The sequence below is a fragment of the Adiantum capillus-veneris genome, chromosome 28 (assembly GCF_014529385.1).
Source record: "Adiantum capillus-veneris isolate H3 chromosome 28, ASM1452938v2, whole genome shotgun sequence".
NCBI lineage: Eukaryota > Viridiplantae > Streptophyta > Polypodiopsida > Polypodiales > Pteridaceae > Adiantum > Adiantum capillus-veneris.
This window is the reverse complement of record NC_140958.1, coordinates 82,195,915-82,268,003: the sequence shown is the minus strand read 5'-3', so window position 1 is coordinate 82,268,003 and position 72,089 is coordinate 82,195,915. Positions and strand designations below refer to the sequence as shown.

Here is a 72,089-nt window from a genome sequence, read left to right as displayed (position 1 = left end):
GCAATTCCGGATGGTCCCACAACGAAATTTTGCAACAAGGACGGGTACGACGTGGTTCCGTACTTCATGTTGAGAACTGTACTCGAAAAAGAAACTGAAAAGAACGATACACTGGAAAAGGAAGATGAAGAGGAGGTGTTTCACGACATTCCCGATCATCCTGAGTGGGGAAATGAAGCAGACAACGAGTCAACGGACAATTCAAGCGGAAAAGAAGAAACTATAACGGATGTTCGATTTTATGATTTTCCGAACCAAACTAAACAACGCCAGAAACGCTATAGAGAAAAGAGAAAAACAAAGGGGGTTAGAACCAATCCGATGCCTAGAATAAGAGGAAAAAATCAATTCCTAATGCTAGTAAAGGCGGAAGATTGTGTTAAGGACAAGATTTCTGGAAGAATGAGAGGCAATGATCAAAAGAGCTTACGAAAAGACAAAAGAGGCTCAAGAAATCAAGTTCAAAGGAATGGAACGAAAACAGAAACAAAAAAATCAGAAAAGAACAAGCGCAACAGAGAACACACGGAGTCCAAGTTAGAACGTAGAAACAAGTACAGAGAACTCAAGAAAACTCTGAAAGAAGTTTGGACGACAGAATTTGAGAGTGGAGAGGACGAAAACGCCAAAATCAAGGAAAACATGGATGTTCCCTCTCACTATAGGAAATTCACAATAGAGGATAGGAAGGTGGTATTAACCCAACCTATTCGAGAGAGAAGGGAGAACGAATCTTATGACGGACCGGAGGATGCAAAAAAAGTTGATTTAGCAGCTCCAGGTGAGACACCTAGACCGGTGTACATAGCCACAGATTTGTCTCCAGGCGAGGAAGAGAGACTTTTGAGTCTTCTCAGAGAGTATAGGGGATGTGTTTGCATGGTCTTATAAGGACTTAAAGGGAGTTGACCCATCGATATGCCAACACACAATCCCACTGAAACAAGACGCAAAGCCTAGCAGACAGAGACCATACACATATAATGATACATTTGCTAAGCGAATCAAAGAAGAGATAGATAAGCTAATGGAAGCTGAATTCATATACGAGATTGAACACACCGATTGGGTATCTCCGATTGTGGTAGTACCCAAGAAGAACGGAAAACTCCGAGTGTGTGTCAACTTAAAGAAAGTGAATGTTGCAACAATCAGGGACAATTATCCCTTGCCGATAACTGATCATGTTCTAGAGCGTGTATCAGGGAAAACAGCATACTCCTTTCTTGATGGTTTTTCAGGATATAACCAGCTAGCCATAGCACTGGAAGATCAACATAAAACAGCTTTTGCAACGGAGTGGGGAATTTATGCTTATCGGGTTATGCCTTTTGGTCTAACCAATGCTCCCACAACCTTCCAGAGGCTGATGACACATGCTTTCAAAGAATACTTAAGATTGTTTCTAGAAATATACATGGATGACTTATGTGTACATTCTCTTCTGAGAGATGAGCATCTAGAACACCTAAGAAAAGTATTTGCGAAATGTAGGACATATCGCATTTGTTTCAATCCTGAGAAATGTGTGTTTATGGTCCGACAGGGCAGAATTCTGGGACATATTGTCTCACAAAACGGAATATCCACGGATTTAGAGAAGATAAAAGTTATAGTGGATATGCCTAGACCAACCAATGCGAAACAAGTACAGAGCTTTATGGGACATTGCGGATATTATAGACGATTCATTTACATGTACGCTATAATAGGCCAACCACTTTACAGTCTAATAGTGAACTTTGAATGGACAGAGGAGTGTGAGGAATCGTTCAAGAAATTGAAAGAGGCACTCATTACTGCTCCAGTCTTCAATCACCATATTGGGAGAAGATATTCCATGTGCATATAGATGCTTCGGCATATGCAATAGGATGCATTCTGGCTCAGCCAGAAGAAGGAAACATGGATTTTCCTATCTGTTACGCCAGTCGACAGCTCAACAATGCAGAGAAGAATTACACCACAACAGAGCGAGAAGGATTAGGAATGATATATGCTGTGAAGAAATTTTGGCATTATCTTCTAGCCAACAAGTTTGTGTTTTTTACGGATCACCAAGCCTTGCTCTACCTAGTGAATAAACCATGCAATACCGGGAGAATAGTGAGATGGTTCATTATCTTACTAGAATTCTACTTCACGGTAGTAGTAAAGAAAGGAAAAACACATCTTAGAGCTGATCATCTTTCGCGATTGACGAATGGAGAAGACCCTATAGGAGTAGATGACTACATGCCAGACGCGTACTTGTTCAACATAGAAATGATACCGAAGTGGTCTCAAAATGTCGTTAACCTATTAACCTATGGAGGAGAGTTCGATAGAAGAGAATACAACCAGAAACATATTGCTATTCAGCAATCCAAGAATCTTCAATTGGTTGCAGGAAGGTTGTATCAATTTGGAAATGATCATGTTTTACGACTATGCATCAATCCTGAGGAATATAATATATATCTGCGCGAAGCACATGTTCAGGAATGTGCATTTCATTGTTCAAGAAGGAACACATATAGGAATTTGTTACAATTGGGAGTCTATTGGCCAGGAATGAAAGAAAGCGTACATGAATATGTCACTATATGTATTGTATGTTCATCAAAACCGCCAGCAGAGTATTCAACATTATATCAGATAATGATCGCTCCAGAATGGAGTCAGTATATTGTTGAATATCTCACAAATAGAACTTTCCCAGAAGGAACGTCAAAAGCTCGTCAGAAATCTGTAGAGATAGAAGCTAGAGATTACGCTTTAATAGGAGATCAACTCTATAAGAGAGGTAAAGACAACCAGCTTAGGATTTGCGCATCAGAGCCTGAGTATGTGATAATACTAGAGCAAGCTCATGGAGGAGTAGGTGGAGGCCATTTCTCAGGTGATAAGACAGCAAAACTTGTCTTAGCCGCAGGAATATGGTGGCCAACATTACATATGGACGTTGAGGAATACGTTAAACGGTGCGATGACTGTCAGCGGACCAAAGTACCACTTAAAAGAGATGATATGCCGCTTAGACCAATGATGGGGGCAAGAGCTTTTGCAAAATGGGGGATTGATTATGTCGGACCCATTTCACCTCCTGCATATAAGACTCATGTACAATACATCGTTGTGGCTACAGACTATCTAACAAAGTGGGTCGAAGCAAAGGCAACTCAAAAAGCAGATGCCAGGACCACGGCACAATTTCTATATGAATACGTCTTTGTACGATATGGATTGCCAATAGAAATTGTGAGTGATCGAGGCACACATTTTATAAATGAAGTGATAGAGATCCTTCTAGATGAATTCATGGTAATCCATAGGAAATCAGTCCCGTATCATCCACAAGCAAACGGACAAGCTGAAGCAACAAACAAAACCATATGCACGGTCCTCACGAAGATTGTATCTGAGTCGAGAACTGACTGGGACCAGAAGTTGCATTCAACATTATGGGCATATAGGGTAGCATATAAAACATCAATAGGAACGACCCCATATAACATGGTTTTTGGGCTAAATGCTATCTTACCAATAGAATTCTTGATTTCAACCTTAAGGGTGGCTAAGGATCTAGAGTGGACAGGGCACGAGCTTTCTGATAGAATAGATGACCTGGAAAAGCTAGACGAGCTTCGCCTAAAAGCAGTAGCTTCTATCTACGCTCAAAAAAGGCGACAAAAGGAATTTTTTGATAAGCATGTGCGGACTAAAGAGTTTAAGGTTGGGGACTATGTCCTAGTTTACACTCTGAAACAGCATGCTAAGAAGCTTAAAAAGCGAGGGATGGACCTCTGGTGATTAAAGATCTATCACCAAGTGGAGCCGTCAAGCTTGCTACATTAGACGGAGAAGAAATGCCCAATTGGATTAGTGGATGCAGAGTGAAAAAGTATCTTTTGCCGCTAACCCAAGACATGCTTCTCAAAATACATCAAGAAAAGTTGCGTGTCCAGAAAAAGAAAAAGATTGTGGAGGAAGCGCAAGCCGAGGCGAAGGAAAGAATGGAGAAAAGAAGATTACTACGTCAGGAGCAACGCAATGAAGGAGCAATACGAATAAACGCAGTCAGTATAACAGAAATGGATAATGACAAAGAAGAACCCATCATTGAATGCAAAGTAGGAACCAACCAAATCAAAGCCAGAGCACTATTGGATTCAGGAGCTCAAACTAACCTACTTTCACTCAGTTTGTATAGACAATTGACAAATGACACTAAATTGCAAACTGCCAAGCAAGAGTTAAAGAGTTACTCTGAGAATTCAATCAAAACTGTCGGATGCACAGTTTTACATATACATATTAACCAGTATGTGTATCCTCATATGTTTTACGGGGTTGAAGACCAAGCTACACAACATCCATTATTGCTAGGACAACCATGGCAGAAGCAATACAATGCAATGATTGACTGGAGTTCTAAATCAGTGCTTATCAAATACGAAGGTGAAAGTCAATCAGTTAAGTTCACCAAAGGAGAAGAGCCAACTCCAAAGGACAAATCCAAAGACAAAGGTAAACAACAACCAGAGAAAAAGAAGAAGCAATGGCAACCAAAAGTTTCTATACAACCGGATTACTCTTCGACGAGGAATTTTCAACAGTGGATAAAGAAGACAAGCAATAATATAACAGCTCAACCTTGGGAAAAAACGGAGTCAAAGTTGGTATGGAGACTAAAAAAGGTTGTGCCAGAGAACACAAAGGTGGAAAACAGAGTCTTCAATACCAGACAACAGAGTGATTCCAGACAATCAAGGACAGTGAAACAGATCTGGATTCCAAAGAAGTTCATGACGGCACAAAGCTATAGCAAGCAAATTTGGATCCCAAAGATTTGTAAACAGGAACTCCCTTCAGTACAATCAACGGAAACTCCTAGGTATTTCAAGTCGAGGAAATCAACACAAAGAACAAAGCAGGTTTGGGTCGCAAAGAGTTTGTGGCAAGCACAAGTGAAGCGGAAGCAGATTTGGATTGTTAAAAAGAACAACAAAGTAAAGAAGAATCCATCTACTGATTCTACTACCGAAGTGCCAAAACCAACCCAAAACCCGACCACCAATCCTTCAATCAAACAAAGAGCAGCTTTATTGGGAAGACTGTTGTTTCATCGCTCTACAATTGCCTACAATGCTTCGCCCACAGACACTTCATAGTCGTCCAGGAGGACTCAGACTAGGAGGGGGGGAGGTATACAGGTATACAGGATTTACAAAGCAGCTATAAGCGCCAAAAACAAAGAAAAACAAAAATTATATTACAAGGGCAGTGTCTTACATGATTTTGCAATTTTTTATGTTTGATTGCGGATATTGATAATATTTATGCCCTTATATACCTTGTTTTGCAACAAGAAGAGATCAAATGATGAATTTGGGTCTCTAGACGTGTAAATATCAGTAAATAAGAGTGTGTTTGGAGCTAAAAAGTGGAAAAAAGTGGTAATCCAAGTCCAGAAATCACAAATAAGTGTATATTCATATACACAGGGTTACCAGCTATTTATTGTGTATGTTCGGAAATTTTTTGGCTTCAATTTGCTATTTTTCTTTATTTTTTATGATTTTCTTAATAAAAGTAAAAGAAAAATAAAAAAGCAGGTGAAACGAGATCAGAAAAAAGAAAAGAATAGATGGTGATGATCCTAATGACAAGGGCAACCCATGGTAAAAATTGAGTACAATTCGGGAAAAGTTGCGGAAAGCCCGAAATGACAGAATTTTGGCAAAGTGGACAGATTTCTCAGAAACAGGTCAAACGGAGTCCAAATTGAGAAATTTCAAATCCTAAAGTGCATCTCACGACGAGATAGGAGCACATGTCAAATTTGGTAACAAGTGATCCGGGAAGTCCGAAGTTAAGTATTTTTCACATCACTTTCAAGCTCATTTCCACTATTACCTTCTTGGAGAGAGCAAAGAGCACACAGGAGCATCCAACCTTCTACAGCCTTCTACGACTGCTACGAGAGCTCAGAGGACACCAGACACGAGAGGTAGACTCGTTGCCATAAGCTTTTGATGCTTATCATTAACTTTTGTCGCGAAAACTGACCAAAACCAAGAAACAAGAGCAGACGGGGAATGCGGTAGAATGCTAGGTAGTGGCACAACCGCCTAACCAAACCTTGCAAGAACTTATAGGTGGGTTACCCTAGTATAGAAGATGGGTTTCTAACACTCAAAGCTCGAGAAAGAACGACTGGAAAAACCCTAGGTCAACAGAGCCTGCAAGAGGCAAACAGGAAAAAGTTGTCGAAACGACACAAAACTTCTCAGGAAGCTTAACAACATCGAGGGCAATGCAACCATGGAGTATCTCCAGGTTTGGACCACCAAAAGTAGGTCGGAACAACCGATTCGGCTGCGGACACACAAAGCGTCATTTTGGCATAACGGCTGAAATTGACGACCGAATGAAATGAAACTTCACAAGCAGCTTCAAATATACATGGATGACTTATGTTTGCAAGCAAAACCCAAAAGAAAGCTGATTCACTTACCGATGGTGAAAAAGACGCTTTCGGGCAACCAAATGGAGAAAGATGGAGAACGGGGAGCCAAAGTCAAGTTCAACCAAAGATGGCTTCACAACATATCCAATGAGCTGGAAATGCAACTCTCGAGAAGAAAAGTTGAAGAAATTCAACTCCAAGGCAAAAAGACGACTTCGGAGACTGAAATGCCTATAAGGGGGCTTTTTAGCTAAACTGATGACTTTTTAAGTTGAAAACTAGTTAGCAGGGCTTAGGGCACTAGCACAAAGCATTCTTTGCACAAAAAGACCAACATTTCAAGAAAAGACATCATACGCGTATGATGTCTCACAGCATGAATTTCACATCCATTTCAACATTTGAGTGCATAGCCTCATTCCACATGTTAATCACATCCTATGAACCAAGTATCATGAGAATTGGAGTTAGAAAACCCAAGGAAAACCAAAAAGACGCAAAGTAGGCCATAAAATTGATTTTTGGTCCTAATTTTGTCAAAATAACTCCAAACTCATTGAAACTTTGTAGGATTGTTGATTAACACATCTACAAGCTATCTGGAACCAAAAAGCACCATTTTGACACAAAAGACATCATACGCGTATGATGTCTATTTGCACTTACAGAGCCAAAACTGCTCATTTGTCATCATACATCCATTATATATATCTAATACATGCTACATATGAAATTTGGAACCATTTGGTCAAGTGGATCACCCCATTAGCCCAATTGAAGGAAAATCCTTCACCTAAAGCCTATTTTTGGCCCAAATCCAACATACTCAAGTCCAAACCAAGATTTGAGTAGATAACAGTCCTTCACTAGTACATGGGGAGTCCACAGAACCAATCCCATGAAAAATTGATGAAAAAGACATCATACGCGTATGATGTCTCCAGAGCCATTTTTAGCCCAAAATCTATCCAAACTTCATAAATCCACTGAATAAGCCTATCTAAAGCCAAATCCAAGCTTATAGAGAAATTTGGTCCAAAAATACACTAAAAGACATCATACGCGTATGATGTCTCACTATGTGATTTTGGCACCTCAGGGCTTCAACCACCAAACAGAAGTGATCTACATGCCATTTGAAAGTGAACCACCAAGTTTTATCCAATTTGGATCATAAAATCCAAATCCCTTTCAAAATTTTGCCAAGAGTCAGAACTGGACTAAACTTGCCAAAACTTGACCAAATGGGATCCAAACTCAAATCCAAGCATATGATACTCATGTATACACTATCAGCTACAAGCACAACCAATATGAAGTCATTTTGACACAAAAGACATCATACGCGTATGATGTCTCCAGCATGATTTTGAGCCCAGCATGATAGTGTATACTCATGTATACACTATCAGCTACAAGCACAACCAATATGAAGTCATTTTGACACAAAAGACATCATACGCGTATGATGTCTCCAGCATGATTTTGAGCCCATTTTGCATATTTTTTCACCTACCTTGCATCCTTAGGCCCTGAATAGCTCATGTTTCAATTTTCAAGTCATTTGGATAGTTAAAAGCTTCATTTCGGCTTTCAGTACTAAAAAGACGCTAACTTCTGAAATTGGAGTTACAGGATCCATGGATTCCGCCAAGTTATCGGCAACGAAGAGAAAAAGACCGACAATCAAAGATGCTCTTGCAGAAGCGGAACCCTTTGACATTCCAGCAGAAACCCTCAAGCCAACCAAAACTTGGGTGGAGGAAGCAGTATTGGAAAAGAGGGAATAAAGATCTACCAGGGGACTTTCAGAGATCCTCAAGGGCAAGCGGTGGATGTACCGATGATCCCACAGGAATTGGTGGATTATAGCAGGTCAGAAGACATCAGCAGGTACCTGGAAAGGGCAGACTTGCACAGTTTCTTCACCTCGAGACCATCAGGTGTGATACAAGAAGAGTGTACGAGTTGGCAACATCCATTCAGAAGGATGGGAAAGCCACATTGACAGCCATGGATGGAGAGAAAGTAGAAGTACAGATCACTCCACAGCTCATTGCAGATGCATTGAAGCTGCACAACAAAGGGAGCTCTGTCAGGGAAAGAAGGGAGGCCATAGAGGTCTATGGATCCAAGAAACAGAATGCAACCTATGGAGATATGGCGGACCAAAGAGCGGCAACCCTTTGCCGACTGTACAACCAGTTTCTCCATGTTTGCAGTAAAAGACCGCAAAAGTATATGACACCACCCCCATGCCATTGCAACCACCATCACATGGGCATTAAAGAGCAATATGCCAAAAGAGGTGAATTACGCTCAACACATCCACGAGCAAGTAATTGCCATGCACAACGAGAAGCCAAAGTACATAGGAGGAGCGGAAATTCTGACAAGAATAGCTTATGAAGCTATTGGAGCTAGAGATCAGTGGCCAAAGGTTCCCTCCTAGAATGAGTGGCTTAGAGAAGCCGACGAGGAGGAAGAACAGCCTGAAGTATCCAAGAGGGTCGTCCACAAGAGCACGCCGGAAACTAGAATAGTTTCAAACCTGAGAGAGGAGGAGGCTTGAAGAAAGTAAAGAAGAAGGTTGCTCCCAAGCAAACCAAAAGTCAGAAAGGGCAAGAATGGAAAGACTAGTGGAGCAGTTTAGAGCGGAAAGAGCTCTAAAGGGTGACTTTGAAGAAAAGTGGGTGCCAGACCCCACTAAAGTCGGAACTAGCTCAGCAGGCCACATGTTGATCAATATGATCAATATATTAAGCTTATGAGGAGTCAGAGGCTATACTGGAGCAGCAACCTGTCGAGCCATACACTGAAGAGGAGGTACAGCTTTTAAAAGCTGAGCTGAAAAAGGACGACAAGGGGAAAAGGAAAGTAGATGAGTCTACTAAACCTCAAGAGAAAGACGGGCAAGCAAACAAAGGGAAAGCCAAGGAAGCTGAGGACAATACCCCTCTATGACTGATGTACCAAGCCCGAAGAAGACGAAAATATTGTGGAAGAGACCACAATAGAGATGGACACAGATGATTTGGAAAAGCCGGAGGCCGAGACCAAAGAAAAGGAGATAGATCCAGTTCAGCAAAAGAGAAATGATTATGAGGATCTGGTAGCGATAGGATACACTGAAGAAGAGGCCCTTGAGGCAGTTTATGGGATCACCCTACAAAAACAAGATGATCGGAGAGGGACGGAGGAAAAAACAAAGAGTACAAAAGAAAGTGAAGAGAAACTGGACGAACAGAACGTACTAGAAGAGCCGAAGCCAGTGGAGGTGGTGGCAGAAAGAGCTTTAGAGTTGACAGATGAAGATGAAAAAGACATGCACATGGTGCATGAACTGCTAGCAAGATCAAAGAAAGATCCAGGCAAAGGAAGTAGAGATTGAGACAGCCAAACAAAGGGAAGCAGAGTTGCAGAGGAAATTAGAGAATGCTATGACTGAATCTGAAAGTCATAAAGCATCACTCTATGACGCGGAAAACGAGAGAGACGGCTTGATACTCCAGCTAGCCGAGGCTTCAAGAGAGTAACAAGTGCACAGGAAGCAAAGGAGCGGATAGAAGATGAGTTGGAGGCAGCCAAGGATGAGCTCATTGAGCTAAGGGAAAGAGTCGAGCTCAAGAAAGAACAATCACTAGACTCAGGACACCCCTAGAGCTAGCAGAGCAGGAACCGAACAAGAGGGAGCTATCGTACCAGCTTTGGAAGACCAGGTCCGAAGCTTACAAAGAGAGCTGAGATTAGAGCAAAGTTGCACATTGCGGAGGGATCATTGGCGCAGAGGAGAGGCTCACATTAGAAAATCAAACACTAAGGACAGAGAATGAGGCCCTCCGCAAACAGCTCCAAGATCTACAAGAGCAACAAAGAAGAGAGACAGAGACACCACAAGAAGAATCAGGTGGAGCAGCCATAGAGCTACCAGAAACTGGAGAGGCAACCACAATTGAAGATCCAGCCCCAGCTCAAGAGGTGGCCTCGACTTCAGGAATCTCTGAAGAAGAAGAACAAAGGCTCCATGACCAAATAGAAAAGTCAGCAGAGGAGAGTGCCAAGGCGGAAATGGAATGGGAGAGGAGACTCCTCATCTCCATTAGACTTCAGGGATTAGACACAAAAGTGCTCCATGAAGAGTGGATGCAACCCAGCCTGCCTTTCCCTTTGATGAAATTTGAAGTGCTAAAGACGAAAAAGAGAATAGAGGAGGAGCAGTATGTCGCTCTTTACGAAGGCGACATCACAAAGGAGGAACAATCAAAGAAGATAGTAGATTCACAACCTAGATGGAGGAAAGGTTGGCTGAACAAATACCCAGCCTACCTCATCTACTTGGTGGAGGCACCAAAGGAGATTCGGGAGGATGCAACCTTCTGCCCGGTGCCAAGAGTCAGAAACTGGAAAGAGCATGGCAGGATTGCAGAAAAGAAGCCAAATTGGCTTAATTATCCCAGGATGCCAGGACCAAAGGCAGGAGAGAGAATAGGTAAAGCCTACATGGTGAAAACCCTAACGGGCACCATCAAGCTCTTTACTGGCTCTCCTGACCTTTCGTGTCAGATGCTCAAGAAAATCTGCAGGACTCTCTTAGCTTGCATTGAAGTGTTCGCGCCAGATAAAGCCACGACCTCGAGCCTACTATCGACGGCCAACACAGTGATTGATATGATATATGATCTTTCATTGCAGCCTTCTCCAAAAGTGTTGCACCTCCTATACCAAAGGATTATGTTTTTGCCTAGCTTCCACATGCAAACATTTGAAGCAGCTTTCTACACCGGATTTTTCACCCACGAAAGCAAAATATTCGGCCCAACCTTGACCATCGGCAACCTACGATACGAATCACATTTGTAGATGCTCAAGACGACAGGACTTTATTGACCAAGCATAAAAGTCATGTCAGGGATGACATGAACGCGGAGGGGGGGAGTGTTGAGCCAGCAGAGGATCACACCCACAATTTTGCTCACACTCATCATTTTGTAACCATTGATTGTAATAAATGTCTCTTCGACATTAATTTTGATTTGAGCCATTCATTAAGTAACGGGACTCAATTGAGTTTCCAGCTTGTAATCCCGAAGTAATTTCACTTGCTGATGTAATTAGTTAGAGATGTTCTCACCTCCAAGGCTGAGGTATATAAGCCAAAGTTTTTGTAACCTAAGGAGAGTTTTATTTAATCAAAGTGAGTTTTTGGAGCGCCATGACTGTGTCTGAGAGAGAGAGAGAGAGAGAGTCTTATCTACTTGCTACGCGAGCTACGGAGCTGCCATTGGAGAAGCGACACCGCCATTGTGTTAGCAACGGCGAGAGCTACGCACAGATACCAAGAGTGCGCGCTATCGGCTTCTATGTGTGGTAAGTTCCTACGAGCTTCGGTGTGAGTTTTCTTCCAACTCGTGTGTCGGAATGGAGCGTGCAGCATATCTATAGAACACAACGAGTAGAGCTACACATTAGTACCATCGGGGTCAAGTTTCGATCACCTGTATTTTTTGGCCTGTCTTCATACGCGTTTGCCGCACAGAGTGGTTATAGGTTGATTTTGCAGTTCAAGTCTTTAAGGGTGTTGTTCTTACCTAGTGTATAGACTTCCCCTTGAGTTTGATTGAATCGATTCAATGATTCTAGATTCCTGTTTCGTATAGCATTCGTTCGTAGTACGGATTTCAGTCACTTGGTAATTTAGAACTTAGATTTGATTTCCTTAGTAGTGATTGTCATTAGAAGGTCGAGTAGGTGATTTGACACCCACCTAGTTGTTTCCATGCGCCTGCGGGTCAAGCTCCGTCCTCGTCTGACAAATTCTGTTGTTGGTTGAGTTCTCGCTATTTAGCTTCCGCTAGCGGCATAACCGCCATAACAGCTGCATCAGCACTGCTACCATATCTCCCATCTCAAAATCTTGAATGCCCAACTTGGTGGCCAACTCCATTGATATGAAGTTGTGAGTAGAGCCAGGGTCAAAACAAGATGAATGCATCATGCTCTCCTACCTTTCCCCAATCATAGGAGAGTGATGAGCCTTTGCAATGAGCATCCTCTTTTGGAGCTTTGATGGTGGAAGCCCTAGGAGTCTCATTGCAAGTATTCTTCTTGGGGCAAGAACGATAGCCGTGTCCTTGCTCACCATATTTGAAACACTTATGGTCCTTGCGAAAAGCTTCAAGCTCTTCAGGAGAGAGTTTTTTTTTACCTTTGTAAACTCCCTTCTCCTTGGACCGATTGTTGTTGTTGTTGTTGGAAGTGCCTTGGGAAGAATTTTGAGAATTGGTTTTCCCCTTTGCATCATTTTTGCCTTTGTTGTCCATGGGTTTGACATTACGTCTAGCCCCTTGATGGAAATTGATACGTGAAGCAACCATGGTGTGATGGATTACTTCGCTAATAGTACTAGGCCATTGAGAGTTGATGTATTCGGCCATCTCTTTAGGTAATCCCGCACAGAATTGTTGTCTTTGCTCGGCAAAGTCTATCTTTTGAAAGACAGTAGCCTTGCGATATAAATCCCAAAACTTGTCTACATACTTGTGGATAGACTCATGAGAAAGAAGCTTCAAACTGCACCATTCGGTAAGCACTTTTTCCTTTGCATCGCTTGCAAGGAATTGCTTCATGATGGAAACTCGTAGAGTTTTCCATGTCTTTGGAGCTTTGTCGTTGCCACGAAGGCTAGCCCACCATTGACGAGCTGACTTTTGAAAGTGTATAGCTACATGGCGTAGCTTGGAGGACTCTTTAAAGCCCCTCGTCTCCAAAGGCTGCATCAAATTGTTGGATGAAGGCCAACACTTTGTTGGTAGCACCAAAGGTGCCATCATAAGTGAGAAAAGAGATACTCTTTCCTTCCTCCTTGAACTTCTTTAACTTTTGGGACCTTCTCCATGCAGGGAATGATTTGTGATGTCCTCCCCTCTTGTATTCTCTAGGAGAATATCCATAGCTTTCATTGAAAGAGGAGGAAGGTGAAGATGAAGGAGAAGAAGGTGACCTCTTCCTACCCCTTTTCTTCCTTTGTTTCCTCTCTTCTCTTTTGGAATGACAAGGAGAAGGACTATGTGTTGATCTTTTCCTCTTGGGAGGAGTAGACGATTGTCTAGACCGCTGTCTTTGTGGAGCCACATCTTCAAAGGAACTTAAATTTTGATTGATTTTTGGATTCCTCCTCTCGTTATGGGAGAGAGTCTTCTTTTGGGGGTCTCTTCAAGAGGCCTCCTAAGATCTCTCTCCTCTTGGAGAGGAAGGGAAATTCCATAAGCACGAAGTTGTTGAGTAACTTCGGCTTGCAAAGCATGGTTGCCAATAGCTTGCTGCAACCTAGTGACGAGATAATTCACAAACATGGGAGCATCATCATTAGCACCTTCATGTGCAAAATCAAAGCTATCAATGTTCATTCTACTCTCTTGATTATTGTCATCCATGTTAACAAAATTTATGTATATACTTAGTGTATGCTTTGGCAATACAAAACCTTAGTGGCCACTCCTCTTAGCCTTTGAAAATCGGCTCTTAAGTATCTACACCCACGGCTCAAAGTGGTTAATTATAGAGATTATAGGAATGGGTCTAACATAGCAGAGTTGTCGAGGGCTAGCTTCTTTCACACTTCTTATGGCTCAATAATGGTAAAGCCGTAGGCGTAGGCAAGTCTAAAAAGACTCCATTATTAAGTCCAAAGCTCTTGAGGTGTGCACCATACCCCACATAGTGGGCTCAACAAAACCGATAATAGATCCCAGTTCCACTTACACTAATATAATTAATAACATCAACCATTTATAGGCTTCTTAAGGACCTCTATTGTTACAAGAAAAGAGAAACCAAATGCTCTGATACCAATGTAATGGAATTACCTTTTAACTTGAGTTGGAGCGGAGAGTGAATAACATATTGAGCATTTCCTTGAGCATTCTTTTGTGTGTAGATGTATAGTGAGAAAGAAAGTGCTTGGATGGAGAGAGCAACACTAACACATTACTTCATTAACATGGCATGAGCAATATTTGTAAAAGAGAGTGAAAGTTTAGAGAAATTGACACCAATAGAGGACGAGATTCTTGGGAGCCGGTCCCCTCTCCAATAGGCATTTGTATTATAGATTCTTCCATGACGAAAGACTTGTTTACAATACAATTGTTTGTGTTCCTTGAGACCTTCTTGATGAGATGAAGATGGTAAGCTTCACTCACCAAGCATTAGCATGGTAACAACAATAAACATGATTAGCATGAACTTGAAGAATGACCAGCCTCAATCCCAAGACCTCAAACACCATGAAAGGTGAGGAGAGCTGGCAAGGAGTGAGGAAGAAAAGAGAAGTAGAAGTAGTTCTATGAGAAAGCAATAACCCCTTGCACATAGTCACTCATAGCTCTTATAGCATAGCTTAGCATAGTGTTAATGGAGATTAGAGAGATCGATAAGCAAGGATAAGCATTCTCTTGTGTGGATTTGCATCCATAGCCAAGAACTTCTGGTAGTAGACACTCAACTTCTCAAGCTTGGAGAAGGAGATGGAGTCCTTGATTTACAAGAGTGTGTGAAGGGAAGAATGAGAGTGAGAGAGCTCGTGTGATGCTCAAATGAGAGAGAGAGAGAGAGAGAGAGAGAGAGAGAGAGAGAGAGCTAGGTCGACCCCCTTTCCAAGGCTTCCCCTGAAGCTCATTGGGCCATGTAGCCCTCTAGCCAATGAGAGCTTGGGACAAGATGTGTAGTCTCTTGACAAGTGTCCTTCTTTCCCTCTTTTGAGGTTAAGCTAGCACCCCCCTTTCTTAAGCACAGCCCTTTCTTGCTTGGGAAATGTGCCTCTACACATGGCATGTGGCCCCTTTCCTTTCATAAGAGTATGGATCCTTGGTGAGGTGCATAATTACTACACACATTCCTCCTTTGTAGGGCTCGCCCCCCTCTTTGTAGCAAGATATTTGATCTTGGTAAGCAGGCAGGCCCCCTGCTTAAGCACAATCCTAGCTTAATCAAGTTGTCCCCTTTCCTGCTTGGACCTTATTTGATTAAAGAGTAAAAATTAAAGTGTATGTCTTAAGTCTTTTAACACTTACCTTTGGAAGCTTTAATGAATACAACCCTAAGGTCTTTTGCTCCATTGGTTAACCTTGCTCTTTGATAGACCACTTCTCATTTGGGCCCCTTTACCATTGGCCCCGTGTTGAAATAGAGCTATAAGCACATCTATATCTCAACCCTTGTTCCCGTTTATTCTCCCACATTAAGTGATTAGTTTAATATGAGAAAATCATTTTGGTTGGTTAGATATTAGATTTTATGACATATTTAGAGGGGGTGCAAAATGCAGTGCAATCTCTTGTTGGTGCATATGATTGTTTGCATTGTGTGGATGATATGGACAGGGTAGTAGATTATATTTTCAATATGAATACAAGACTTTGTGCTACAAAAGTCCAAAGATATATGAATGAAAGAGAGAATTTGAAGAGCGGTCTACAGTAGATGTGACTAGTATGCATGTCATATGTGGAAATCTTAGTTTACTACAGATTGAGATGTACAAGGTAGAGGAATCTTCTGAAGCGGTTGACAAAGAGCTTATGTTCTTATTGGACAAAGCTTTGGAAGGATTCTCAAATACAGATGCTAAGGGTACCAAGCAAACTAAATTCATAGATGAGCAAGTTTATCTAGATGTGGTTGATGATAAACTTATGTAGTTGTTGAATGATGCTCTATTTGAATTTGAGCATGTGCAAGATAGGGAAATGTTTTCTCATGTATCTTGGGATCCCAACGAAGAGAGTTTTGTTAGGGCACTCATGTACTTAGATATGCAATACTAGACTTCCAGTGCTAGAGGGGGTGAAGGTGCATTACCAATGCTGCTCCTACCCGTGATTGATGATCAACAATTGGTTGAGTCAGTTGCACAAGGGATATGGCAATATTTAATGATACCTGATGCTATATGGGATTTGATGTTACCCTATGATGTAGGGGACTTTGAGCTATCTGTTGAGATGATTATATGTATGATTTGGGAAAATTGAATGATATGTCATTTAATCCAGGTGGAGATGGACATATGTGTGGTCTAGGGTGGCTGGCTTATTTGCCATATGATCTATGCGGTTTTCATAATGGTTTATGGGTTAATTCATGCTTATGCTCTACTGATCAAAAATTCTTGTGTTTCTCTATGATCCTCGAGGAAGGTATATGCTAATAAGGCCACAAGTTGGAAAATTTTTCAAATCGTGCTCAGGGTGGGGCAATGCTTATACGTTTACAAGTTTTTGCTTGTAGTTTGCACAAGGGTTGGCACAGACCAGAGGTTGTGTAGGTTCAAAGGGTGTGGATGTCATGCAGCTTTGCTTCCATGATAAGAAAAATACTAAAGGGATGCAAATTAAGCTTCTTTGAATCCTATGTGTTTATTGATCTGTAATGGAAATGGCCTATACACTTTGAGAATAGCGGAATTAAGAGAATTAGAGTGAGCATTTTGCGATACTACTTTGAGAACATAGAGGGTGAACTTAATTAGCAGTAGCAACATAGCCATAGTACTTAATTAACTTGGCATGAATTATACTTTTTCAAGAGAGATAGTTTAGAGAACATGACAACAGTTGAGGACCTGATTTATGTGGAGCAAGTCCCCCTTCAATAGGCTTTTTTATTATAGATTATCCAATCAAGAGAGACTTGGTACAATACAATATTTCTGCTCCTTGTGACCTAGGTGATGCAACGAAGATGGAAAGATTCATGCATCACGAGCATAACATAGACTTTGTAGAAAGCATTAACCATGCCCAGCCTCAGTCCTCAGCCTCAGTCCTAAGGCCTCAAACACCTTCAAAGGTGGAGAGAGAGCTAGAGGGGAATGAGGGTAGGGAAGAGGAAGAAGAAACATTCATAGGAGAAAGAAATAGTTCCTCACTTATCATCACTCTTCTTGCTTAGCATACATAATAGCATAGTAATGAAGATGGAGAAGATGGAAAGCTTAAGCATTGGAGCATGGCTCTTGGTTGGATTTGCATTCCATAGCCAAGAGTGTTGGTGTAGGCTTTCAACTTCTCTACAAGCTTGGAGAAGGAGATGGAGCTCTTGCACTTTGCAACTCACACAATGCGTGTTTGTGTGTGTGTGTGGGGGGGGGGGGGGGGGGGGGAGAGGAGTATACCCCCCAAGCTAACCCCCTCCTTGCTTTGGTCGACCCCTCTTCTAGCACTAGCTGGCACTTGATATGACCTCCTCAAGCCTGGCCAATCACATGCTTAGTGTATATCAAGCAACAAGGGTAGCCTTGGGACAAGTGTCCCCCTTTTCCCTTTGAGAGAGAGGACTTGATAAATGTAAAAACAATTAATTAAATTAACTAAATTATCATTGGACCACTTGGAAGGCCAACCAATAGGCTTTAGGCACACTATGAGGGCAACATGAAGAGGACTTTGGCACAAGTGTCCTATTTTCTTTCTTTGTACCAAGATTTCCTTGTGTGAGGGTGTGTGTGCTCTCTCTAGCTCCTACAAAGAGGGCTTGTCCCCTCAGAAAGAGGGATATGCATTGACTTTTTGAACACCTTAACCCCTTAAACACCTTAGTCATGGAGCACCTTAGCACCTTAGTCATTAATCACCTCAAGAACCTTAAGCACCTTAGTCAACAAGCATGGCAAGCACCTCAAGCACCTTAGCTAGCAAGCCGACAAGCACCTCAAGCCTGGGCCGGGCTCCCACCTCAAGCACAGCTCTAGCTTACCTAAGGTCCAAGGCTTTTCACACTAACTATTGGAGGTCTTTAATGAAGCTAACCCTAAGGTCTTTTACGATCCATTAGCATTGCTCTTTTATAGACCATCTCCCATTTGGACCCCTTTAACCTTGGCCCCATGTTGAGGTAGATCCATAAGCACATGTCTATATTTTAACCCTTGTTTTCATTTATTCTCCCACATTAAATGATCAATTTAATATGAGAAAATAATTTGGGTTGGTTAGATATTGAATTTTATGACATTACCTCTCTCTTGAAATCATAATCGTCCTTGACTATGAGGTAGAAGAGATAAAGCCTAAGTCAATAGAGTCAATGTTTCTTAGCGGGTAGAGGATCCCTTTTTACACTACAACATCATTCCAAGATGGATGACTAATCCATTTGGTGCTTGGGAGACATAGCTGCTGCAAGCATGTCTGCTCTTTAGTCCATTTCATTCTCCCAAAGTAGAGTGACAAATTCTAGTTGGTGTTTGAGAGCCGTCGTCATTACAAACATGATTCTAAGTATGCATACTATTTAATTTTTTGCACAGTAAAAAGAGAATTAGTCTTATAAGACAAACAGATTGGTCATTTGAAAGAAACATGTACATTTGCTTACTCTAATGTAGCATTGTAAGCATTGACAAGGTTCATACTATCCTTGAGCTGTATTCCTTGCATGCATCTAGCATATTCAAAAGAATAATTTTTTCACTTAATAAGATACTGTTGGATAATCTTACCATGTCATAGTACCTTGTCTACATGCCAAAGGATGGCTTCGGGTTGTAGCACCTCTTCTTGGTCTTCAATTTCAGGAGGGTCTTCAATAATTGGTTCACTTGGTGGCTCTTCTTTGTAGGGCTTAAGTAGGCTCATATGAAAATCATTGTGTATGAGCCAATGGTTGGGGCAACTTGAGTTGATAAGTCATCTCATTGATTGGCTTCAAGATTTGTAAAGGACCATAATATCTTTTTGCTAGTTTAGCATAATACTTTTGATGGCTCGTAGGATTTTTGCACGCCGTTTGCCTCGATCAAGCCTTGGGAAACTTAAGTAAGACCCAATCATTTTCTTTGAAGATTAAGGCCCTTCTGTGCTTGTCAACAACGGCTTTTTGTCTTTGTTGAGAGATGGATATAGCCTCCTTAATCTTTTGGAAAGGTTCTTGTAGGTCACGACTATACTCATCGGCAACGAAGATCTTCCCATGTACTTTAATTAGCAAGGAACTTTTCGGTCTTCCCTCAATGATTTAAAAAGGTTCTTTTCTCGTAGAAGTATGGACAGCATTATTGTACGCATACGCTACAAGGGGTAGGTACTTTTCAGATTGTGAGTGTTGATCTACTTCTGTTACATAAGTCTTTAGTAGATCCAAAATCGTAAGATTGGTTATCTCACTTTGGCCATCCGTTTGTGGGTGATACGCCAAAGAAAAATTCAATCTTGTACCTAGATTTTCAAAGAGACCTTCCAGAAATTAATGGTCATTCTAGGATCTCTATCTGACACGTGGATGTTGGTAATCAATGGTGTTTCAAAATCTGAGATATAAAGAAAGTTGCCATTTAGTGTGCCTTAAATAGTCTTTTTGACAGGAATAAAGTGTGCTTGCTTGCTAAACATGTCGACTATTGTCCATATTCCCGTAATCCCATGATAGACTTGGATAATACAAAGATAAAATCCATGGATATACTCTCCCATGGTGAATTATTCATACTTAGTCTTTTGGCATACCACACATTTTGAAACATACTCTTGTATGTCCACTTTCATGGTAGGCCAATAGAAGTATGTCTCTACTCCTCAAAGAGTAGGTTGAATGCCTCTATACCCCGCATAGGGAGGTGCATGGGATTCATACATGACTTTCTCACCAAGGGAGTGGGAAACACATAGCCTATTGCCATGGAGAAGATAACCATCCTGCAAGGTGAATGGTTCCTCTTTCTTCTCCAAAGCAAGGGTTGACATTATGTCTAAAATCAGGGACAGGCATACTCATCTATCATAGAAGATAGATCATTGTGAGTTGCTATAGACACCGCGTTAACTTTTGGTCATCGTGAAAGTACATTGGCCACTTGATTGTGCTTACTAGCAATGTGAGCAATATGAAAATAAAATTGTGAAAGAAAATTTGCCCACCTCATTTGTTTGTTGGAAATCTTGGTTTGCGTCATGAAGTACTTGATGCTTTGGTGGTTTGTCCGCAGAATAAATGGAGTCCCCAATAGATAGTGCTTCCATGTATCTAGGGCATGTAAAACAAATAAAATCTCTTTCTCATAAATGCCCAAGACATGTTCATCCATGTTGAGCCTTCGCCTCTCATATGCTCTGGCATGCCCTTCTTGAAGCAAGACTACTCTAAGGCAATCACCACAAGCATCACATTGGACCTCAAATGGCTTTGAGAGATCTGGAAGCATAAGGACTGGTTGGGAGGTAAGCTTCTCTTTGAGCTTGTCAAAAGCATTTTTCTCCTTAGCAGTTCATGAGTACTTAACGATCTTCTTTGTTAAGTCATGTAATGGTCCTGCTATTTGAGAGAATTTTGCTATGAAGCATCTGTAGTATGCACACATACCAATAAAGCTTCTTAGCTCATGTAGATTCCTTGGATTAGGCCATGCTTTTATTACCTCCAACTTTAATGGATCCATACAGATCCTATCTTGAGAGATAATATAATTAATAAAAAGCTTGTTCTCCCTCATAGCTTGAAAAATCACCTAGAGATGTTGCTTGTGTTCCTCCAAGGAGTTGGAGTAGATGATGATATCATCAAAGAACACTCCAGTGAATCTGCGATAGGGTCTAAAGATTTTCTCCATTAAATGATTGAACATGGCTGGTGCATTAGTGAAGCCAAAAGGCATGACTAGATATTCATAAAGACCAAATGTTGTACGAAATGCAGTCTTCAGGATATCTTCATTCACTATCCTTATTTGATGATAGTCACTTTTAAGGTCAATCCTATTGAAGTAGGTAGAGCCTTGTAGCTTATCAAACAGATCTTCTAGCCTTGTAGAACATAGAGCGTGAACTTAATTAGTGGTAGCAACATAACCATAGTACTTAATTAACTTGGCATGAACAATACTTTTGCAAGAGAGATATTTTAGAGAACTTGACAACAGTTGAGGACCGGATTTATATGGAGCAAGTCCCCCCTCCAATAGGCTTTTGTATTATAGATTCTCCCATCAAGAGAGACTTGGTACAATACAATCTTTGCGCTCCTTGTGACCTAGGTGATGCAATGAAGATGGAAAGCTTCATGCATCACGAGCATAACACTACAAGAGGTACTTCACATTAGCGACGCTCGCAGTGCGACGCTCAAAAGTGAAAATCCACGACGTCGCTATGAGCGTCACTATTTTATTTGTTACATAGCGACACTCATAGTGACGCTTATAGCGACACCGACAAGGGAAAAAAATAAACCGAGAGCGCCCAAAAACTCAGATCTCATATCTGAGTTTTTGGTGCTCAAGCAAAGAGGTAACCCGCTCTCTCTCTCTCTCTCTCTCTCTCTCTCTCTCTCTCTCTCTCTTCTCCACACACACACACACATACATGAGGAGAGGAAGGAGAGCCAGGTATGCTCCTTCCCTCTCCTCTCTCTCATGTTCCCTTCCTCTCTCTCTCTCTCTCTCTCTCTCTCTCTCTCTCTCTCTCTCTCACACACACACACACACACACATATTGTGTCTTTGAGAGAAAGAAAGAGAGAGAGAGAGAGAGAGAGAGAGAGAGAGAGAGCACATGCATAAACAAAAAACACACACACACATGCATAGATAAAGAATGCATACATACACACATTGAGAGAGGAAGAGAGAGAGAGAGAGAGAGAGAGAGAGAGTAAAGAGAGAGAGAGAAAGATATAAAACAAAGAGAGAGAGAGAGAGGAAAAAGAGAGAGATCTGAAAAACCAAAGAGAAAGAGAGAGAGAGAATAAAAAACCAAAGAGAGAGAGAGGGGGAGAAGACGAAAGAGAGAGGTAAGGGGAGAAAACAAAGAGAGAGAGAGAGAGAGAGAGAGATTAGGTTAAGATTTAAATTAAATTAGGTTAGATTACATTTAGATTTATGTTTATGTTGAGTTTAAGATTACGTTAGATTTAGATTTACGTTGGATTAAGATTAGGTTAGATTTAAAATTAGAAAAGTATTAAAGATTAGTTAGCTATGTTAGATTTAAGTTTACTACATTTAGGTTTAGGATTTAAGATTGGATTAGATTTCAAGTCATTAGAAAATCTCTGGAGATTGTACAAATATTTTGAGTAGCTTCTGGGTTCCACTGTAATATAGAGAAGTCAAGGATGATTTCCCTATCGAAAAATGACTCATTTGACCCTTCTGTCTGGTCGGGGGAGATTGTCACAAAAGGGAATATCTTTAGACATCTGGGAGCCCCCTTGGGGGTGGACGTAGCTCACAAGCAAAGATTCAAGTACGCGCTTGAAAAAATCAAAACAAAAATGAGTAGGTGGGAGTATGCTCTTCTCCCATTCCCAAGTCGGATAAAAGTGATGAATGCCTTTATGATTCCTTATATTGCCTTCACTAGCCCACTTCTCAAGATGGCTAAGTGTCACTGGAAAGAGTTCTTAAAATTAGCAAAAAGATTTTTATGGAACAATAACACGAAATCTTCCAGGCCATGGCAATGGGCCCATTGGGAATCAGTTGCTCGGCTAGGGAATCAAGGAGGCCTCCAAATTCTCAACCCTGTGGCCCATGCAGAAGCTTGTTGCGCCAAATTTGTGGTTTCCTTGGCTAAACAGGATCAAGTTTGGGATGTCATGATCAGAGATATGATAGAAGCAGCTAAACTTGGCTCGAAGGGTGGAAAGTGGAGAGGGGTGGAGGTTGATGACAAACTGTTAGCCCCGGCGTGGTCTACTTTAAGACTAGGGGGCAGCTCAGGAGAATTGGTAAGAAAATGCAATAGAGCAGCATGAGTCTTAAGGTGGGGGGAAGAAGCCAGATACTTCAAGAACTCCATCCTACATTGGTCCCCCTGTCTCTCCAAAGTTGTAGATCTGCCACAAACTCCCTATTGGATTGAAATAGCCAGGAAGCTGAATAATAAGGGTCTAAACCGACTTGAGCACTTCTGGGACAGTGGCAACAAGAGTTGGAAAACCATTGACCTTATGGTTACCTAGTACCAACTTAATAGCTTGGAGGTCTTGCTTGTCCACAAAGTGATGAAAGAGCTGGACAATCTTGTGATGCCAATCTGTGATTCGGAGCTGGACTAGAATGCCTGGAAATGGCCTGGAAGTAGTCTCTTGTGGAAACCCCATACTAAAAGCATCTATCATACAATGATGAAAAAGAAGAATTGGTCTAGCCCCCTTAACAAGATATGGACAAAGCAATGGCCGGAGGAAAGGTGGGAACATGTAATGGAGAACATATGGAAGCCAAAGGTTCCATAGTACATGAAGGTTTTCTTATGGAAGGTTATTTGGGGTGCTCTACCGATAGGGGTGAAGATTCAGGAGAGAGGGATTCGGTCAAATCGATGCTTGGAGTGCAAGGTAGCTAGTGAAGATCTGGCCCACCTATTCATGGACTGCCCAGCTATCAAAGGCCTCGCAGGAAAAGTATGCAAGTGGGTCTAGAGAACATGGAAAATTAGTTTTTTCAAGACTGACCTATTCCTTGGAGGTAAAAATTCAGGTAGTCCTGCACTCCTTATCAGCACTCAGATCGTCAGATACTTCTTCTTTCATAATGTATGGCAGACAAGGAACCGTCGTGTGTTTGAAGGAGGTTATGAGGTGGCAAGATTCGCAAAAATTATACAAGAAATCAAAGTGCTAATATGGGCACTCGTGCGCAAGCATCACTCGGAGGATTGGTCTAGGACTACTTGTGCCTTGTTGTCAGCAGATGGAATGCCTAGGATGGGGGCAAATCTTGGCCATCGATAAATAAAAGATCTCAAAATGACAAGAGTATGGACCTTGTCTATCAAGGATGTGGAGGCGGGTTCGTAGGGGTGGCTGCCCTGATAGCCGATGTAATTATGATCCTTGGAGGTTGTCATGGCTTAACATGAGCATGACAAAATCTTGTAATTTTTTGGGCTTCTCAATATAATTCACTCACAATTGTGAGTTTTGCTATTAAAAAAAAAAGATTGGATTAGATTTAGGTTTATGTTGAGTTTAATATTAAATTAGATTTAGATTTTAGATTAAAACAAGATTTAAAATTAACTAAATTAAATTTAGATTTAAGTTAGATTAGATTTAGGTTTAGGTTAGACTTAAGATTAGATTAGATTTAGGTTTATTTAGAGTTTAAGATTAGATTAGATCTAGATTTATGTTCGATGGACTAGCTTTTTTTAGATATACGTTAGATTTTAGTGCATGTCAATGAAGGCGCGCTTTGCCCAAAGAGCAAACACTAGTTACACAACAATATGTATATTCCCATTAGAATCTGACACCTATTAACTCACACACTAACCATATTCAATTAGCCCTGAATCACCACGTTCAATTAGGTTAGATTTAAGATTATATTTTGGATTGAGTTTTTATATTAGAGTCTACCTTCGGGATTACGGTAAAAAAATTAGAGTTAGACGAACGGATCCCTCTCTTCCTCTCTACGGATGCGACCTTAAGTTGGAAAGCTTTCAATGGCATGATACTAAGATTGGAGGCGAACAGTAATGTGCTAAGTAATCCCTCGAACAAAGATCTAATGTGAAAAGATGTTAAGATGCTGTGAAAGGCTATAGCTAGAGAAGAGGCAAAAGGGTTTTGTCCACTACATGCACTATCATGTAGACATGGGTGTGTAGATTTCTTGTACCCACAAATATAGACATTGACCAATAAAGACGAGATTATAACGCGGTGTTCTGATCTCCGTACACCTTTAGACCGAGGTGTACGAGGATTGGACATGACTAGAGAATGTGAGGTAGTTTATAGTGTGAACAAAGAAAGAGAGAGAGAGAGAGATAAAAGACGGAGGATGCCAATAGAAGATTAAATTTATATCAAGTTTATAAGTTTTTTACCCTCATTATGAGTAGTGACGAGAATGTGGGGTCGTCCAACCGAAGCACCTATCTCTCAACGAGGATCTTATGTCCTTGTAATCAATGCAAGCATGTTGTGCGACGGACAAGACGCGTTTGTTTGCAACACGTTTGCAAATTTGGCGAGTTTGATCCATCTATTATAGATTGAGTTGTTGCCAATTATAACTCATCGAACTCTGACGCTGGCCAACAGGCAGCAATCTTGCAACCCAATAGACATGTTTGTAGGCGCTTTGGTCAAGCAGCATATGTGAGGGCACAAGATGTAGCCTCTGACAGCTCGGGGGATGATCATGTAGACCACATTCCCAACGAGGCAATGTTTGAGCCTAAGATTGATGAAATGATCGAGACGATCATGGATTCAGAAAGTCTTATCTATGATGATATGAAAAGTGAAGCCGATACGCCATTGTATGATGGAGCACGTGTGTTTAGATTGAAGGCGCTCCTAGTTCTTCTCAACATGTAGACAAAGTTTGGATGGAGCGACACTAGCGTCACAGTGCTTTTCAGGTGATCTATTACAATGTGTTTACTTTAATAAAAAAACTCTAGATGCATAATGATCTGATAGATTACTTACACAATTGTACCGCATTTTTTTCACTGTGTAGATTGCTCAAAGAGCACATACTGTCAGCTGATAATGTGATGCCAGTTTCCAGAGAGGAAGCAAGAAAAATCTTGCGAAACTTGGGGATGGATTACAATTCGATCCACGCTTGTCCTAACGACTGCATTCTTTTCAGAGGGGAATACATAGACATGGAGAAGTGTTCGAAATGTGATACCAAGGGATATCGAGTAGATCTCCACAGAAGAAAAATTCCACAAAAGGTTTTGCAACATTTTCCTCTGCTTCCTCGCATCAGTCATTTCTTCAAATGTAAGTCCATGGCCGCCCTAGCATCATGGCATGAGGAGAATAAATCTTCGGATGGTGTGCTACAAATTCTTGCAGATTGTGTAGCCTGGAAACATATAGACGAAACATGGTTGGATTTTGTCAGGGAAGCTCAAAATTTGCATTTAGGCCTGGCTATGGATGGTGTAAATCCATTTGTTCAAAGGTCAACATCTTACAGTGTATGGACCATTGTCATTGTCAACTACAACATTTCCCCATGGTTGACTACGAAGAAGGGGCACCTATGGCTAAGCTTGATTGTGCTAGGGCGGTATAAAGTGAAGAATATGGATGTGTATCTTCGTCGACTATTGGAAGAGCTACAACAATTGTGGATTGGTATAGAAGTGGTGGATATGAGCCAACACACAAGTCGACGGAATGCTTTGATTAGAGGCATTCTAATGTGGACCATGCATGACTATCCCGGACTAGCAGAATGCTCAGGTGATTTACACTCAAACTCAAACACTGTAAATCTTGGTTTTTCTCAAGCTTTATCTATTATCATGTGTATACATGCAGGGCTTCAAACAAGCGGATACAGAGCATGTGTCACATGTGGACCTAGATTGAATGCACGTCGGGCGCCCTCATTGAAGAAGCAAATCTACAAAGGTCATCAAGAGTATCTTCCAGAGAATCATCTGTTATGCGACAGATTTTTGGAAAGAGAGCCACCGAGGATGTCTGCACAAGCATGGTTAGAGCAGAAGGAGATGTGTAATGACGGTTTGTCCCAGGGATGAAGAGACTCTCTCTATGGTATGAGTTACCATATTGGCCCCGACTCATGATCAATCACTTGCTCGATCCAATGCACATATTCAAGAATGTGGGTAATCTACTATGGGACCATCTCACCATCAAGAAAGATACTTTGGGAGCCACGGTTGACCTTAGCAATGTGGATCGTTTGGAGCAATATTGGCCGTAGACAGCATCCGATGGATCGATAAAACTCCCTAAAGCACCATGGATTTTCACAAGAGCCCAAGAACGCAAAGTAAAAGAGACCATTCGATCTGTGCGGACCCCCACTGGCATAATGCACTCGCTCCAAACGTGTTTTACTAAAGAAGAAAAGCTTACCGGTTTGAAGTCACACGACTGGCATAAAATGTGCCAGGTATGTTTGAAGTGGAATATATCATAGTGGAAATTGTATAACAAATTTGTGTGTGGACTTTAATATCATTGTTACACGTGTTTTGCAGTTTATTTTACCGGTGGCCATTGAGGGATGTTTGTCTCTTGACGTCCGTAACACAATCTACAAACTTGCGAAGTTGGTGCAATGGATCTCACAAAAGGAGATCGACATAGACTCCATACCATTCGCCAAACTAAACGCTGCGGAGGTTGTGTGCATGTTTGAGAAACACTTTCCTACTACCATGCTAACCATTCAGGTGCATCTTCTTGTTCACATAGTTGATGAGGTGGAAATAGCTGGCACAGTACATTCTAGATGGATGTTCTTTTTAGAACGTTTCATGAAAACGCTCGAGGAATATATGCGTCAGAAGGCACGTCCGGAGGGTAGCATGGCAAAAGGTTGGTTGGTATTAGAGTCCCTAGTTTACATTGGAGAGTGGCTAGACGGATTTGATAAAGCTCGGGACACGCTATGGCGAACCACAGATGATGAGCGCATATCTTGGATTCTCATGTGCAATCTCGGTGTTGAGAAGAAGATGATGGAAGATCTAGAGGCTAAAATCAACCGATTTTGCATGCTTCACAATCCATTGATGCAAAAGTGGATTTCACAATATGAGGATGCAAAGCAAGAGCAACAAAGGGCACAAATCAAGTGGAGACGGGGAAGACGACCACTGGTGCATTATCTTGCGGGTCTGGAGAGCCTACCAATGTTCATGAGCTTAAGATGGTTGCACAACCAATTGAAAGCGCACAACAATGCAGTGAACAAGTGACTGAGAAGGAGTGGGAGTACTTTCGGGGTTGCGCGACCAAGGTAAGTTTGCAATGTACGACTAGTGACGTTCTAGATGTTTGAACGGACATTCATAATCTTTTTTGGTTGTAGTATAAATCATACACAGTAGCATGGTGTAAAGGTCGACATTTTAGGATGGAACGGATCGACAAAAAGCGTTTTACTCAAGATTGTGGAATCATGGCAAAATTTGAACAGTCTAGTCAACGACGGTCCTCTGATGCAAATTCTGTGGTGGTGGAACTCACTTAATTCGGCAAGCTACAAGAGATTTTGAGGATCGATTATAGAGGATTTTTTATCGACTTGTTCGACATGCAATGGTTCAAGATAATCATGAAGGGTCTCAACGCTACTGTGCGTAGAGGAGAGTCTGGTTTCCTTGAGGTGGATTCAACTAAGAAATGGACTGACCTAAGAGACACTTTCGTACTACCCGAGCATTGTGAACAAGTAAGTATGTAAATAGTTAGCTTTCAATTTTAGAAGTTATGTACTTGGAAGCTCTCATGTAAGTTATGTGGCTCTGACAGGTGATATTTCATCCTACAAAGTCTGCATCAAATTAATGGTACGTCATAGAGGTAGCCCCTCATAGTGCATGGATGTATGAAGGCTACCATGTGCCAATCACAGTGGCATCAATGGAGGATATTGGAGAAGATGCTCAATCAGAAGCCGTTGAGGTGGTGCCAGACGAGCATCAAGCTGCTACTCTCTATGGGGTGCATGCAGAGGATCTACAAAATGAAACGTAGGACATCTGTCTAAACGAAGAGCTCTATATAGATATAGAAAGTTATGCTGAGCTATGCGAGGATGAGAGAGAGACCTCTTAAAGCCATAAATGTTGTATTTGAACAATTTTGCTCCGTTTTATAATATATATTATATTCACGTGGCTTTTTGTCTATTCATGTTTATATGCGTCATTGCATCATTGTATTTAATGGTCTTTGCGTCCACTCCAGGTACGTATTATCTAGGTATTTTTTCACAAGCAGGGACGACAAGCACTGCGCTTCGAGTGCAATGGAGACTGAAGCTTCAATCGTGAAGGAAGTGATCTGCCTCTGCTCATAGATGCTGCTCGTCCCACCGCTAGATGTAGTTGATCGGGTGAAAGAGACGCTAAGAAGCACTACTACTGCTTCTTAGCCTCTCTTTCACCCGATCAACTAGATTTAGTGGTGGGGCAAGCAACATCTATGAGCAAAGACGGATCACCTTCACGATTGGAGCTTTAGTCTCCATCGCACCCGGAGTGCAGTGCTTTTACAAATTCACAAAACTTCAATGAAATCTCTCTACACAGGAATCCCTCCCCCTTTATGAGTCCTCTCTCTCTCTCTCTCTCTCTCTCTCTCTCTCTCTCTCTCTCTCTCTACTTGTCCATGTTTTCTTCTCCATTCATTCAATATTAAGATTAAATGTTTGTGTGTTTAATGCAGGTATGGATGATGATGAGTTTCTTTCTTCTTTGTCATCCCAGCAGAGGCATTGATACGTGGATCATCATCGCTCTAGATCACCATCACGCATTCCTACTCCTTTAGCATCTCCCTCTGTTTTGGAGCATTCAGCACGCTCCGAAGCTTCGGTGTCAATGAGATGATCTTCACACTCGTCTAGGCACCGACGCTCTAGTGGTGGCGGTGGTGGTTGTTGTGGGGATGCGGCCACCAATGCCTTGACATCACCTCGTGTTCCACGAGGCTCTTTACCCTCCCCTTCTTTGCCCTCCCCCACACCAGCCATGGCATCACCATCTATGTCAGGTTTTGCACAGCTGATGGTCGTTCCTAGCAGCTACACACCACTACCTACTCCTCCGGGAGTCACCCCAGTTGACACTCCTTGCTTCGGGGCCCAGATCCCAGTGGAGACACCTCACGTCCATACCCCATCGACACGCGGCTAGAGACCCCTGTTAGGACACCCATGTTCACGCGTCACCGACGAGAGGGCTTGCCTTACTCCATCGACTTCAGCGGCGGCATCATCTTGGATGATGAAGGCAAGAAGTTGATCTTGCGCATGCGCGGTCTTTGTTCTCAGGTGTTTAGACACTTCATACTAAACACCTAGAGTGAAGTACCAAGTGATTTAAAAGACGGAGCCATCAGCATGCTGCATGATGAGTTTCTTGTATCAACACGGGATGACCGCTTCAATGAAGACCTGATGAAGGTTCGAATGGGCGAATACTGCAAGCACAAGCGTTCTGAAGTGCAAAAAGCAATAAAGCATGGGTGAAACAAACCAAATTGGCTGGCCAAAGAAGATTGGAAGAATGCGAAGAAAGAAGCGTGCGAGAATCCTGACAAGTGGAAGCAACAAAAGGAGACATCCAAAGCGCGAGTAGAGGCAGGGAGCTCGCACCACTTGGGGAGTGGCGGGTGGGCATCATTTGAGTCCAATTTTGTAAGTGTTTTTGCATTGCTCTTTAGGTTTGATAGTTTAGGGTTTAGGGGTTTTTAAATTCTAAAATAATGGATTCTTTGTATGTTTTGACAGTGGTCGATGACAGCACGTAACCCCACACCGTATGAGCGCGATATGCAGGCAAGAAGGGTTTAAACACCCTGATGGACATTCTGAGTTCTCGCGGCGACATGGTTAGTATTAGGGTTTACTCTTTTCTATTTGTTGTAATGTTTTGTAAACTATATGTTTATACTTACAGAAAGCTGTCTTAGTGTTTTTTTTTGCAGAATCCGACAAATATGCTGCTTGGACGTGATGAGACGTCTGATTAGACGACGTCAATCTAGTCGTAGCTAGATAGCAATAGTTTCTTTTTGTCATAACATATGTATCATGAGATGACGTGTATACGTCTTTTTGTAACTATTGGAAAACCATGTATATTTTCTCAATAATGGCAATGGTGTTGTAACTATTACATTTGCAAAGTTTAACAATCAAGTGATTTTACCTATGATGTGTACAATTGTCATTGATTTACTTTCATCAATTTACTTTTGTCAGTTTTGTATCTTTATTCTGCGAACAATACTATGGATCATGGAGTTAATGGTTATATTGTCTTGTGGGTGACTACTTTGGGTCTATATCTAAGCTTGCACTTTCTTTCAAAGGTGAATCTGGGTTTATCTTGGATTCATTTAGGTTTACTCTATTATTGAAACATTCAATATGGTTGATGGGTGGCAGGGCATTCAATGCCCTGCCACCAAAAACTTTTACTCTCGTGCGTCGCTATATAAGGCTCTACAGCGTCGTTATGAACGTCGCTATAGGTGGCCTGTAAGTGTCACTATATCCGTCGCTATATAACGACGGCTATAGCAATGCATACAACGATGGTTATAGCGACACTCCCATATCAATGCTGTTAGCGACGGTCTTAGCAACGCCGGGAAGTATAAAAACCCAATGTATTTCCATCGCTAACAGCGTCACAAGTGCACACAACCTATTGTAGTGTAACATAGACTTTGTAGAAAGCATTAACCATGCCCGGCCTCAGTCCCAAGGAATCAAATACCTTCAAAGGTGGAGAGAGCTAGCGGGGAATGAGGGTAGGGAAGAGGAAGAAGAAACATTCATAGGAGAAAGAAATAGTTCCTCACTTATCATCACTCTTCTTGCTTAGCATACATAATAGCATAGTAATGAAGATGGAGAAGATGACAAGCTTAAGCATTGGAGCATGGCTCTTGGTTGGATTTGCATTCCATAGCCAAGAGTGTCGGTGTAGGCTCTCAACTTCTCTACAAGCTTGGAGAAGGAGATGCAGCTCTTGCATTTTGCAACTCACACAATGTGTGTGTGTGTGTGTGTGTGTGTGTGTGTGTGTGTGTGGTGGTGGGGGGGGGGGGGGAGTATACCCCCCAAGCTAGCCCCCTCCTTGCTTTGGTCGACCCCCTCTTCTAGCACTAGCTAGCACTTGATTGGATTTCCTCTGGCCAATCACACGCTTAGTGCATATCAAGCAATAACAAGGGTAGCCTTGGGACAAGTGTCCCCCTTTCCCCTTTGAGAGTGAGGACTTGATAAATGTAAAAAAAATTAATTAAATTAACTAAATTATCATTGGACCCCTTGGGAGGCCAACCAATAGGCTTTAGGCACACTATGAGGGCAACATGAAGAGGAGTTGGACAAGTGTCCTATTTGCTTTCTTTGTACCAAGCTTGCCTTGTGTGAGGGTGAGGGTGTTCTCTCTCTAGATCCTACAAAGAGGGCTCACCCCCTCATGAGTAGGGATATGTATTAACTTTTTGAACACCTTAACCCCTTAAGCACCTTAGTCATTAATCACCTCAATAACCTTAAGCACCTTAGTCAGCAAGCACGACAAGCACCTCAAGCACCTAAGGTCCAAGGCTTTTTGTACTAACTATTGGAGGTCTATAATGAGGCTAACCCTTAGGTCTTTTAAGCTTCATTAGCATTGCTCTTTGGTAGACCATTTCCCGTTTGGACCCCTTTAACCTTGGCCCCATGTTGAGATAGATCCATAAGCACATGTCTATATTCTAACCCTTGTTCCCTTGTATTCTCCCACATTAAATGATCAGTTCAATATGAGAAAATCATTTGGTTTGATTAGATATTAGATTTTATGACATGATCAGTAATCAGGGCTTGATAACAAGCTAGCTCAATGCTAAATGTATGCCAGATGCGGGTTTGAAGGGCCAAAACTTGTCTTGTTGATGCTAAAATTGGAGATGTTTGAAGTTATCAAAATTGGAATTTTATGGACTAGAACTATAGTAATCAAAGTTCTCTAGAGTCTTGTCTTTATGGCCGTCAATTGGATCTACAGTGACGAAGTTATAACAGTTTGAAGTTTGAGCAGTTTGCATATCTGTACCGGATTGGGCAACTGCATATGAGGGATCATGGATGAAGTAAGTGCATGGGCCTGAAGTGCTTACTTGTGGAGCACGTCGATCTTTTCAGATTGGTAATTGGACTTTTGGTTGCCAAGGTATTGCTAATTGAAGTTTCACTGGGAGCAAGTTCTATGTCGGATTTGGCTGCCTCGACCAGTGTGCCATCTGAACGTTTTGCAACCTTGCAAGGACTTCTATGAAAAGTATGTGGTGAGTAAAGTCAATAGAAATTTACAGCTTGTTAATCGGAGTCTGGATCTGCGAGATATTGCGAGTTAAAGTTCGTGCCAGTCTCAGGCGGTACGGTGCCTGATAGATTTTCCCATTTTTTGTCGCATCGATTGGCAGGCCCAGTGAAGTCAAAAAGCCGCAAGCTCAAGGAAGATAGAGGTCGGTAACTGCATCTTTCATGGGGACTTTACGGCTTGGAAACTGGAAGGTCGGGCATCAAATTGCAGGTGATTGAAGTTGGGAAAACATTTTTTTTATGAGGTTTTTGGAGGTTTTTCTAAGATCCATGGAGGGAGGTGTTTCGTGCGCTACCAAGTGGAGCTTCAATAAACCCAAAACGCGCTCGCAATGGTGAGAGTTGTGGGGTATAAAGCCCATAATGGGAGCCCTCACTTGATGCATCAAAGGAGAGAGGACCTTAAGTGTGGGCTGTGGCATCCGTTATGCGGGCGTTGTGAGTGCACAACGGCGCCCTGCGGGGTGGCTCTCGACGGACTTGGAGGTGGGTTTTAATGTCGATGACGACGCACAATAGCTGGCGCGGCCAATGAGCAGTAAATGCGCTAATGATGTGGCAAGGGTAATGTCCCGCGTCCATAATGGCCTAACACTTTTGAAGGCAACCATCGAGAGCACCGACGGCGCCATTGGTGCTCCATTTGAGATCACGCGATGAAATCTTGGGGCACAAGGCACCTGAAGTAAAAGAATGCAAAACCAAAACTAAAAATAGAGAAAGGGTCAAAAATACCAAGGGAATGCTCACAAGCCCATATAGGAGGGGCAAAATCCTTTTTTTAAATTTAGAGTTTTGGAAGGAGAGACAAAGACAGAGAGAATTTTTTGAGAGTTCTTGTGGAGAGCAAACAGATGAGGAGAAGGGAGGCTCTTGGCAATTGAAGGGAGGAGAGCGACAGAGGAGGGCATCCCCTTCATCATCATGGGCTCTATCTCCTTTGTAGGGAGTTCTATGATCATCATCGGGTGTTTTAATAGAGTTTGTGCAACTTTTGTAAAGGAGCTTAAATCCTTAGCTTACAGTTCATCCAATTATCGATGTTGTTCACAACACCGCTTTGGCAATCGAGTGTTGGTTCTTATCCGTGTTATCAAATTCAACTGATCTTTTGTCTTGTTTGCATTTCCAAGTGGTTATTAGTCTATTGTGTGGTGTCGAGCATCTCCTCCTGCTCTCTTTTCCCACAGCTAGCAGCCAGGTACTGACCTGGCTCGCCTTTCGAACCCCTTATCCCCCAACATTGCGACCCCAAGTAAACATAAGCGACTTGAAAAGCTTCATGCTCCTTTCAACAAGGTGCTCGAGCAAAAGCTAAGGAGGCAAAGATGAAGATCAGAAATGAGCCAAGGAGGTGACCACACACATCTCCTCGACAGTGGAGAAGTGTGTTGTCATTAGAGATTGGAGAGAAACACCTTCAACAACAAACTCACTCGATGTCCTCATTGGAGGGCTCCCCTCGACTTGAGCGACAACTTTTACAAATCTATTGTGGTTATCCAGCATACCATTCCAAAATTCGACTCAACATGAGCAGTGTATCAATTAGTACCAAGGGCGTGACCACCATAACAATGAGCACATCTCAAGTGGCCATACCATTCTTCATTTCAATACTAATGAATACCTCCTCTGTCTGCTTCAACAATCCCACATCCTCAAAGATACCAATGTATGGACTCTGGAAGAGCTTACCCTCTCACGACTCTAAAAGAAAGGAGAAGAGCTCAAGAAGGTAGTGAAGGCTCACGCAAAGGATAATTGGGCAATCTGTCATGGCGTGTGGGCAATCATCCAGGAGTTTCAAGCTCCCAGGCCTACAAATTTAGCATCCACCCCCCCCCCCCCCCCCCCCCCTTCTTTTTATTTCCCTTTTCCCTAAGGTTGTTTTATCACGCCCCCATTGTGTCAACCATCTTGTAGACGTTCGAGTCCTTTCGCCAGTTGTATCAACGATTCTTCCTCTCCATCCTGAGAGAGGATACACTATTTGCACATTTCTTTTTTGGTCCCATGGGCCTTCGAGGACGATAATGGATCTATCTACATATCTACCTCACCCCCTTGCCCATTTCTTCCGTTCACTACACCTTTTATTCCTCTCTGTTGATTTTTTTCCATTTTCCTAGGCTATGTTGCTCCTCTTGTGACAATATGTGCCAAAAAAAATCTACCATGTAGGTCCTTAATTGCACAATGTAGAAATGTATCTAGGACACTACGGCCCAAAATTATTTGCTCCTACATGACCTTGTCATATCTTTGAAGATCAAAGTGGATGAAAGCATTGAAGCTTATACATTCTACTTGGAAAAATCAATCAAAGCATATTTGAAAATGAAAATAAACCAAATCAGCATATGTGTTCCTAGAGGTTGAACATAGTGTTTGATTAGCATACTCTAAGCATATGTGTTCCTAGAGGTTGAACATAGTGTTTGATTAGCATACTCTAGTGAGTTATAAATAGAGTTTACACAATATGTTGGATATGGGCCAATTTCACAAAATGGTTTTGCAAAGGGAAAACAATGTAGAAAATCAAGATGTTCTTCTTGATTTAATTGAACCTCCTACTAAATCGTGTTCCGATCTAGTGTTTTTGCATTCTTACTTTTCTTTCTTCCTTTGTCTTTGTTTCTACTTTCTATCTCTCTAACGTTCTTTTGTTTTTCCTTCTTCGTGTTCTTTTCTGCTTGTGTTGTATCTGTGTGTATTGTTGTGTTTTGAACTTGGATGTGTGCATGAGCGTGGGGGGTGCATATTTTATATGTTTGCAGTTGTGTGTGTTCAAATGTGTGGACAATGTGTAGGTAGTTTGAGAGGGTGGGAGAGGCTTGTTGTGTGTGTGTGTGTGTGTGTGTGTGTGTGTGTGTGTGTGTGTGTGTGTGTGTGTGTGTGTGTTTGTGTTTGAATTCAAAATCCCATCACTTAGAATCATATACTGAGAGACTTAAATACTGATTAAAAAGATCTTTTGTGTAAAGCAAAAAAAATGAAGCATTTCTTGATTAAAACTTGATTACCAAATACTCTGATACATGGCAAAGTAGGAGCTTAAGCCGGAACTCCTATCAGATGAGAGTAAGGATCTTTATCTACCAACCAACCACAAGTACAATTAATTAGAATTAATTTGCACTAAATGGGTGACAAGTATATCAAGCAATCCCCACTACTTGTTATTGTTGTCACACCCTAGACCCCCAACCTTACTCCTAATCATATGTTATGTTTTCTTTTGCTCGTCTATGCAAGTAGGGCCGATTACGGTCTGTGAAAGTTTTGATGGGTTTACACGGCTTGAAGATGGGGTCTCTAATTGCTAATGGCTTGGTTCTCTTTGTATGTGCTGCCATGAGCTTGTCCCGAATCTGTTGTAGCTTAAATACATCTCGAGTAATGCTCATCCTAGCTATCTGCATGTACCCCTGTTTGTCACTAATGGTTACACATATGAGTTTAGCATTCTTAGATACTATACTAGATGTTGCCTTAGGGGCATCCTTATCTCTATGGTTTATAAGTCAGCTTTTCAATTTATAAGTATATCTAATTTGTGAAAATTTTGGCAGCATTTTGTTTGTAAAACCTTTCTTTTTTCAAAAAATCAATCTTATACAATGACATTTGTCCTCACAGGAGGTTGTCATATACCCTCTTTCAAATCTTCGCTACATTTTTATGCTAGATGGTAGTCATAAAGAAAAAGCAGATAAGGAAAAAAAACTTTTCTTTTTAACATCATTGCTTAAAAACAATTGTACTCGAAGCTTTCTGTACCAATTCACCTGGTTATTGCTTGTAGTAGACATCTGTAGCGCTCCTCTTTCCCACTTAGTGCTCAAGGTACTGCACCACTTGAAACTGTTACCTTCAAATGTCACATAATTTTGTGCAGAGATATTAGTCTTATGATACCACTTTTAACTTATGCACATTATACAATCGGTTTATAAGCCAATATGATGCTTTAATGTGTTTATGTGCTTATGCTTTTGTACATGCATGCCGAACCGTATGTATATAAGTATGCCAAATCGTATGTATAAGTGTGTGCTTATGGTCATGACCATCACTGTGTTTACAGTTCTACATGTGTAAACTTTGATGTTGGTTCTATATTCAAGACCAACTCGTTGGTACTTCCCAACCATACGTGTGTAATTAGCAAGCCTTTTTTGCAGTGTATGAATTTTACCTCTACTTACCGTGTGTATGAGCCTTCAATTATCGAAGCCCTACATGTTCTACTTGCTCTTGTGCAGGCATTTGAACAAAACGAGGAAGAAATCGTTGATTATGTATGCGAAAAAATTAAAAAAACGATTACCTATGTGCTCGTTTGCTAAGTAGTTGAAGTTTGCCGGGTAGGTGTTTCCACCCTTTACAGTAGTGTAGTTTTTGCGCAGCAGCAGGCCACCGTTGGTATGATGTAGATGCGCAACTCAGATAGTTGTGCCTCTCTGTTGAGAGCTAACACAGTACTTATTAAATAATTAAAGGTGATATTGAGGACTCTCTGTTGAGAGCTAACGCAGAGCTTGAAGGTTTAACGCAGCGTTTGCATAGGCTTAGGCTTACACGTACGATGCTCTAACTGTGAGCGCATATGCTACATGAATTAGGTGCAACCTGTGGGAGTTTGCATGTGCTACAGAGTATTTATAGCCTACTCTGTATACGGCGCTTTTAAGTCCTTGCGTTTGTCTTTTTAAGCAAGTGGCACCACCTAATACAGCTAAGCCTTTACTTACTGGCTTGACCTTGCCAGAGTACCTCTTTAAAGGATTTTATTTTAGCAATGATCCTTTCCTTTTAACCCAGATATCATAGTGAAATGTATTATTTTTTTTTAACCCGTATTTGGGCATTTTGTGTAAAAAACCTGCCACTGAATCTGATAATTTATGCTACGCTTTCGATGTATAGTTAGTGTATGCTTTTTATTAAAAAAAAATCGGGTATGATTTTCGTTATGCATTGCATACTCAGTTGTAAAAAAACGACAATACCTTGACCTCGATGTCTTAATGGGTAATGTGCTCATACCTTCCTTGATGTAAACATGGCCATTTTTAGGCAAATATTACCACCTTTATTATTTTAGGGGCACCCCCTTTGCACTAATTCAAGGACCAATGCGATAATATCACAAAAAATTGAGATTTCACTAAAAAAAGGGAGGGTTTCACATGTTTTCCCTAGAGTCTTCCCGTCACTGCTTGTCATTCGTCTGCCAATGAAGTAGTTGCTTGTTGCCAAGTTAATTGATTTAATAAAATTGTGGTGTCCCGTCCTCAACTTATGTGCACTTCATATATGTTACTGGTATATTATGTATGCATAAGTGTGTGTGTGTGTGTGTGTGTGTGTGTGTGTGTGTGTGTGTGTGTGTGTGTGTGATTGAGTACTAAATGTACACTCTTGTGTGTGTGTGTGTGTGTGTGTGTGTGTGTGCGCGCGTGCGCGCGCGTACATGGGGGGTGCATGTTTGGGCGTGTGTCATATCTTGTGATGTCTTCAATGAGTGTGTCAATTTGTATGTAGGTAGCCTTCACCTTAACCACTCCTTCACCCTTGATCTTTGGACCTATATTTCGAGGGGAGCAACAAGATACATATACATAATGCAAAGAACGCCATAATTACATTTGAACAAATCAAACGGGTTCATAAGAATCCTAATATAGAAGAGATACAAGACCCACGGCTCAATAAAGCTGTGGCATCACTTGCTACTCAAAGCAAGCATAGGAAACTTTAACCCCTCTTCCTAGGGATACCTTTTGGCTACCGGGAGATACAACATATGTTAGCTTGACCTCTCACTCTTGGTTGATTGGCATACATTGACAAATCAAACAGTCGGAAGGAGTGCACACAAAGGACATAGTGCATAGCCCATTCCAAGTAATCCTCCCCTCCTACTTTGGGCTATGACAACAACATTTACAAACACCTCCCCAAAAATTGTACCAACCAATATAAGGGCAATCAGAATAAGACCAAGTTGCAACAAGACACTTATCCCACAATTTAAATCCTTAGACAAAGGGTTGGACATATTTTGCATAGTGCAACGGTGTCAAAATGCTCATACATACTCGTTTTCCTCATCTAGTACATTACTATGCCCTTGCCTTTGTTTTTGCTCTTCTACAATTTGTAATAGCACCTTGAGGGTACACATAGTGGTACTGGAACAATATTTTTCAATAGATTCTTCGTGTGATGTAAAGGCCACCTTTGAGGTAGTGGCATGTGCTTCTTCCCTATGATCTATCCACCTATGAGTGTCCATCTTTCTCTCCTTTTCCTAAAGTGAACTGATTAACTAAGGGTACTAGTTCCTTTTCCTTTATGGAAATATTGTGAAATCTATCCAATAATGCTTTTAGAAGAATGGCTATTTTGTTTCCTTCAAGTTCTCAGCATTGGACGTAGGCTAATTGAATGATTATATTTTTAAGTCTAATGATGAGATTAGCAAGTCATCTTCCTCCATTTTAATCTTATAAATTCCACTTTAAACTCAATTTTTCTATGCTTGGCATTGTGTTTGTCATGCACCATGTGTATTGTGTAGCAATCATTGGTAAAGTGTACATGATGATGAGGGTTGTAGCTATGCTGTCAAGTGTGCGTTTGTAAAGAGGATGTGCTTCGATAAAAACTGTGTTGCTACTTTTCACAATAGCCCATAAGGTCATTCCCTTTAAATGATCATTTGCCTTGGTCTATCAAGTATGAAGTCCACTTCCCTCAAATTTCTTCAAAGCCTTTTCCCCCATGTATAGATGAATAGCGTTCTTAGCATGGAGATCTCCTAGTGTCACCTCTTTACAAAATTACCTCTCCAAACAAATAGGTGAAAATAAGCATTTCTTTGAAAAATTGGATACTTGTGTTTAGTGTGTGAGCAACTCTTGATCAATTTTGAATTTTTGAAACTTTATGGACAAAAAAGCTCCTTTTGTGCTCCCAAGGAAAACCCTCTTGGTTGTTGATCGTGTTGTGTTATGCACGAGAACCTCCACCTTAGGCATTGACTACCTTTCTCTCTATGTTAATTCCTTTGGCTTATGTGGAGTGGTTAAAAAACTTCAGAGGTATGCGGCCGCTTACTAAGAACCCAAAAACAACAAAAAACATGATTAAAATCGTGGATGCATTCGTGGCCATGAGCTAGCTATACAGCACGTTATTGTTAGCCTTAATGACCTCCATTCTCACATTTTTTTGGCACTAATCGATCATCCTTGAATGTCCTCACTCCAATGGCACTAGTTGTGTGTGAATAGTGCTCACAAATGACCTTTGGTGTGAGCCTCCTATTGCTTGATTGGCATAAAGTAGAGGTTATTATTTACTATGTGTGCTTGTGTCAACAAGGAATCTCATGGGTGACTTGGTTAGGCAGATGATAATGTAAAGAGGTGATCTAAGATTCTCTGTTGGAGAGTTGCACCTACTTTATCTTGGTAAGGTAGAAAGTTTCTATCCTTCAAATTTTGAAATTGGTGCAACTTGACACCACCTAGCATCATGCAAATTAACCTTGGATAAGGATCAGAAGAGTAAGAGAGAAGCTCCACAAAGTTGTACGCATAAAATAAATCTTCTTTATTGAAAAAAAAAACATTACATTGTTTATGACGCCTAGTAGACCCATGCAATGACTACAAATCCACAAGCTGATGACCACTCTAATCTATGGTGCATATAGTGCATGATCTAGGAGACCAATCACACAAGGTCTTATGCTAACACACCCCCCCCCCCCCTCTTAACATGGCCTACTAACAAAACTCATGAACATGTGGAGTCATCTACGTGATTATCATAGCTGTGGCTGAATACATCCACTTAATCAAGCATACCTATGTTGGTAATTGAGCAATCAACACTCAATGTGCCATGACAAAAAGGGGTCAAGTCATGGCTACTACAGTCATTCAATACAACCAGGCCCAGCTTCCAATTCATTCTTTAAGTATACCTTCATAGGTTCAGAATAGTCTGAACTCACAAATTACAACAGGGAATAAAGCACTCATAAAACTATAAAAGCAAGGGACACAAGAAAAGAAAAAAAAAACAAACAAACAAACACTTTATTTGCTAGAAACAAAACTAGATAAAACAAAACATTATTACCTTAAATTGTTTTGAGAAAAGGCATGTGCAAAATAAGTCAACGCAACTTACTTGGCTTAAAACAAGTACTCAGCTTTAAACAAAAAAGAAAGACATCTTAAAAACTTAATCTTAGATATCAAACTTCACAAACTTCTTAAGGAACAAATTCTTAAGTCCTCACATAAACTAAATACGAAATCGAAAAATGAATACTACTACCGCAAAGGTCCAAACTTGACAATATGTGACCTCAACTTCACTGCTTGTCCAAACAACAAGGATAAGATTATCACCTTTATCATGCATAACTTGGACAACAACTATGATATCCCTACTCACGTCGTCAGTGCCCAAGAGTAGATGCAGGTTTGTATACAGGTCAGTCATGCTTTGAACGTACTCTACAAAACCAACGAGCTGAGTTTGTATCACCCTCCGGAGGTGATGGGCAAACTCAACCATGATAAAGGCTAGCATTTGTCAAGCTAGAGTGAAAATATTAGAAGCGCTAGAGATCAAAACAACAAAATAATGTGTTACGAAGTCCAACAATAAGTGAGCTTTTAAGCTCCCCACTTTTATTGAATTTACTATTGATATTCTTGAACATTCCAAAGGAAGAAACATTAAAAATAAACTTACTACGATGCAAAAATGAACTAACATTTTTCATGATTCTTTTGAATAATGAGTAACCTTTCTCAACGATTAAAAAAAAAGATGGCAAGATTGAACAACAAAAGCAGCTTTACTAAGTCCAACAATAAGTGAGCTTTTAAGCTCCCCACTTTTATTGAATTTACTATTGATAATCTTGAACATTCCAAAGGAAGAAACATTAAAAATAAACTTACATGATGCAAAAATGAACGAACATTTTTCATGATTCTTTTGAATCAACGAGTAAAGAAATAAGATGGCAAAATTGAACAAAAGCAGATTTACTAGAACAAAGACAAGAAAATCTAAATAGTTGAGAGCAAATGACACCGTACTTAGCTAAAAGAGAAATGTTCGAAGAAAAGTGAGGCATACGGATGATATTTAGATTGGCATATTCTAGTTCAAGGCGCTTATCATAGATATCTACTTCAAATCCTAAGAGAGTCTGAAAAATCTTAAGGTCTAAAAAGACACAACAATCACTATTTGTGGTACAGTTAAGTTCATAAAACTCTTTAGGATAAATTCCTCCACCTGCAGAACTCGAATTCAAGTACATAAAATCTTGAAAAGAAGGAACATCAAGAACAAAAAGATCATCTACAAAGCGTCTTACATTGAATAATTTGTGCAAAAATATTGGGCAAGTGTTAGCAAGGACAAGATGCTCCATAAAATCACTAGTAAAAAGATAGAAATTAGCAAGAAAAACAGCACAATTGGTGCCCATAGGGATACAAACTATTTGCTTGAGAAGAGAGTCACTGACGGTTATATATAAATTGTCCAAAAGAAAATCTAACCAAGATATGATATCAATGTCATCTACAGTCCTAGTTTTCTTCCTTTGTATACATCTTCCTAGTTTTAACCATAAGAAGTCTAAGTTCAAGTCTGACTTTCTATTAACAATGCCTTGTACCTATCATTCTTTAAGTAAACTACTACTCTCTTCCAACATAACACAATACCACATGATGCACACCCCTGCATAATTTTATGTACAAATTTCAAAACTCTATGCATCATCATTGTAAGTCATCATTCTTTGCAACACTTATCTCGTTCATCAAACACCATCTTCTACCAATGCCAAAGAATGGATTACTTTACAGCGCCCTGTCCCCGCGCACATATCACATCCAGGTATCTTGCCAGCTGCATGGCTCAAGCAATAGTTTATTCTATCCTGCATAATGTCCTGCAAATACAGCAAACATAGCAGCTTAGAAAAGCCTTTGAAAGAGGTGGAAATTCAGGTAGACTTAGATTTCTCAATGGCAGACTTGATTCTGTTTCCTCAATGAAAGACGAGACACAAAAACTGTCTTCACTTGCTGCACTTCAATACCTTGAAAATAAGCTGTAAAGATATACACACAGATCCAGCAAATTGGATATACACCAGATGACAGGCGCATTTGCAAAGTTAGAGAAGGTTGCTATAACTCAAAAGTGTCGCCACATTCAGCAAGGAATTGGTTTAGACTAGTGTTGCTTGCAGATATCCTTATGACAAGATGCATGTGTTGACAAAGCCAGACATATTCAAGTACAGAAGTAGCCAGAAAGTGAAGACTTGGACAAAGATAGAGCGAGCACTATCTGCATCAATGGTACAAGTTTCATAGGACTCTAGGAGGGGACGTCGTTTCGCACGCCATAATCAGGCCTTGCACATCCATGTCTGTTGCTTATAGCCACATGAAGCACCTACTGGCACGCCATTGTACGCTTCAAGCTGATGCCGCTAAATGGAAGAAGGGCACTCATGCAAGAGCACAAAGAAAGCTTGTGATGTGGCATGACCAACCTGAAGGGCTGGCCAGACGACAAGAGGTTTAGAGTAAAACACTTAACTCAAAAGAACTACAAAAGATGTGGCGAAGGGGCCTAAAAGGGGTTAACGGTTTTAAAAACCTAGCCCTACCACTTGGAGAACCAATGGACATCAGCTGATAGGCCTAAAACCTAAAAAGTCAAAAGCATAAGGGCTGCAACAGAATTCCGCAATTTGGGCTCACATGATGACGTGGCATGGCTGTACAGATTTCTGCCTTTTGTGCTGGCTGATTCTGGCTGACCTAGGGGGCAGATGCTTTTGAGCGCCAAGTGCTTTTGGGCCAGAGCCCCAAAGGCTATGCTTTTGGGCATCCCTTCTACTATTTATAAGTGCCCAAAGGGCCAGTCTTTGGAGAGCATCTGGACAAACAGTCTCGGAGAGAGCTGGACCCTCGAGGAGTTGTACCTTTTTGGAGCAATGATAGCGAAATACCAGAAGGGGCGTCAATCTTTGGGGCAAATACATCTAGGCTCAGGACTTCGTTATGTCTCTCTCTCTCTCTCTCTCTCTCTCTCTCTCTCTCTGGTGCAGTGGAAGTGTTTAAGGATTTAGCTCGGATCTAGTTGAAAGAACTGAATTGAACGAAAGAGAGAGATGAGAGAGAGAGAAGAGACGACACCAAATGTCGGGTCCCAAACCCTCAAGGGCCCCCATGCTCTATTGCCAATGCAAGTACTTTCTTTATTCTTGCACAATACTGATACAATGACTAAATACTTAGATGTTGATACTAATGGGTATTGATGCTACTGATGTTGGGTACTGGAACTGATGCTACTATAGTGGGTACTGATGGGTACTGAGGTACTGAGAGGTTCTCTGTTGACGATGATGATGTCAACGACGAGGTACTGTTGAATTCTATGTCGACGACCATGATGTCGACGACGGGGTACTAATGGGTTCTATGTTGACGACGAGGTGCTAATGGGTTCTATGTCGACGACAATGACGAGGTATTGATGGGTTCTATGTCGACGACGACGAAATACTTAGGGGCTGCTATGTCGACGACGAGGCTATGGCTGAATTTTGGTAACTATTAACGATGTCGATGGGTAGGGTCTGCGACCACAACGAGGCTAAGGGCTGAAATCTGATGCGATCATGCTGGCTGAAAACGCTGATCTTGCTGGGCTGAAAACACTGATGGAGAACTGCTAGTTCCTGTGGCACTTGGTACAGCTTGGTTCTTGAGGCTCCTTCACTACTACTCTGCCTTCTACTGGTGCCTAGAGGATTTCTTTTATAGTCCTTTAGCCATTTGCCCTACCTACATCCCAACAAGGATAAATGAAAAGTCACTTATTAATAAAATGCAATTTAAGAGGTGGTTCACCCGCAATAAATGCCTAAGTGCTAAAACGCAGTATTGTGCAAGAGAGGGTATGCAACTATGACCGGCTTGGACATAAATGGACACCCCCTCTTGGGATGATGCTCTCTTACTACCATGTGTCCAATTTGCTCCTTTTGGTTTAATTCCTAGTCCTGCTAGTGGCTCACAAAGGTGCCAGGCTCAATCCTAAGCTAATGACTCATGCTAGACTATAGCAGAAGCATGTCTACGTCGCGCAAGTAAAGTGCGCACGTGACTCTCTCTCTCTTCTATAGAGTGTATATATATATCAGAGCGGAGTCCTGACCCGTGTCGACTCTCTCTCTCTCTCTCTCTATATATATATATATTTTTTATTATTTTTTTTTATTTATTTATTTATTTATTCAAGTTCAGTTATTTGCATATTTTGTTTGTGTGTTGCTATTGATTTCTCGCTTGGAGAGTCCAAACCTACAACAAGTTTTGTGGGGATGCACGTTGGAGAGTGTACTCTATAGCAAGGAAGGTCATTGGCATGTCTACATCGTCAATGTCTGCATAAGAATCGAGGAGTGATTACTATTCTCTAGAAGAGGCGGAAGGTGTCAAGTGCAACGGAATTGAAATGGTAAAGATCTAGACTTTACACTTCCACAAATCTTTTCTTCTTTCCTTGCGTTAATGTGTGCTACTTAGCAGAGAGATGGTTCCTTTTATTTCCCTAAAGAGAGGACATGAGAGAGAGAGAGAGAGAGAGAGAGAGAGAGAGAGAGAGAGAGAGATGTGCAGAGGGAGAAAGAGTGAGAGAAAAGGAGAACGACACCCAATGGCGTCCCAACCAACCCTCTCAAGGGCCCCCCCACACCATTGTCGATGTGGTATTTGCTGTGATTGCGTACATGAAATGTACACACATGCAATACCTCGAGTGCAGACTCTACGGACTCAAATGGGGAATGTTGACGTGATAACACTTCAAAATGAAGCACCTCTTGCGCTGATTTGATGCACCTTTGGATCCATCTCGATGAGGGGTTGCTGATGGCCACCAAGAGGTAGATCTAGGGCTGATTTGCGCTCCCGATGTGAGAGGAATCAAGGGGTGAAAGCTGTGTCACGTGCACATCTAACCCTACGTGCATGTGGACAAGCTGTTCCTACTTCTAGGGTTTAAAAAGCCTAGGAAGTGTGAAGTGTCCTGGAAACCTTATGAGCCTATACGCGGGCCGTGCATGTCCAGGCACTTAGAGTAGTTGCATACCCTTTGATGGCACACCTAGCATGAGCATGTTTTACCACTGCATGAACACAAAGTTGCGGGGTATATGAACCACCTCTTAAATGAAGTCATTTTTCTTAATGACTTTTTGAGTTAAATAAAATCGTGGGGGCTGGCTGGAGGCTGGTCGACCCAGTAGTTGGCAGGTATAGAAGGAAGCCCTTGGTGCATGAGTAAGACAGAAGGCAAGAAGGAGAGCACAGTGCAATCAAGAGTAGCAGGCCCTCCCAGCGTTTTCTCAAGCAACCAGCTTCAGTGGTTTTCAGCAAGCCTCAGAGTTTTTGAAGAGCGTTTTCAGCCCTTGGCCATTTCCCCAACAGTTCAGCCCCAGCCTTGTGGTACCACACCGTCCGCAACAGTTTTCCTCGCCGGATTTCTCCAAGCGCTATCCGTTCAGCCAGCGTTTCAGTTTTCAGCCATCAATTCAGTTTTCAGCATAGCCTCGCCATCGCCGCCGTTGGCGTCTTCGTCGTCGCCGACAATTGCAGATTTCAGCCCTAGGACAGCGCTCAGATTTCAGCCAGCTTCAGCCCTAGCGCTTTTCATTTTCAACCCGCCGTCGTAGTCGTCGACATCATCGTCGTCAAGTACCACAACATCTAGAAGCATTGTACCAGACCTTTGTGCAATCTAAAGCAAATACCTCTCTAGCAATAGAGAGGAGGGGCCTTGGGGGGGGGGGGGGCGGGGGGGTGGGACCCCATTTGGTGTTGTCTCTTCCGTCTCTCTAGCACTCTCTTGCACTCTCACTCACAGTTTGCATTCCACTCTCTTGTTTTGGTCATTGCACATTCTCTCACTAAATCACGGAAGGCTCTCCCTTCCACTAAGTAAAAAGAACCTTGAGCAACGTTGAGCACTCATCTTGAGCCATACACCATCATTCCCTTCCGCTGCACATTACATTGGTATCAAAGCTCTTTGGTAGTGTTCAGTATCATCACTCAAGGAAAGAACCGCAAAAAGAAAAAAAAAAATTGCTTGTCGTGGTCACACAACCCAAGCGGTTGCAGTTCTCTTCATCTTTCCACTCACAGACTGACGGGCAATCTGAGATTGCCAATTCAGTGGTTTTAGATTTATTGAAGTCTTATATCTCAAATTAGAAGACTCAATGGGAAAAGTATCTGCCTTTGGTGGAATTTGCCCACAACAACACGATACACTCTTCGACGGGGAAGGCGCCCTTTGAGATTATTGAAGGTGCTGCGAAGGTTCCTCCACCCTTCCTAAGTACGAAAGAAAAGATTTTTGAAGCCGATGAGTACACGCGCGACTTGAACACGGCTTTTGCCCAAGTCCGCGAGGCTTTGCAAAAATCTCACAAAGTTCAACATTCACTTCGGCTGCACCTTATAGAAGTTCTCATGTCCCAAATACCCCTGACAATGCAACCGAAGTTTGCTAATGACAGGTGTAATAGCTACGTCCTTGTCGGGTGCTGCTAGAACTGCCTCTGCTAGTGGTCCCATCCGATCGGGTGTGATCTTGAGCCGCGTCGCCAATTCACGTGGAATGAAGTTGGCCTTGGCTTCACCATCAAAGAAGCTCAGGGCTTCTTGGTCTTTCACTTTGCCCCATGCTCGACAAAGTTCTGTACTCTCGTCCATCGTGCTTGGGTCTGTACCCATGCAATCTGGAACCAGTCTTGTTTTCATCTTGCCTTTTCGTCCACGTTCTTCAACTGCTTTCGAACTCTCAAGCCTTTCTTCGTCTTTGTCATTCTGTTCTTTCAATGCCTTTTTAGGGCATTTCGCGGAAATACGCCCCGTTTCCCCGCATCCAAAGCACTTCCCCTCTTTGATGTAGAGAGCTCTCTCCCAAAGAGTGAGCTTGGGTCGTGCGTCCTTTTCTTTCTTTTTTGGGTTCTCTTCCTCTTTCTATTTTCATTGTTCGAAGTCTGTTCGGTCCTTTGCGTCATGATTTCATATGTGAGGTAGGTCAAACTGCCTAAATGAATGGCAAAACCCCGTTTCGCATGACTCATCAGTTCCTGCATGGAATTTGACTTTTGCTCTAAGCAGTGATCTCGGATCTCTGTAGGAAGTCCCAAGGTAAACCGCTCAATTTGTTCTTTGAACGAGATCTTCTTAAATGAAGAGGCTGGTAGAAAAGAGCTCCAGAATCTCTCGCAATATGCGTCCAATGTATCCTTCTTGGTCATCCGAAGATGGTTCCAAGCAGTTCGTATGTCGCGTTCGTACTCTCGAGTCAACTAAGAAGAAATAAAAAGCCTTTTAAATTTCAGCCATTTAACTAGCGTTGTCTTGATCAATAGAAGCGTGGACAACCAAGTTCGAGCATTTCCCTTGAAGTAAGAGGTAGCCCTCCGAATCTAAGAGTGCTCTGAGTAACGCCCTCCAGAGAAAGCTATGTCAAACTGCTGTATAAAAGCCAAAGCCTTCGAAGCATCTCTATATCCAGAAAACGTGTCCAATTTAATTGACTGTCCACCTTCTTTAAACTCTTGGACAAAAAGTCATACTGGTTGGCTTTATAGAAATTCTTCTTCTTTGCATAAAAGTTGTTGTCTTCAGAGTCCGAACTATCCGAAGACGAGTCCTCTGTAGAACTGTCAACCACTGGGCGAGATTTAGACTTCTTTGCGTTTTTCTTGCCCTTTTCGAAGCTTTGCTTTTTGCTTCGCTTTTTCCTTTTTCTGTCTTCTTCACTCTAGTCAGAGGAGCTAGAAGAACTCGAAGAAGAAGAAGAACTAGGTACTCCTTCAAATCAAACACGCTTCTTCTGCTTTCTTGCCAATGCAAATGTAGACTGACGACCCAAATCACCCGGGAAGTCAAATTCTTTCTTCTGATTTTTGTTGTGCTTTTTTGCTTTGTTTTGCGCGTCAAAAAGCTGAGAAATTCGTACATCAACCACCTCTTCTAATTCTTCCTCTGTAAACATCCTTGGAGTAGGAGGTTTCTTGAGTGCCGGTTTGAGGGGTGGTTCTATGGTTTGCCGCCACTGTGAGTGCACCTCGTCGAAGGAGGTCTGGCTCATAAATTTTGCAAATTTCTAGTCCTTCGCAAAATTAAGCATCATCTTTGTTACATCGTCGATCAATCATCGACGCTCTATCTCTTCGAGCTCCGCTTGAGTAGGCCGAGGCGAGCCGTACTCGCGTGAATCTTCTTCGAGATCTCTTCCCGCATCTCCGTATGCGGAGGAAATCGAATGATCTCTGCTTGAATCCATAAGTGCCGCGTAAAAAGGATCGGATTTCCCGGTAGAAGAGAAATCGGTCGTGCTTTGATACCACTGTAACAGACTTGGACACTCCAAGTCAAGATTCTACCGTGACACAACAAGAATTCACTTCAAAACAGTTCACAGTTCACAATTGATTCAACACGGCGCGACGGAGTTTCGTGCCTAGAGATATTGGCCCCAAAGACTGGCACCCCTTTCGGTATTTCTTTATGTATTAATCTGTTGCACAAAGTACACAGAGTGGCTGGGTCTCACTCTCAGACTTTGCGTCCAGAGGCTCTGAGAAGTGAGAGCCCAACTAAACTTATAAAGAGATTAAAAGGGATGCCAAAAGCAGAGCCCCAAAAGCTGTCCCAAAAGCTGGTCAAAATAAAGCAATGTCAATTTTCCTCTCACAAGCCCTCTTAGGGAATTAAAGCAATTTCCCAAAAGCTCTAGCGTAGAGAATTCGAACCCTGCGTAAAGAAAAAGCAGGTTTCCATACACTGCCTGCCACGTCATCAACCCCATGATTTGGGCAACATTTTTCGGGCCAGTCCGTACGACAGTGCCACGTCATCATTTCAATACAAGGCTACCACGTCACTGGGTTGTGATAGGTGGTTCTTTTGAATTGCTCTGTGAAAGTCCAACCTTGTGGCGGCAACTCTTCGGGTCCTTTGTGGAAACTCTGTCTCCTGTAGACACTCCAAAGGAACGGCAATGACGAGGTATCGACTTCCGGAATTTGACCATCCTTGCCTTGAGTTCCCTGAAATCCACATAAAAATGAAATGAGTTTAATTTTTTACGAACGAAGAGAACTTGTGTCACAAACTGCTGACATGTCAAGCCACTCAAGACTCGAGCCAACCTGCAAATCCTGACCAAAGAACCTAAACCCTAGAAGCAGTAGCAGAAGAAGTTCTCACCACCTTACAGATCCTCGCCAAGTGGACCAAATATTAAAGTAGTACCAACTTATGGGACCCCGTCCGATGGGGCCTAATAAGAATAAAGCAAGACCCACACACACAATTCTCTTGGGGGTTCAGATGGAGTGGCATTGTTGTACAGATCACCCGCGAATTGTGCTGACATGCTGACGTGGCAATCTGTACGGACAGTTCCGCGTTTTCCGCTGACAAACTGCTAACATGGATCAAATGCTTTTGACTTTATGCTTTTCATTGTAAACTGCTTTTCGAGCCAAGGGCCTTTAAATATGACCATAGGGCTCACTCTCTAGGATCCTGCCGCGTGGAAGGAGCGAAGAGGTGTTGCCCGAGTTATCGTGAGTTAAGCAATATAAAGAAATACCGAAAGGGGCTCCAGAGTTTGGGGCAGTGCTCTCTTGGGATGGAACTCAACCACTCCACGTCTCATGTGTCATGCATCTCTTTCAGTTCAATTGTTTTAAGTACTAAAAGTATGTTCCGTCTGTTCTTTTCCGTTGACACATAGTTCCCTTGCGTTACAATGGTATCACAGCTCCGAGCTAGCCACGGGGAAAACTCAGAAGGTGGTACCGCTTATTGGTGCTCTTTCGGTGACTATCCAAGGATACCAAGGAAAAGCCGATTTTCACATTATGAAGTTGGGCAATTGTGATGCTCTCTTGGGCATGCCTTGGCACAGCAAGAATGACACGACACTCTAAAACCGGAAACCGTACAATTACCTGATATAGCAGGACGAGCGATCGTCCTCAAAGTTTGTTGGCTACCCGAGCAAAAACCCAAATGAATTTTCTAGTTGCTTTGTATTTAGATACTTTTGAACTTTGTTTGAGAAAATACTGTTTGAAATTTGTTTGAAATGCATTGTATCTGTTTTAAACCTGGCTTGGTGCCGATTTGACAATTGTTTGACACCGGTTTCAATGTTTTGTGATTTACTCGAGGGTAAAGTATTGAACGATTATTGTTTAATAATGTTTGAACCTCGGAACGACACAGACCGGGTGCCTGGGGAGCGTTTCGTTGTATGCTTGAAACCTCCAAGCGAGGCAGGCTGCGGTCTAAGGAGCGTTTGGTTGTATCCATCCTCTAAGCTCATGGCACGGACCTTTTTAGGTTATTTGCGGGGAGAGTAGAGTGACGAGGTAGTCATTGATGAATAGCTTCATGCCTATGACCGTCTGTATGGGAGGGTGTTGTTCGTTGTATCTTGTAACATGCATATGTGAGCATTTGTGTTGCATTGTGATGTGCCAACCGCTAAATATTCCTAATTGGGTGAAATTGCCTAAGTATGTAATTTTAGTGCATCGAGATCAATGCGGCGGTCTGGGGGTGATGACGAATTTTGCTACGCCGGAATATCAAGAGCTCCAATATGGAATGAGAAAACTGAAAGAAGGGATCACATCCTCAATCTCAGCAATCCTAGGCCATGAACAACAAATTGTGCATCCACAACAATCACATGTCCGATGAGAGAGGGTGCAACATGCCCTTTGCCCCAACCCTCCCAATCAGTATGGGTCCGCTCACCCAATTGTTGCCCCTTTGAAACACGAGAATAAGAATTCCAAATGAGCGGCAGTTGACACTCAATCTCCTCTATAGTCTTGGGTATATGTCTGACAAGGCCCTTCCTCATGACCACCCATATCCTCTAAAGACAGCGTGAGAAATGTTCACACAAAGAAAAAATCATAGAAGCATCTGGGAAAATAAAAAATACCCCAAGATAAATTACACAGAGATGCCGACTACAACAGAGAAGTAATCTCAACAGAGAAATCAAAATAGAAAACAAGTCAAAATCATGTATGTTTCTCAGTTCTTTGCTTCTTAAACCTCCTAACACAATTATCAAATCCAAGAGGTTGAAAGTCCTCCTCATATACCTCGTCATATGCACAGCAAAAGAATATCATATCTAACTGGACCATTAAGAGGAGTACTAATGTGGGGACTCCATAAGGTTCTATTGGAGATGGTGGTGACATTGCTGTTGAAAAGGAGGGAACATCGAAAGATGGAATCCCAGCGCCTGTATATGTGCGTAGGCTGAAGCACCTCCATCAACCTCTTCTTTTCTTTACCTCTCTTCTGGCTTTCTTTGCACTCATTCTCTCCCTCCTTGAAGTACCAAAAGGAGGAAGACTCCTCAAAAGCCTCATGTCCCTCCTGCCTGCTGTCTTTGCGCCGGGTGCTCTTGGTGCACTGACCAACAAGGGCATCTTGTCCTGTGTGCTTGCTCTACCACAAACAAAGCAGTGTCCTGGTAGCCCAATGTAGAAAACCCTCTACCAAGTGTCTCCTCCATGAATGTTGGAAACAGAGATAAAACAAGATAAACCCTAAGTAACCTTTTACACACCTACAATTATCTTTATACTCCTTTTACTAGACCCCAATTGTGGCACTCGGAAAAAATTGATCTGCAAAGATAGTCAAATACTTACCACCATGAGGTCATGCAAACCAATAGGCGCTGTAACAATGTACGACACATTATGGTGCTCCTTGGCCGCTTCAGCTGCCAAATCTGGAATGTCCTGATCCCAAAATGGTAATTTAGCATTGAAGTAGATCCACAAAGAAGTTGTGGTTGGAGTCGAAAGCTCACATTGGAAATAACATACCTTATCCCAATGCCGACCTGGAGAGAGAAAGTAGGGAGCAACTATCACTCTGCTCGCACCTTGACTGATGCACTTGTCGAATGCTTCTTTGATGGTGGGACTTGCTAGCTCCTACACCTCCTTGCAAAGATCAGAACAGTCGTAAACAAGAAAAAACTCTCGATTCAACTAAGAACTGGCAGAGAGCAGATAATACCATATGAGCTGGCTCCACATTGGAGTGCCCCGTCTTTTGCTTAAACAAATTCACAAATGAGTCTGTACAACAGCAACACAATACAACTCAAAACCTTGCACACGTGTAAAGCTGAGAATCGACAGAATAGAGACCTGGGTAGAGATGCATACGGATCATTGCATTAGACTGTGTTCGCCGCGAGCCGTGGTCGACAATGAGGATACCATCGTCCTTCTCAAACTGTTGGAGGGTTGGCATGCTGGCACCTACACGTGAGGACGGGCATGCCATGCTCCCCACCCGGTCACTTCTGTATGTAGTTCCCATCTCATGAATTTGGATAGAACGTGGGAGGGTGCACGGTCGCTGGAGGCTCGACTGCATACAAGGAGGAGAGAACATGGACATCGGGAATGGCTTGAGCCTTGATCTCACAAGGTTTACTTTGAGCTGGTTCAGACTGCGCAAGCGCAGCAAGCCCTTCCAGTTCCATCGCTCAATTCACACGGCCCATAACAGCTAAATCTGCTGCGAAATATCAACGGGCGCTGTAGTGGGGTGAAATCGAACGTCCTCGCGCATCTGGTGCTTAAAAGCGCACGCAGCTCTTGTGTTTCCGAGCCCGGGTTCGGAGGTTGCATGCCACATCGTTCTTGTGTTTGCAGTCTGAACGCCCCCTTATCAATTTTATATGCGATTTGAGACTGGCAAGGCCATGGCAGTGATGGCTTGTTGGTACTGCCTGCAGTGATATAGGCATGGTGCCTATGAAATGTTGTATACAACTTTTAGGCTTTTTGAAGCTATTTTAAGATGCTATTCTTTGGAGCCATGCTTGTTGCAGTAAAAATAGCACGCACTTTAAAAAGTCGACAGCAGCAAACTCTCCCCGGTCGCTCTCGTCTCAGGCAATTCTCTGTAAGCAATTCTCTCTCTCTCTCTCTCTCTCTCTCTCTCTCTCTCTCTCTCTCTCATCATGCAGTGCTGCCGTCGTCAAGTTAGTGACGGCCTTGTTTAGATTTAGCTTAACTAAGACTCCATAATTTTTGGCTTATAAAAGGCCACAGCATGATACTCGAAAGGAAAATTGATGTGCAAAATAGAGGCCGTTGGATTAAGTTGATAGAGTTTTGATAAGTGTCCTTAGGGGTTTTTAGGGGTTTAGAGTTCACTCCTTCCTTTTCTTACTTGTAGCTTATGTGGCAACATAGGGGCCCTCACTCCTCTTGCTTCATGCCCAAAATAGCTTCGCATGTGCCTTGCACTGATTTGGGTTGGAGCATGTCCTTTGGCTTGAATCATCTCATAGCCACTTACATACTTCACAACCTGATGGTGCAGAGGATGTGGGCGTTCTTTACGTAGTGGAGGTTGTCTTCCAAAGCGCTTTGAAAGCTGAAGATGGAGATCATTGGTGCTATGCAACTATTGATGGCCAGAAATGTGTGTAGAAAGCAAAGTAGCATGGGCGCAAGATTGGTGCCATATTTGGTGAGGTTTGCAGTGACGCCTTCTTATTGCCATATTTGGGGAGGTTTGTAGTCACGCCATGTGGTTTACTATTGGTAGGATGATATGTAAGATTCCTAATATTTGGGGAGGTCAACAGCCATGTCTTCTGCTCCCATAATTGGGGAGGTTTTTAGTCACACCTTGTGGTTTACTACTAGTGGGATGATTCAGTGTTGGCTCCTTTCCCTATGCGTTACACCTCTTTCACCATGTGGTAGACCTTTTGATTTTAATTACCTGAATAGGTGTCATGTTCATGGTTAATGGATGTATGTTACCTTGAGGAATGGTCAATGGATCTTACCTTGAAAAGAAGCTACAATGATGATATGTCTTTGTTTCAAATCCAATTTGCAGCCCTATGGGGTAAACATGCTATGTGGATTAGACTTGGTAATGGATGTTACCTTGTTTAAAAGCTATGATGATGATTTGTCTTTGAGCCAATTTCATTTTGTCCCAATTTTATTGAATGAGTGTTATGTTAGTTAATTGATGTTACAATAATGTCATGTCCTTGTATCAATTTAATTTTCTAATCGTATATGCAGTAAACACGCTATGTCATTATGATTTTTTTATCACCCTCAATACAAAGGGAATGTTTACTTTTGGCCATGCTAACTGCATAAGGTTTTTCATTAGGTGTTGAATTTAGTATGTAATAGAATTTGCCTTAATATGTGAGAGTAGCGGAATTTAATGAGAGTACTTTCAAGAAATGATTTTGTGAGCATAGCGGGTTCACATAATTGAAGATAGCAACATAATCATAGCAATTAGTTAACTTGGCATAGACAATACTTTTGCAAGAGAGAGAGTTTAGAGAACATGACAACAGTTGAGGACCGGATTTATGTGGAGCCGGTCCCCCCTCCAATAGGCATTTGTATTATGATTTCTCCCATAAAGAGAGACTTGTTACAATACAGTCTTTGTGTTCCTTGTGACCTAGGTGATGCCATGAAGATGGAAGGCTTCATGCATCACAAACATAACATAAACTTGAAGAAAGCTTTAACTATCCCAAGCCTCAGTCCCAAGACCTCAAACACCTTCGAAGGTGGAGAGAGCTAGCAGGGAATGAGGGTAGGGAAGAGGAAGAAGAAACCTTTCGTAGGAGAAAGAATTAGTTCCTCACTTATCATACTCTTGTTGCTAGCATACATAATAGCATAGTAATGAAGAAGAAGGAGATGGCAAGCTTAAGCATTGAAGCATGGCTCTTGGTTGGATTTGCACTCCATAGCCAAGAGTGTTGGTGTAGGCTCTCAACCTCTACTTGCTTGGAGAAGGAGAGGGAGCTCTTGCACTTTGCATAGTACACAATGAGAGTGCTTGTGAGTGTGTGTGGGTGAGTATACCCCCTAAGCACCCCCCTAGCTTGCTTGGGTCGACCCCCCCTTGTAGCTCATGCTTGAAGCTCATTGGACCCCTCCAGGCCTAGCCAATCACAAGCAGGAGCCATTACAAGCAACATGGGTAGCCTTGGGACAAGTGTCCCCCTTTCCCCTTTGAGAGAGAGGACTTGATAAATGCAAAATCAATTAGATAATTCAAGTAATTTATCATTGGACCCCTTTGAAGCCTAGCCAATAGGCTTCAAGCAACACATGAAGGTAACATGGGTAGGGACCTGACATGTGTCCTTGCTGCCTCTTCAAGTTGGGGCTTCCCTTGTGAGTGTGAGTGTGTGTTCTCTCTCTCTAATCCCTAGGAAAAGGGCTCGCCCCCCCTCTTGTAGGGATGCTTTTGACTTTAGGAGCTCAAGCACCTTAGTCATCAAGCATGACAAAGCACTTGAAGTAGGGGGTGTTCCCACAAGCATCTCAGGCAAGCTTCTCAAGGCACCTCAAGCACCTTAATCATGCACCAAGTCAAGCACCTCAAGCATGGAGCCAGTCAAGCACCTCAAGCATCTTAATCAAGCACCTCAAGCAGAACAAGCACCTCAAGCACGACAAGCACCTTGAGCTTGGGCCGGGTTCCCACCTAAAGCTCAGCCCTAGCTTACCTAAGGTCAAAGGACTTTTACACACATTATTGGAGGTCTTCAATGAAGCTAACCCTAAGGTCTTATGATCCATTGGTTAGCCTTGCTCTTGATAGACCATCTCCCATTTGGGCCCCTTTACTATTGGCCCCGTGTTGAGATAGATCTATAAGCACATATCTATATCTTAACACTTGTTCCCGTTTATTCTCCCACATTAAGTGATCAATTTAATATGAGAAAATCATTTGGGTTGGTTAGATATTAGATTTTATGACATAGTATATAGGTGTGTATATAAGAAGATATTTTCCTCGTATGTGTCCCAAGATTGTCACCCAATATCATTGTTGATTGTACCCTACCTCTTCTTTATTTGTTAGCTCTATCAAACCCAAAATTTGGTAATGGATTTCGAAAATGATACATCATACTCAACATCTAACACCATCGGTGAGGGATATGTCATCCACGACAAATTCAATGGTGCAAAAAAGTATGGATTTTGAATAAGGTCAACAATCCTTTTAAGTTATGATTTATCACATGATCTTGTTCGCTGAGGTTTTGTTGTTTAGTTGACGTATTCTCAATCTTGATCTACATGTCATTGTTGATTGAAGTTACAAGTTCTTAGTGAATTATAAGTCTGTAGGTGGTACAAATGTCTTCTTTTAAGTGATTGGTGTTCTTTGCTCTTTATCATATGTAAAACAAGTGATAAAATCACGAGGGCTGCCAATGATGGGATGCACCTCTCTTTCAAATTAGGATAAGATCATTGACTATAGTTTCAAATGTTTACTCCCACAAAATAGAGCAAGCAATGGGTAGTGGAAGCGATTAGTCTTTCTTTAATTTGTACATACTTATGATGCACAAAACAATATAGAGATGATCTCTCTCTCTCTCTCTCTCTCTCTCTCTCTCTCTCTCTCTCACTCACACACACACACACACACACACACACACACACACACACAAACACACAACAATGAGAAAAACCATGCATTCTATGTAATCAAGAGCCCCTTTAAGTAGCACAAATTTCAAGCACCTTGATCTTGAGGTTCCAACCTATCACAAATGGTTTGAATGTGATATGCAACGTTTTGAAACTAAGAAATGAGCCTACTATGCAGTTGATAACCTGTGCTAGAGAGGGAATATCACATGTTAGATTGTCAAGAAGTATCTCTTTAACACCTTGGTAACACTTTTATGAGGTTGAAGAAGGGGGTGGTAGCAGTGTCTTCACTTGGGAAGGGTTTGAAAATGTTCAAATGCCTTTGCGTTTCTACAAGATGGGTCCATACATTGTTTAGCCTATCCTCTTATTTACAAGCTACACCATAGTATTTTTCCATTTTAACTCCCACTCCTTTCGATGTGTTGTGTTGGGGGAATATAAGAATTCCTTTGAAAATGCATACGGTGCCCTAGCAAATTTGCAAGTAAGAGCATCAGACCCTAATTGAATGCTCAACTTTTGATCCGGTTGGAGCTTCCCTTTGTAAATGCATGTGGTACCATAGCAAATTTGTGAGTAAGGGCATCATATCCTTATTGAATTCTCAACTCTTGATCCCATTGGAGATTCCTTGCCTCAAATTTTTAGCCAGAATCTCTCCCTATATAGATTCAAAACTCTCCCAACTGCTACAAAAATATTCAGTTTCCATTCTCATATCCACAGCCCTCAAGTATTGAGAGTCATTGACCAACTGAACATAGAGCATGCAACAAGTTTCATTTTGCTGCAATAGGTCATATCATACCTTCAAGTTGATAATATGTCAATGCAAAAGCATCGACTTTTCATTCTCATATATATTCACAATCCTCATGTAGTGAGAGTCATTTACCAGCTCAACATAGAGCATGCAACAAGTTGATAGTATGCCGCTGCAAAAACATTCAATTTTCACTCTCATATCCACAATCCTCCAGCAATAGGTCATATCAGACATTCAAGTTGATAGACAATCATGAATCTCTCTCTCTCTCTCTCTCTCTCTCTCTCTCTCTCTCTCTCTCTCTCACACACACACACACACACACACACACACACACACACACAATCTATTCATGTATATATCTCTAAATCTAGATAATTGAGAGATGGGAGAGAGCTCTCTATGTATAGTAGCCAATCCATGAATAGCGAGATAAGTGAGTCTCGAGAGCTAAGATAGTAAGAGGTACTAATTTGGCTTAATCCTTACCACATTCCACATGCACTTGCATAGGATTTGGAGTAAGCCTACTAGATTTGAGAGATAAGAGAGAGTAAGGGGTACTGGTATGACCTCACCAATTACCACAGCACTTACATGGGGTTTGCAATACAAATAGAGAGATTGTCCTTGTGCACGTTAAGGAAACTTGCAACTAGCATTGGGGGGGGGAGATGATATGCACTTTCTAGTTTCTAATTGACATTGTATTATTAAAGCTTTTGAAAATTTTCGTGACTACTTAAGTAATGACTTGCTTAAAGTTGTGCATGTGTACCTTCCTTTTCTGCAATCACGAAAAGAATTTTTTCTGTATTGTGAGTTGATCCATTCCCACTTCGTTTTATCACTCAAACTTTTTTTGAAATGCAATCACTTGGTAAAAAGATGCAATACATACTTGGTCACTTTGGGATGAATTTGATGCAAGTGTGATCATTGTAGTGTGTTAAGTGTGCAAAGTGACAGGTAATTCGAGATGGCAAGATCGAAACTCTGAAGTAAAAGTTTTGATGAGCATTATTGTAGTCAAAACCACCATTGATTTCCTCTCAATATCCGCTCCTCATGACCTCAAGAAAGCACGTAATTTATTAAACAATTCTCGCACTCTCTCACTCTCTCTCTCTCTCGGTCTCTCTCTCTCTCTCTCTCTCTCTCTCTCTCTCTCTCTCTCTCTCTCTCTCTCTCTCTCTCTCTCTCTCTCTCTGTGGATAGATCTTTAAGGTCTCTTGGGATAGTTTCCTACGATGTTAAAAATTATCTTCTTCTTCTTCTTCTCTCTCTCTCTCTCTCTCTCTCTCTCTCTCTCTCTCTCTCTCTCTCTCTCTCTCTCTCTCTCTCTCTCGGCGGTTGGCAAATCTCTTTCCCTCTCATACGTAAGCATTCTCTCTCTCTTATTAAGTTTTTGAGTTGTTTGTTTCTTTTAAGTAGAAACCTAACTTTTGTCTAATCTCTCTCTCTCTCTCTCTCTCTCTCTCTCTCTCTCTCTCTCTCTCTCTCTCTCTCAGTGGTTGGTAGGTCCGTACACATGAGCATTCTCTCTCTCTCTCTAAACTATAACAAGCTGGATCGTGTGGCTCTCTCTCTCTCTCTCTCTCTCTCTCTCTCTCTCTCTCTCTCTTCCCCCCCCCCCCCCCCTTTCCTACGGTCAGGTATCAACAAAGATGCCACACTTTGCTTTGTGCATTGGCAAGATGCAGGTTGGTGTGAGGGGGAAGGGAGACACAAGCGGTGTTGGAGATGCAAAACGCGATGATGGAGTACAACAAGGAGCTAGATGGAGAAGCATATAGCCCTAAAAGGTTCAAAGCAGCTGGATGGAAAAGGTGGTGACCCAATAGGGCGGGGATCTACTAGGGGAGGCATGCAAGAGTGCACAGTAGGAGAGGGACCCAGGAGCAAGCACGCTGCAGGGGAGGTGGTGCAGGGTAGGGACATAACAACAGTGTCATAAAATCTAATATCTAACCAACCCAAACAATTTTCTCATATTAAACTGATCATTTAATGTGGGAGAATACATGGGAACAAGGGTTAAGATATAGACGTGCTTATAGATCTATCTCAACACAGGGAAATGGTACAGGGGCCAACATGAGAGATCGCCTATCAAAGAGCAAGGCTAATCAATGGAGCATAAGACCTTAGGGTTAGCTTCATTGAAGACCTCCAATAGCTAGTGTAAAAGTCCTTTGACCTTAGGTAAGCTAGGGTTGGGCTTGAGGTAGGAACCTGGCCTAAGCTTAAGGTGCTCAAGGTGCTTGATGATTGAGGTGCTTAATGATCGAGATGCTTGAGGTGCTTGACATGCTTGAGATGATAGGGTTGTGCTTGAGGTGAGAACCCAGCCCAAGCTTGAAGTGCTTAAGGGCTAAGCTTGTGGTGGAAACTGGGCCTAAGCTTGAGGGGCTCGAGGGGCTCGAGGTGTCAAAAGTCAAGATTCAATCCCTACAAGGGAGGGGGCAAGCCCTACAAGAGGGGGGATGAGAGAACACCCACACACTCACACAGGGCATACTTGGTACTAAGAAAGCATAAGGGACACTTGTCAAGTTCCTCCTGGTGTTGCCCTCATGGTGTGCTTGAAGCCTATTGGTTGGCCACCCAAGGCGTCCAATGATAATTTAGGGGATTTAATTAATTTTCTTTGCATTTATCAAGTCCTATCTCTCAAAGGGGAAAGAGGGACACTTGTCCCAAGACTACCCTTGTTGCTTGTTATGCCCCTACTTGTGATCGGCTAGGCCTGGAGGGGTCCAATGAGCTTCAAGCATGAGCTACAAGGGGAGGTCGACCAAAGCAAGCTAGGGGGTTGCTTGAGGGGTATATTCTCCAACACACACTCTCATTGTGTGAAGTGCAAAGTGCAAGATCTCCCTCTCCTTCTCCAAGCAAGTAGAGGTTGAGAGCCGACACCAACACTCTTGGCTATGGATTGCAAATCCAACCAAGAGCCATGGTTCAATGCTTAAGCTTGCCATCTTCTCTGTCTTCATTACTATGCTATTATATATGCTAGCAAGAAGAGTTATGATAAGTGAGGAAATAATTCTTTCTCCTATGAATTGTTTCTTCTTCCTCTTCCTTACCCTCATTCCCTGCTAGCTCTCTCCACCTTCGAAGGTGTTTGAGGTCTTGGGACTGAGGCTTGGGAAAAATCGTTCCACAAAGTTTATGTTATGCTTGCGATGCATGAAACTTTCCATCTTCATTGCATTACCTAGGTCACAAGGAACACAAAGATTGTATTATAACAAGTCTCTCTTAATGGGAGAAATCATAATACAAATGCCTATTGGAGGGGGTACCGGCTCCACATAAATCCGGTCCTCAACTGGTTTCATGTTCTGTAAATTCTCTCTCTTGCAAAAGTAATGTTCATGCCAAGTTAACTAATTGCTATGTCTATGTTGTTATCTTCAATTATATTCACCCGCTATGCTCACAAAGTAATTTCTCAAAAGTACTCTGATTAATTTCCGCTACTCTCAAGTTAATAGGCCAATTCCATTACATTGGTATCAAAGCATTTGGTTTCTCTTTTCTTGCTTAAGAAGAGAGGCCCTTAAGTAGCCTATAAATGGTTGACGTTGTTAATTATATTAGGGTAAGTGGAGCTGGGATCTATTATTGGTTTTGTTGAGCCCACTATGTGGGATATGGTGCACACCTCGGGAGCTTTGGACTTAATAGTGGAGTCTTTTTAGACTTTCCTACGGCTTTACCATTATTGAGCCATAAGAAGTCCGAAAGGAGCTAGCCTTCGGCAGCTCTGCTATGCTAGACCTACTCCACTACTCTCTATAATTAACCACGTCGAGCCGTGGGTGTAGATACTTAAGAGCCAATTTTCAAAGGCTAAGAGGAGTGGCAACTAAGGTTTTGAATTGCCAAAGCATACACTAAGTACATACATAAATTTTGTTAACATGGCTGACAATAATCAAGAGAGTAGAATGAACATTGATAGCTTTGATTTTGCACATGAAGGTGCTAATGATGATGCTCCCATGTTTGTTAATTATCTCGTTACTAGGTTGTAGCAAGCTATGGGCAACCCTGCTTTGCAAGCCGAAGTTACACAACAACTTCGCACTTATGGGATTTCCCTTCCTCTCTAAGAGGAGAGAGAGCTTAGGAGGCCTCTTGAAGAGACCCCCAAAAGAAGACTCTCTCCCAACGAGAGGAGGAATCCAAAGAACAAGAAAGCAATGAAACTTTAAGTTCCTTTGAAGATGTGGCTCCACGAAGACGACGGTCTAGACAATCGCCCACTCCTCCCAAGAGGAAAAGATCAACACATAGTCCTTCTCCTCATCATTCCAAAAGGGAAGAGAGGAAACAAAGGAAGAAAAAGGCTAGAAAGAGGTCACCCTCTTCTCCTTCTTGTTCACCTTCCTCCTCTTCCGAAGAAACCTATGGCTATTCTCCTAGAGAATACCGAGGGGAGGACATCTTAAATCATACCCTGCATGGTGGAGTTCACAAAAGCTAAAGGAGTTCAAAGAGGGAGGAAAGAGTATCTCTGTTCTCACCTATGATAGCACCTTTGGTGCTACTGACAAAGTGTTGGTCTTCATCCAACAATTTGATGCGGCCTTTGGAGACGAGGGCTTCACAGAGTCCTCCAAGCAACACCATGTAGCTATGGACTTTGAAAAATCAGCTCGTCAATGGTGGGCTAGCCTTCGTGGCAACGACGAAGCCCCAAAGACATGGAAAAATCTACGAGTTTTCATCATGAAGCAATTCCTTGCAAGCGATGCAAAGGACAAAGTGCTTACCGAATGGTGTAGCTTGAAGCTTCTCTCTCATCCACAAGTATGTAGACAAGTTTTGGGATTTACATCTCAAGGTTATTGTCTTTCAAAAGATAGACTTTGCTAAGCAAAAGCAGCAATTTTGTGTGGGATTACCTGAAGAGATGGCCGAATACATCAACTCTCAACGGCCTGGTTCTATCACCGTAGTAATCCATCACACCATGGTTGCTTCACGTATCAATTTCCATCAAGAGGCTAGACGGAATGTCAAGCGCATGGAAAACAAAGTAAAAAATGATGCAAAGGAAAAAACCAATGCTCAAAATTCTTCCCAAGGCACTTCCAACAACAACAACAACAACAATCGGTTCAAGGAGAAGCGAGTTTACAAAGGCAAAAAGAAACTCTCTTCTGAAGAGCTTGAAGCTTTTTGCAAGGACCATAAGTGTTCCAAGTTTGGGGAGCAAGGACATGGCTATTGTTCTTGCCCGAAAAAGAATGCTCGCAATGAGACTCCTAGGGCTTCCACCATCGAAGCTCCAAAAGAGGATGCTCATTGCAAAGGATCATCCCTTTCCTATGCTTGGGGAAAGGTAAGAGAGCATGATGCCTTCATCTTGTTGACGATGGCTCTACTCACAACTTCATATCAATGGAGTTGGCCACCAAGTTGGGCATTCAAGCTTTCGAGATGGGAGATATGGTAATGGTTGACACAGCTTTCAAGGGACATCAAGCCTCCGTTACTCCCTTGATTGTGAAGTTGAGGCTTCATGTCCAAATCTATGTTGACAAAGAAGACTTTTTCATATGTCCTCTCCAACATGAGGATGCTATCCTAGGGGCACCATGGTTTGATCGCATGGCTGCCAATATGAAGTTCCCTGAAAGGAGAATCTACTTCACCTATAGGGGAAATAACATGTATATAGATACTAGTGAGCTTGGTCGCACTATTCCACTTGTAAATCCTCCTGCTTTTGATAAATCAATGAAGAGCTCAGTTTCTCTGTACATGATTTTTGTCAAAGAGTCTCTAAAAGATCTTAATGTTTCATCAAATGTAAATGGTAGTAATCAAGAAGAGTTAGACTTATCTAATTTTCTAAAAGGATTCCAAGATGTGTTCATCGATGATATCCCTATGGACTTACCTCCAAAACGAGGGGATGATGACCATCGCATTGAGCTCCTTCCAGGAAGCTCACCGCCTAACAAGCCTCCTTATCGAGTCTCTCAAGCTCAACATAAGGAGATCATGCGGCAAGTACAGGAATTGGTAGACAAAGGGATGGTGAGGCCTAGTTCCTCTCCCTTTTGTCTTTAGTCCTTTTAGTGCAACAGAAAGATGGTACATACCGTATGTGTGTGGACTATTGAGCACTAAACCATATCACTATCAAAACTAGATTTCCCGTGCCTCAGGTAGAAGATCTATTTGATAAGCTACAAGGCTCTACCTACTTCAATAGGATTGACCTTAAAAGTGGCTATCATCAAATAAGGATAGTAGATGAAGATATCTTAAAGATTGCGTTTCGCACAATGTTTGGTCTCTATGAATTTGACTAATGCACCAGCCACATTCAATCGTCTAATGGAGAAATTTTTTAGACCTTATCGCAAATTCACTGGAGTGTTCTTTGATGATATCATCATCTACTCCAAGTCTTTGGAGGAACATAAACAACATCTCCAAGTGATTTTTCAAGCATTGAGGGAGAACAAGTTTTTCTCAACCAAAAGAAAAGCAAATTTTTCCTTCAAGAGATTCAATACCTAGGTCATATTATCTCTCAAGATGGTATCCGTACGGATCCATCAAAGCTAGAGGTAATAAAAGCATGGCCTAATCCAAGGAATCTACATGAGCTAAAAAGCTTTATTGGTATGTGTCCATACTATAAACGCTTCATAGCTAAATTCTCTCACATAGCAGGACCACTACCTGACTTAACTAAGAAGAACGTTAAGTATGTATGAACTGCTAAGGAGGAAAATGCTTTTGATAAGCTCAAGGAGAAGCTTACCTCCCAACCAGTCCTCATGCTTCCGGATCTCTCAAAGCCATTTGAGGTCCAATGTGGTGCTTGTGATTATCACATTGGAGCATTTTTGCTTCAAGAAGGGCATGCCATAGCATATGAGAGCCAAAGGCTCAATACAGATGAATGAGTCTTGGGCATTTATGAGAAAGAGCTTTTAGCTATTCTACATGCCCGAGACACATGGAAGCACTATCTATTGGGGACTCCATTTATCTGCGAACCGACCACCAAAGTCTCAAGTATTTCATGACGCAAACCAAGCTTTCCGACAAACAAATGAGGTGGGTAGATTTTCTTTCGCAATTTAATTTCCATATTTCTCACATTGTTGGTAAGCACAATCAAGTGGCGGATGCACTTTCACGACGACCAAAAGTTACTGCGGTGTCTATAGCTACTCACAATGATCTATCCTCTATGATAGATGAGTATGCTACTGCCCTTGATTTTAGAGACATAATGTTAGACCTTGCTTTGAGGAATAAAGAGGAACCATTCACCTTGCAGGATGGTTATCTTCTCCAAGGCAATAGTCTATGTGTTACACATTCCCCATGCTCCTCCCTATGCGGGGGATAGAGGTATTCAATGTACTCTTTGAGAAGTAGAGACGCATTTCTATTGGCCTACCATGAAAGTGGACATACGACACTATGTTTCAAAATTGTAGTATGCAAAAGACCAAGTATGGTAGAGGGAAGCAACCTGGATTACTTCAGCCATTGCCTATCCCAAATTCACCATGGGAGAGTATATCCATGGATTTCATCTTTGGATTACCCAAGTATATCCATGGGAATACGAGAATATGGACAATATGCCCCTCAAGTTTCACCAAAATCTTCCACATGCATATGCCTTTTTGTGGACTTGGAAAAATTGATTCTTTACTTCCCGTCTTCTTCTCTATTTTTGAATCAATGCATTGTATGTATGTAAATGACTTTGATAGTTGTCTTTGTCCATAGTTGCGTCAAGCTTTATCAAGGACTTTCGAGCATCTTGACATTCTTTATTAAACCACCTTTTGCGTGATCTATCTTTGTTGATACCATGGACATGCTTTATGGCAAAGCATTATTTGGCACAAGAACAAACAAATCTTCTGAAATGTCAAGGGTGCAAAACAATTTAGCACATACAGCAAGATCATGAGTGACAAGGTCTAGGATGCCTAGTCCACCTTGAGCTTTTGGTTTAGCAATAGCTGCCCATTTACCCCATTGCCACACCCTACCTACAATCAAGTTATTTCTCCACAAAAACTCCTCGATTGGCTTCAAGAATGAAGTCCAATTTTTTTGGGATAATTGCAAGAATTTTGATTCTTCAAGTTGGATTGGGGAGGTTGTTAAGAGAGGTAACATCTTCCGTCACCTAGGGGTGCTCGTTGGGGAAGGAATTACCCATAAGACAGCCTTTGACTGGGTTCAAGAAAGAATTAAAAAGAAAATTAAGCATTGGGAGTTTATCCTAATTCCTTTCCATTGCAGAGCAACGATAATTAATACCTTCTTCATCCCGAACTCATGCATGTTTTTCCTAAAGCTGATCTCTAAAAACAAGGCATGGCATAAGGTGGAATCTTATGAAGTTGGTTCAGTCGTCTCACAACAAAGGCTCAAGATGCTAAGCATAACATGACTCCCACAAGGCAACACAAAACTCTCCTCAAGCTCCCACTACATCTAGAACCACCATGCTAACATGGGGGCAACCCTAGTAGGGAAATACAAAAGGCTTTCTAAGTGCCAAGCACTCTTTCCTAACATGGGGACACCCCTAGCATTGATTATTTATGTGGTAGCTCATCACCACGAGCACATTATGTCATGAAATGGATGAAAGAATTATGATGGCACTACCCCTTGTAAACTCTTTGTAAATGTATCTTTTAAAAGTTAATGTGAAGAAAGTTGGACTCTATTGTTTGTTGTTGTGCAAGAACACTCTAGCTCTACTATATTTTGAGCTTTTTGTGGTAACATAAATTAGATCTGTAACATTTTAAGAGAAAACTTACTTTTTTTTGACAGTATTGTACGTGAAAAACATGATAGAGTAGAGGCCAATCTACAAATGATGTCCAAGTAATAAACCTCAGTGAATTCTTATTGTGCACTTGTGGCATGAACAACAATCATCATGTTGTTGAAATAAATATGTTGCTTGACCACGGTGTGAGCCATTTTCATAATATCTCTCCTTGAGCCCTTTGATTTCTACCGCCATGTGTGTTTTGGGGGGGGGATATAGATTTTGGAACCCCCCTTGGTGGGGGCTTTTGGGGGCAGCACCCCTGAAGCCAAGTATTTGATGCATATTTGCGTGTAACTATGTCAAGCATAAATATGTCATAAAATCAAAGAAAAACTCATTTTGCATTGCATGTCATGGATCACTCAAGAAAACAAGGGCTACAATGAAATATAGAAAATGAAACAACTATGCTTTGATGGGGAGTATCATGTTATTGACGAGGCGACTAGTATAAGCTCTAATCACACACTACGTATCTATGGCCAAAACCCTTGGGGAGTCCATGGCCCGTCCATGGCCTTGGGATCCTTGGTGTCCAAAGTCTACTGCAATTGTTTGGTCAAGGCTTGGATAGGGTAATGGTGCAAAAAGAAATACCCTTGCCAAAAGGAAGCACCAAGTGGCCAGACATAGGTCCACCTGGCGCTTTTGTGGCCATGCCTTTTTTTTTGCACTGACAACCTGCCTTGACTAGGCAATTGAGTAGATTTTAGCCATCAAGGCAATTGCATCAAAATTTTAACCAGGCAATCACAACAAAATTTTGACTACGCAATCGAGTATTCATGCATGACACAATCACCAATTTTTTTCCATTGGGCCCAACGACAAAAAAATTGGCGATTGAGCCACCATTGACCGTCGAACCGGCTTGCACCAGCCATGAAACTTTGCAGGGGCAGGAAGTATGGTTCTTTCACTATTTGCACAAAGTTGCAAGGCCATCTGTTGCTGTCTTGTTGGTCATGCACGCCACGATTGCCAATTTTTTTGCCGTTGGGCTAGCTCTCTAAGGGCCCAACGATAAAAAAATGGCAATTTATGTTACCCTTGACCACCATCGTGACCACCATCGACCACCATCGAGCCGGCTTGTGATGGCCATGAAGCTTTGTAGGGACATGGAGTAGGGTGCTTTCCCACACCTTCAAAGTTTCATGGCTATTTATTGCTCTCTTGTCGATCATGCATGACACAATCACCAATTTTTTGCCATTGGGCTTGCCAAGGGTTCATCGAGCAAGGGCCCAACGATAACAAATTGGCAATTGTGAGGCCCTTGACCATCAAGCCAGTTTGTGATGTCCATGAAACTTTTTAGTGGTAGGGAGTAGGATTCTTTTTGTGTCCTTGCAAAGTTTCATGTCCATTCATTGATATCTAGTTGGTCAAGGAGGACACAATCACCATTTTTTTTGCCATTGGGCTTGCCAAGGGCCCATTGCCAAGGGCCCAATGACAAAAAAATGGTAATTGTGCCGCCCTTGACCATTGAGACAGCTCATGATGGCCATGAAACTTTGCAAGGGTGGGGACAAGGATTCTTTTCCCACTACTGCAAAGTTCTGTGGCCATCCATTGCTGTCTTGTTGGTCATGTACATCACAATCGCCAACCTTTTGACTTTGGGCGCACCGAGGGCCCTACGATAAAAAAATTGGTGATTGTGTTGCACCCTAACCATTGTGAGGACTTGCGATGGCCATAAAACTTTGCAAGGGTAGGGGAGGGTGGTTTCCTTGCCCCTACAAAGTTTCATGAGCATCCATTGCCATCTGTTGGTCAGGTGCGATACAATCACCAATTTTCGATCGTAGGGCTTGCCAAGGGCCAAATGGCAAAAAAAATAGCAATTGACGTTGGTGCAACCAAAGTGTGTCAACCCTAGCAGAGGGCATATGCTTTGGTATGTATGCTGATAAATGCATGGCAAAATGCTAAAGAAAGTATGGAAGGCCTGGGCAGACAAGTGACAGTGGATATGTATGCCTTATGTGGTTTTCAGGACCATAATGCTCTGTTGTGGTGCCCGTCTCAGAGGTGCATGGTTAAGGTGTGGAAAGTGTAGGAAAGAGAGTACCATAGGTGGCCCTTAATATGGTAAACAAGTTGGTCCAGACGGCTCATCAAACGGAGCCATGATGTGCAAGTTATGTCATTTTGAAGCTGGAGTGCATTGTAGATTCCTGACGGACAGGTAGGAGGAGACATGTGGTCAGAGCTTATTTGAGCTAATAGATGTGAAGAGCTCATCATGTGAAGCATGTCGGTCTTTTTAAATCATCAATCGGGGTCTTGGTTGCCAAGTTATTGCCAGTTGAAGTTTCACCAAGGGCTAGTTCTGTACAATTTTGGTCACCTCAATCGGTGTGTTATCTGAGGTTTTTGGAGCCTCACCATGATTTGTATGCAAAGTGTGTGTTGTATGAAGGCCATAGGAGGTGACGGCACATCAAACGGAGTTCATACCTACAAGATATTGAAGTTTGAAAATGGCAACAGTTGCTGATCATGCAATAGTAGATGATTTTTTGCTTGTTTGAGACGCCTCGTTTGATGGCTCAACGAGTATAAAAAATGGTACGAGTTGAAGTCAAGAACTGGGCGTTTTGGTGGCATTTGATGGCTTGGCAACCGGGCTTGTGAGCACCACATGACAAAGCATTGAAAAAGGGGAAAAAAAGATACTTTTGAGGACTTTCAAGTGGACTTTGAAGGACCTTGAGGGGTGTGGCCTTCAAAGGCTGCCATGTGGATGCAGAAAACACCACATGGGGTTTAAGGGGTGCACCTCTCATGGTATATATAAATAAGTGTACACTCTCCTTAGGCATCTTAAAGCGTGGAGCTCTTGGAGCTGTGTCTATGGCACTAGCTCATGGTGGCCCGTTGGGTGCTGCTCACAACACTATGCAAGCGCTGCCTCTAGCACTGTCATGCGAGATCGATTTGGAAACAACGGCCCGTGTGCTGCCTTTGTTCATTGACGGTGGTTCATCCAGTGCTGATGTGGCATGTTGGTGGGCCTACTACCCTAGTGGGGCCGCCCAAAATCTTTTTGAAGGTAAGAGAGGAGGGGTGGTCGCATGGTGATGTCACGATGCCGTGATAACAAGGGGGGGCCCTTCCACAAGACCTGGAGCCCAAGCATCGTGGAATAGCAAAGGAGTGGCTTCATGTTGTCAAAAGGTGGGCGTTCTTGCCATGAAAGCGTGGGGCTTCTGGCTGTGAGAGTTTGCAAGGAATTGTAGGATCCTTTGACAAATTGCGACTTAGTAGTTAAAGATAAAAGCTTTGAGTGTAGCCACATGAGCGTAGCTTCTTGTACACACATTTATACAAAATCCCTTACTTAAAGCAAGACAAAAACAAAGACATCAAAGCTCAATTCATATATAATCATAGGTAGAATAAAGGTGCTAATGATGCATTAATGCAACTAATCTTTGTGGCCCAAATATACTACGAACCATCCTTTGGAATTGTAGTTTAGTACTCACCATGATATATATATTTGCCTAGAAATTGGGATAAGCTGTGTATATAAATCTTCTTACTTCATAGCAAAACCAAGTAGAGGCTGAATTCTTAGAGAAAGAGAAATTTTCACACTTGTTCGAGCTCACAAAGAAACACTAAAAATTGTCAGAAGTGAGCTAACTTAGGTAAACAAGATAAGAGACCTTTATGTACTAGGCATAAAGAAATATAAAGATTGAAAGAGAAAAGGAAAAAAATTACACTATATGGATCTTGCACAACCCTAAGTGCAAAATAAGTTGTGTGACACATGTTTAATTACTTTATTTCCATAAGCTTGATGCCATTCTGATGGAGGAAGAAGAGATTCCCTTATACACGTTGGAGAGGGGGAATGGGGGAACATGCCCTACACAAACACAATGGCCTCTTTATAGCTCAGGGTATCCATAACACCCCTATCCTCTCGGAAATTAACTTCAAAGAAACACTCTATACTAGCAGACCACTGCCTCATCAATCTCCACTGCTCACACACTCCACAAATCCACCACACAAGATACACTTGCTACCACTGCCTGTCTCCACCCTTACACACACACACACACACACACACCAGAAGATAGAGAGGGGGAATGGGGGAACACGCCTGACACAAACACAAGGGCCTCTCTATAGCTCAGGGTATCCACAACACCCCTATCCTCTTGGAAAACAACTTGAAAGAAACACTCTACACTAGCAGACCACCACCTGCTCAATTTCCACTGCTCACACACTCCACAAATCCACCACACAAGATACACTTGCTACCACTGCCTGTCTCCACCCTTACACACACACACAGCCACTCAAACTCACTCACTTATTCAAAACACCGTCGGTCCAGGGGGGCACACACATCCACACAACCGGCACCGAGGGAAAACACCAGAGCAGGAGAAAGAGAAGGAGGGAAGGGGAAACAACAGCGAGACGAGGCAACAACGGCTCGATTGCACT

The 72,089-nt window shown here is 42.0% G+C and overlaps 1 protein-coding gene across 3 annotated transcripts; it reads right to left on the bottom strand.

Moving 5' to 3' along the window:
* Positions 1-42,781: 42,781 nt before the first annotated feature.
* On the bottom strand, positions 42,782-54,193 carry LOC147420772 (sirohydrochlorin ferrochelatase, chloroplastic-like). 3 transcript variants are annotated; one of them, XM_086504348.1, is made up of 5 exons: positions 53,683-54,188; positions 53,531-53,592; positions 53,335-53,445; positions 53,155-53,237; positions 42,782-43,305 (listed from the first exon to the last, which is right to left on the bottom strand). In XM_086504348.1, the coding sequence occupies exons 1-5, from the start codon at positions 53,918-53,920 to the stop codon at positions 43,284-43,286; spliced, it is 516 nt and encodes a 171-aa protein (XP_086360474.1). In that variant the 5' UTR covers positions 53,921-54,188; the 3' UTR covers positions 42,782-43,283. The 3 variants fall into 3 exon arrangements, with proteins under 3 accessions (XP_086360474.1, XP_086360473.1, XP_086360472.1); XM_086504347.1 differs by having other exon boundaries at positions 53,155-53,247; positions 53,683-54,184; XM_086504346.1 differs by lacking the exon at positions 42,782-43,305 and adding an exon at positions 52,478-53,009 and having other exon boundaries at positions 53,155-53,247; positions 53,683-54,193.
* Between the last annotated feature and the right edge of the window lie 17,896 nt (positions 54,194-72,089).

Coding starts and splice junctions, on each gene's coding strand:
- LOC147420772 (XM_086504346.1), bottom strand. CDS start 53,920: ATGTCCATGTTCTCTCCTCCTTGTATGCAGTCGAGCCTCCAGCGACCG. Junction 53,593..53,682: donor ACAGTCTAATGCAATGATCC/GTATGCATCTCT, acceptor GCTGTTGTACAG/ACTCATTTGTGAATTTGTTT. Junction 53,248..53,334: donor CAGGTCGGCATTGGGATAAG/GTATGTTATTTC, acceptor TTTTGGGATCAG/GACATTCCAGATTTGGCAGC.